The sequence below is a fragment of the Nothobranchius furzeri genome, chromosome 9, assembly GCF_043380555.1.
Source record: "Nothobranchius furzeri strain GRZ-AD chromosome 9, NfurGRZ-RIMD1, whole genome shotgun sequence".
Classification (NCBI taxonomy): Eukaryota; Metazoa; Chordata; class Actinopteri; order Cyprinodontiformes; family Nothobranchiidae; genus Nothobranchius; species Nothobranchius furzeri.
This window is the reverse complement of record NC_091749.1, coordinates 68551454-68623542: the sequence shown is the minus strand read 5'-3', so window position 1 is coordinate 68623542 and position 72089 is coordinate 68551454. Positions and strand designations below refer to the sequence as shown.

At 43.9% G+C, this 72089-nt stretch overlaps 2 protein-coding genes across 3 annotated transcripts; both read left to right on the top strand.

The window, feature by feature from the left end:
• Positions 1-22743: 22743 nt before the first annotated feature.
• On the top strand, positions 22744-57391 carry LOC139071849 (zinc finger protein 383-like). Of its 2 annotated transcripts, XM_070555142.1 has the most exons (3): positions 23258-23392; positions 24597-24772; positions 54237-57391. In XM_070555142.1, the coding sequence occupies exons 2-3, from the start codon at positions 24712-24714 to the stop codon at positions 55310-55312; spliced, it is 1137 nt and encodes a 378-aa protein (XP_070411243.1). In that variant the 5' UTR covers positions 23258-23392; positions 24597-24711; the 3' UTR covers positions 55313-57391. The 2 variants fall into 2 exon arrangements, with proteins under 2 accessions (XP_070411242.1, XP_070411243.1); XM_070555141.1 differs by lacking the exon at positions 24597-24772 and having other exon boundaries at positions 22744-23392.
• Positions 27087-32316, top strand: LOC129159940 (E3 SUMO-protein ligase ZBED1). Its single transcript, XM_054737091.2, has 2 exons — positions 27087-30262; positions 32056-32316. Exon 1 carries the CDS (start codon positions 28741-28743, stop codon positions 29554-29556), a length of 816 nt encoding a protein of 271 aa, XP_054593066.2. The 5' UTR covers positions 27087-28740; the 3' UTR covers positions 29557-30262; positions 32056-32316.
• Positions 57392-72089: the final 14698 nt, after the last annotated feature.

Below are 72089 nucleotides of genomic sequence, written 5' to 3'. Positions count from 1 at the left end.
TCTTGCTACCTGTTGAGAGGAGACTTGGGGCAGACTCGGTGGTCACATTTTCGAGTCTGGGCCAAGCTCATCTCTGTGAAAACCTCTGACCTCCTGCCATTCCACTCCTGCACACAGGCCCCAGCTCCTGAAATGTGTGTGTGAACTCTGCACTTCCGCTCCTGACTCTGAAGTGTGTGCGTGGGCCTCTGCCCTGCCCCCGCTGGCCCCCCTGCTCTGCACTCAGTTCTGTGGAACAAGCTGACTGGGTCCAACAGAACCAAGAGGCCAGAGGTGTGAACGCTGACTTCTTGGAAAGTCAGAGCGTGACGTCTAAAAAGGACTGCATGTATAAAGAAGACCAGGAAAAGAAGATGGGGACAGGAAACCACAGAAAGTCACACTTCAGAAGAATGGGCCTGCAAGAGAGGTGAGAGACAGTTTTTGTGCAGCAAAAATAAAGATGTGAATTTTCCTCAACAGGTGTTAAAAAAGTTAACGAGACAGTAAAACAAAGATCAGGAAGAATGAAAAAATATTGTAATGCATAATGTGGGAGGTGGGAAATAAAAGTGTGTAGGGTTCTGGTCAGGGAGAGAGTTGGTGATTGACAGTTGAAGTGTGTGTTACACAGAGCTTGTTTTCCCGCGGATCTGCTAGACTCGGGTTTTTGATACGAGCTTTTCCTATTTCGCCTACGCTATTGTTCCCTGTTTGGAGTACCTTTTTTCATTTTTGTGTGTGGAATAAACTTTTTCTTCCTTTGGGAGGAAATTAAAAGGCAATTCGTGGGGGCCTCCTTTATTTCTCTGGCTCGGCAAGGTGAGTTTGCTGGTTGCTTCATTCCATCCCAGGTTGTTTAGATCAGCTGTGGCCTGATCAGAGGGGAAGCTGATGGGGGTTTTTGATGAGTGTCATAAGCTCTTGCAGTGTCTGTGTGTTCTTATCAGCAGAGTCTTCCTACAGCTAAATAAAGGTGATTTTACCAGAATTAAAGGCCTAGATTGCATATAAGTAACAGTTTTTCTCTACAAAGTAAGGGTGCCTGCAGGAGGGGGCAGAGGTCACACCCACCATCTAGTACCGTGAATAAGTGCCTTGAGATTTATCACCTAGAGTTAGCCCGGTGGCCTGGTTCACGTCACTACCCCTGACAACATGCTACTGTTTTTTTACTTGATGTTTCTGAAAGACTCCGGGAGTTGACGTCACTTCTCCCGGCATGCAACAGTTCAAATCGAATCTGCGCCATCTTGGCAGGCAGTAGCCCGCAGCTAGGCTATTTGTTGTTGTCAGAAAACTCAATCAGACGGGAAAAATGGTAGATTCCTGTTGTGCCCCAGGATGCCAGAACAGACGGGGAAGGGAAGAGCCTTCTACAGGATTCCCCAAGATCCGGAACGCCGCAAACGTTGGATCATCGCAATGAAACGCGCTAGCCTCCAGGCTAAAATGAAGCTGTGGGATCCTGAGAGTAAAGGTTTTCGCTTATGCAGCAACCACTTCATATCAGGTACTTCAACCAACGTGTCCTGTATATGGTATTTATTTTAAATGCTTTTATTACGATTCTTAATGGGCTTCCTAAACTTATTTTGGCGTGGCTTTTTCTGTCTTATTACTCATAGCAACAAGTATACATCACGTATCACGTAAAACGTTGCCTCGTGATTTCAGCGTGCTGTCGTTTACGTGTTTTATGATCACAGCAATTACCCGGCTAAGCTATATTTCATTTTCCAGCAATGGTTGATCAATTGTCAGATCACACATAAAAAGCACTTTGGATTGCTATTATCTGTCTCACCGAGATAGATCTCAGACAGATCCTGAGACGCTCCTGCCTGACATATTTATTTTATTCACCGAAAAAAATCAGGCTAGTGATTTCTCTTGGTGTTCAGTTTATACATTCAAACAGCACAGCACTCTATTTAAACTTCTTACATGTAAATCTATGTTATTTGTCCATCCAGGGTCGGATTATCATTGCAGAGGCCCCTGGGCACCCACCCCACCCCACCCGGCCTCCCCCAACATTCCTGCCACCAAGAAGCACTTTTTAGACATTTCATAACATTGTCAATATTAAAACTCGCTTACTTATGTTGACACAAGGGTTAAATATCCGCATGTTTTTTGTTTGTCTCCTGTCTCCTTCCTCCTCTTGTCTCCTGTTTCCTTTCTCATCTTGCCTCCTGTTTCCTTTCTCATCTTGCCTCCTGTTTCCTTCCTCATCTTGCCTCCTGTCTCCTTCCTCCTCTTATCTCCTGTTTCCTTCCTCCTCTTGTCTTCTGTCTCCTTACTCCTCATGTCTTCTTTCTCCTTCCTCCTCTTGTCTCCTGTTTCCTTCCTCCTCTTGTCTTCTGTCTCCTTCCTCCTCATGTCTCCTGTCTCCTTCCTCCTCTTGTCTCCTGTCTCCTTCCTCCTCTTGTCTTCTGTTTCCTTCCTCCTCTTGTCTCCTGTTTCCTTCCTCCTCTTGTCTCCTGTCTCCTTCCTCCTCTAGTCTCCTGTTTCCTTCCTCCTCTTGTCTCCTGTTTCCTTCCTTGTCTTGTCTCCTGTCTCCTTCCTCCTCTTGACTCCTGTCTCCTTCTTCCTCTTGACTCCTGGCTCCTTCCTCCTCTTTTTGTTTCCTCTTATTGGTCTCCTCTCTTGCCTTCAGAAAAACTGCTTTCTGGCCTTTCTATTAGTAAATTCATTTACAATGTCATCAAAGTCCAGATTCCTGACAAGCTGAGATTCAATTGCCATCAGTGAGAGTGCACTGAGGTGCTGTTGAGTTTGTGTTGTTCTCAGTTCATTTTTTATTCTTGCCATTTGTGAAAATCGTTCCCCTCTACAATTTGTAACTGGTAGCAGGCACGTTGCAAGCTTTTCAAAAGTGTGGGGGATGTTGTCTTGCCTAGAATAATTTTATGTTATTAATCTTGTCAGTTTAAATTCCATAATAGCTGAGCAGGTGCGAACTTTAGACGTGTCACGCATGTCTCCGTTTTAAACATGTTTCAACTGTTCAGAATACAAACCCAGGCTCTGTCTCGTTAGATTGGTGCGACTAAAGGTTGTACTCAATGAAATTTTTACATTAAATTGTTCAAGCTGGCTTTTGTATGACCTTCTTCACCACTCTCTCTTTATTCTGCTCTCCCCACCTCTTCCACCTTCCTCAGGATCCACTGATTTCCCTCTTTCCTATTCTCTCTCTCTTTCTTAACTTTCTTTTTTATCACAATTGTCTATTTTTGCTCATTTTAAATATATTTTTAAACATTTTCTAAATGCTTTTTTATATTTTTACATTTTTTGTTTTTGTGAAGCGCCTCGTGATTTTTATCTTGAGAGGCGCTATAGAAATGATATTTTCTTCTTCTTCTTCTAAACCATGTTGAAAAGGTAAGAAAAGGATCTGATTAAATTGTTTTTCCCCTCATTTACAGTCACGGAGTACAGCTCAGTGTACATGGCTCTGGGGTTAATCAAGTTTTATTGTTTCTCTTTGCAACAATCTTCACAAGAAGGCAAAACAGTTAAAAGGCAGGGTTACAGATATTTCCATTTGACTGTTTATGTTGACGGATAAACTCAAGGATGTTGGTTGTTTTGAAAGAATTACCCTGACGCACACTGATGCACACACAGATGAGCTGACATTTTAATCGTTACGCACATCGCGGAGGTAACTAAATCAATCAAGAAAATATTCCCATCAGAACACCAGAGCTTTATACTGGACACTGTGCTCAGCGCAGCTCGCAGCGCACATGGTGGACAGTGAGCTGTAGATCTGTAGAGGGGTTTGCAGCGCAGTGCAGAACCACGACGCATGCGATAAGATTTCCTCCCATTGAAACCGTCTGGAAACCCGGTCTCTCTGAGGGATGTGTCACTTGGAAAACTCTGATTATGAAACTTTGGCTGAATAGCGCTTGTTCCCGTCTCCAATATGAAGACGCATGATGCATCCAGTCTGAGGCAGAATAGCCTCTTCAGCTCAGAAAAGCACCTGTAGAGACATTTGATCACGCACAAAGTTTATGTGGAGCAGAAGCGGTCGGGCCACGGCAGGTGAAATGTTCCTAGCCTACATGAAGTGAAATTGTTTAATTGTAACATTAATATGTTACTGGGCACGCTGGTCTGGTTGGTTGGACCAGTGTTTGAAGTGGAAAACACACACGCACAAACACACCAATTAAAATAATGCTGATAGCGTGGACTAGAAGACAGGTGATGGTTTATGTATTTAAATGATGATCAGGCTGTTGTAAAATGTAATCTCCATCCACATCCAGACAGAATTATCCTCTATTCTGTCTCTATTTTCTCTGCTCTTGTCTGGGCTGACGTAGCTGATGGTGCGGTACCCTTATGAACAGTGAGAGGTACATATAAGAAGTGCAGTTAGAGTTAGAAAAATCCGCAGGGCCACAAACACATTAGGGAAGATAAACTGTAGACTATTTTTTAGACCGTAAACGATCATGGTTCTATTTATGTTACATTATTCATGTGGACTCTGCTGGGATTATTTAGAGCTGAGAGGCGCAGAGCTCTGATCGTTGACGCGCGTCCTGAGCACGGCCACAATAACATTCTCAAAGTGTCGCCACCTCAAAAACAAATTTAACACGCAATCGTTTATGTCGGCTCACATCCTTTTATGTTTTCTGTCTTTTATTTGTGCCTGATGCGTTTTACTGCTGCGGAGCGGCGCATAACCTGTTTCGTCCTCTGGTGATTTCACCTCACCGGTGCGCACTCTGCTATTTTTGCGGTCGGTAGATCTTTTAGAACTGCAGTTCAAAGGTAACTCGTGAGGTGAATATATATGAACCCAGGTAGCAGTTTTTCTTTAGGACTGAGAGGAGATGCAGGAAGATAATAAACAGACAGGACAGAAAAATAGTCAAATAAAAACAAGTTAGTTTTTGTACCTGGTGGTTGCAACAAACAGACACCATTTAAGGTAATCAGAAGTGAGGAACAGAAAATTAAATTATTCTTTCAATGTTTAGAGCAGCAGGAACTCTGAGAGGCTGCAGGCGCATCAGTGAGTTTGCGGCCGCTACGCAGGGGGAGGGGGGAGAGGGGCTGTGGGCCCCTGAGCCTGTGCCCAGTTTGCCCATATTATAATCTGGCCTTGTGTCCGTCCATCCATCCATCCATCCATCCATCTATTTTCATCCGCTTATCTGGAGTCGGGTTGCGGGGGCAGTAGCCTAAGTCAAGAGGCCCAGACTTCCCTCTCCCCAACCACTTGGGCCAGCTCCTCCGGGGAAATCCCAAGGCGTTCCCTGGCCAGGTCCGCTCCGACAGCTTCTGGCGTTTTTAAAAAGTATCCCAGGGGCATGGTAAGGGTCGGAGATGTTTAGTCTATTTAATTTCTGACTATATAAACGATTTCTTAGGGTTCAAAGAGAAACTTGTAAATGCATTATGCATGAGAGAGAGAGCGAGAGAGAGAGAGAGAGATCTGTATTACCGGTGTTCTGACTATCCGTGCTTCCTATATATATATTCTCAGAACAATGACGATTTACCAACTACTTTCACCCATATCGAGAAAGTGATTCATAAAAGTGGAGATTTGTAAGACGTTAGCTCTTACCATTCTATTTCTCTACCTAATCCTTTATTAGACAAATTAATCCACATAGAACAAATAAGCGTCCCCCAATAATTATAGTTATTTGTTTGAATGTATAATTTGGGAGATTATACAACTATGATAAATGTATTATATGTATGATATAAAACTTTTGGATACTACTCTAATTTCCCTCTGGGATTAATAAAGTATGTTTGAATATTAATTTGGGGCTCTTTCAGAATGAGTGTAAACAATGGGAGACATTTCTTGTTTACAGTATAATGATATTTTAGAAGCCATTTACAAGCTGACTGTCAGGTAAACATACAGCAAGCAGTAATTTAATAAAACAACTTAAAGAATTATTTACTGTGACCTTCGACGATTTGAAAGTAATTAGATAAGTGACGAGATTAAACGTAAACTTCCACAGTAGCGCGTCTTGACTTGTAAACAGCCTGTGACGCAATAATCAGCCTGCGCATTTCCCCAAAGTAGCACATTTCGACGGGGAACACGGATAGTCAGAACACCTGTTCGTGTTCGTTAGTGGCCAACTGGCCATGAAAATTTGCTTTTGAAACTTAGAATTCGGTAAGGATACAAACAACCCCACAGCTATTGTGTAAATTATTGTTCTAAATAGTAATTTAACTATTATTTGACTTTAGACACCCGTGGTTGTGAGCAGATGGGATGTTGGGAATCCCCGTTTTTGCCTCACGCTGTTGGTGAGTGTTTAACGTTAGCATGCTAGCAGCGTTTTGTTGTTAGCGCCCTCTACAGTCCGGTGTCGTGACATCATAATGGTCTGGATTGGTTCTACCGTGTATCTGGCAGGACGATGTGCCAGCGAGTGGTTTCTGTTTGACCCGGACAGCATGTGTCCCTCCAGTGTTCCCGTCCTGCCTCTGAGGCATCGGTACCGATCAGGACGCGACCCAGAATGCTGCTCTTGGTGTAGAGGCGACCCTGTAACGTAGACAGAAGTGAGTGATCTCTGTCTTAAAACTGTACAGTGGTGACACCTTAAAGCTTCAAACCTGCATGACGAGGAACTCCAGAGTCAGTGACAGCTGTGTGATGTCACCAGGAGGCAGGTCGAACAGGAACGGAGCGTTCCAGACTGGGTTGGGACCACCGACCCCTTTTGTCTCTTTTGAATCAACTATCTTACCATCCTGACGCAAGTTGATGACGATATAATGATCTGTTGGAGGAATGTGCAGATCCTCATATTTATTGAACTCTCATTGTTGTAAAAGAGGTAGGTTTATGGTGTCTGTGGGTCACAAATTATGTATTTTTCTCTCTAAAACCAAATAACCTCAGCCTGAAACCTTCCTTCTCAGTCATAAAAATACAAAAAGTGTGAGACTCACCCGCAGTTCCAGGAATTTGTGTGACTTTGACCAGATTCTCAGCCTTTCGGACCATAACTTTGAGTCGCCGGGCCTGCGCCTGGTCCTGCAATAGGACCAGGGGCTGCCCCAAAGTCTGAGGCACCCAAACGGAGCTCTTCCTGCGACTCTGTGACTCCAAAGAACTCACACTCTGAGGGTAAAGAGGAGAGGAAAGACCAGATATTTGTAAGACTATTAGGGATGCACCGATGGATCGGCTTTTGATCTTAATCGACCGATAGCGCCCTTATCGGTTTTGATCGGAGTTTTCAAAATTGATCAAAGCAGACCGATCAGGTAGGGTTGTCACGGTAACCGATGTAGCGGTAAACCCCGGTAAAAAAAGTTGACAATAATAATAACCGTCATGTTTAAAAAAAACTATATTATCTCAGTGGGTTACCGTGGCTGCGGTGTAGGTGCGCTGACCCTTTCCAGCCACCGTACCATCTGCTGAAGTTGCCGGCGGCACATGCGCGCTTTGTTGTTTACAACCAAAACTTTCTTGAAGCTAAAGCTGAAATAATGGCCAAAGGAGGGGACGGCAGGGCTCAGGTGGACATTTATTATCCCTCAAAGAAGACAAAGTGGGAAGTACAGGCATTTTTTGGATATTTGAAGAATGCTGAGGGACAGTTGATAGAAGACGGCTATCCTGTTTGCAGCACGTGCAGAAAAAGTGTCTGTGAAAGGCAGCAACGCTTCAAATCTCATGACACATCTGCGTGACCATCACCCACAACTCTACAGTCAACACAAGGCAAGCTAACGTTAGCGTTTTAGCTAAAATGCGTGATCCGAGGATTTGGGTTGAGGGAGAATGCAATGAGTCACTATATAAAGCAGCCGCAGCGCCGCTACCTGCATATAAACCGTGTCGCGGACACCCCCATGTTGAAATGACGCTGTGCATTACGGGGCTCCCAGGGGCAGATAAGAGTTGGTCTCTCTCCGAGAATAATTATGAATTTAACAATGATTACTGCCTGATGACATTTTCCCACATCTGCAAAGCTCACTGGAAGGACACAAACCGAGGACAATATTTTCCTGATATAGGGTTTATTACTCAAATAAGGGTAAAAAACAGTAACCGATTAGAAGGCTACTTGAGTACTGAGTATCATCTGATCTAATATTTTTAAAATGATGACATCAACAGACATAAAATAAGAAGTTATGGGCAAATATTGGTATTTTAAAGACTAAAGGGAAAAATGTAAACAAATAAACAACATAATGACAAAATAACACATTTTAGGCAAAATTTAGACACAAACTGAGGACAATATTTCCTGACATACAGGGTTTATTTAATTGTGTGAAAATGTAGCACGTTTAAAAAAAATACCGCAATAATACCGAAAACCGTGGTAATTTTGGTCACAATAACCGTGAGGTTAAATTTTCACACCGTGACAACCCAGACCATTTTAGATTAGGTTACATTTCCTTTATTCCCAGATTATGTAGTTTGTAGCACTCATTATAATGTTGTACAAAATTTCTGGCCAATCCACGTGACCGGTATCGGTGATCGGTATCGGTGATCAGCATTCTTTGATATCGGTATCGGTGATCGGCAGCAAAAAACCTGATCGGTGCATCCCTAAAGACTATAACTTAATGAACATTAATGTGATCAAATCAGGTTTATTAATTAATTAGATTAATTGATTATCTTTACATGGAACTTTTGAATGTATCTAAAGATCGTAAACACTCTTGTCTCGAGTCACTTTAGATATCAGCATCTGCTGATGTGTGGATCAGGTGGTTATTTCCATCTAAAAAACTAGGAGTTTTATAATAAAGAGACAAAAGCAGGACTTAAAGCTACAATGGTAACTTTGGAAAACAAATTAGCTTCAAACTTTTTTCTTGCCTTTTAACAATGTTCTAACCTAATATAGCTATGAATATATTGTGGAGATTTAAAAAATGAGGTTGTTCTTTCATACTTGAGTAAAAACCTCCGCCAATACTCGGATGGAAAGCAACTATTGGACCATCTGGATGTCGGTCTCGCCTAAGCCTAACTTCCCTGGGTCCTCCATTCATTACGCATTTGCGTAATTAACAATACAAACCCACTGGTGAAAGAGAATCTCTGCTCACTAATATCAGAGAAAGACAAAACAACCGGCTGCTTCCACTTCAACTTTAGGACAAACTACCGCAGTCCCAAAATGAAAAACACCATTTGAAGTCACAAACAACAAAAGCTATTTGGACCTAGAAAAACGGTGACTGCTGTTTAGGACTATTTTGTGTCCTCTGGCATCACAGATCTCCGATTCCTGCAGAGGCGTCTCAGGGATGATGCTCAAAACCTAGCTTGTTCCGTAGATTCGCTCTAACAACTTTAACCCTTTAAATATCACTGGTTTCAAGCTTTGAATATCACTGGAGATGTTCTGGTGAAGGTTCTCAGTATTCCAGGCCATGGTAATCCAAAAGGGCTTCCACACATGTGGTGGATGAGAAGCGAAACATCTTCAAAAACCAAAGATGTCCAGTTGCCTTCATTTGAATCCTTTTGGATCACTGGAGATATAAAAAATAAACCTTTTTTCCATACTTTTTCAACTTTGTAGTTGACTACAGGAGCTCCAGGAAACTTCTGGGAGAGAGGAAGGTGACAGGGTGACAGAGCTTTGTCCTCTCAGCCATTATGTCTTTATACAAAATCGTCCCTTTCAGGATTTGCTGAGATGGCAGCATATTGCGACTGCTTTGACAGTGATTGATGTCACAGATCACTCACTGCCAACAGGCACCCATGGACATTTATAAAATGAAAAGTTTTATTCTCTCAAAGTACGCTGCAATTTAATCTTTTTGGGGGACGTGGAGAGCAGCTATGACATTAACTCATTCGCTGCCAGCCGTTTCCTGATCGGTAAAGCCCTTCGTGGCCAGCGTTTCTCACATAACGTTGCGCGCTAGGATGATGTAGACTCCAAAACAACCAAAACAAAGCGGAAAATCTTTAGGTTACTGTCGTAACCCCGGTTCTCTGAGTAACATGAGTGAGATGTCTCACTATGGGATACGCCCCTCCGCAGATTCCTCAGAAGCACTTATCTCAATACGCCAATCCTGATTGGCCAGTGACCGTGACGTACGCGTCCCACTGCTACTATAAGTAGCAAGCGTCCCAACGTACGCACTATTCAAGATAAACACCTCTTCTCGCTTCGCCCAGCAAGAAGGGTTGTCTGGTGAGACATCTCACTCATGTTACTCAGAGAACCGGGGTTACGATAGTAACCTAAAGTTCTCTTTCTTAACATTCGTTTCGATGTCTCACTATGGGATATGGAGACTCCCGTATTGCCAGACAGCTTATCCAGCGATCACCAACCTACAGGGATACGTCTTGGCCCGCCAAAGACCCCACACTCAGAATCGTGTGAGTCATTGCAGGGACCGAAACATCAAGCTTATAGAAGCGTGCAAATGCAAGTGGAGAAGCCCAACTTGCTGCAGCACAAATCTCCTGGATTGACAGCCCCCGAAAAAGGGCCCAAGAAGCAGACAGGCCCCTAGTAGAATGGGCCCTGAGCCCAACAGGAGCCTGAATGCCCTGACAGGAGTAAGCCATAGAAATAGCCTCCACAATCCAGTGGGAAAGCCTCTGCTTTGTGACGGGTTTCCCCTTACGAGGCCCACCCCATGACACAAAAAGCTGGTCCCCCCTGCGAAGGTTCTCCATCCGATTCACATACTCCTTGAGCGCGCGACTCGGACACAGCTTGTGCCACCGCTCCTCCTCAGGAGAGGAGAAGGGTGGCGGGTAGAAAGCTGTGAGGATAATAGGAGAAAAGGAGCCCACCACCTTAGGCACAAAGGCAGGGTTGGGCTTCAGGGACACCTTCATGTCACCGGGTGCAAACTGGGTGCAGGATGGGTGCACAGAGAGAGCCTGTAAGTCACTAACTCGCTTTGCAGATACCAAAGCCAGGAGTAGCACCACCTTAAGAGACAGGATCTTAAGGTCCAGGCCGTCCATAGGTTCAAATGGAGGCCCGGAGAGGGCCGACAGCACCAAGGACAGATCCCATGAGGGCACCAGGGGTCGAGACACAGGGAGAAGCCTGCGCGCGCCCCTCATGAAGCTACACACCAGGGGGTGTTGACCTGCCAGTTTCTTCCGAAAACCCAAGTGTCGGGCGGAAATGGCTGCTAGGTACACTTTAATGGTGGAGAAAGCCTTCTTCCCATCCAACAAGTCTTGCAGGAAAGACAGAATGACGTTCACCGGGCATTGGAAGGGTGAGACATTCCTGCCCTGACACCAGGCTTCAAACACCCTCCATTTACAGTCATATAGGGACCTAGTGGAGGGGGCCCTAGCATTCTGAATGGTTCAAATGACTGCCTGGGGCAGCTCTGCTGACACTAGCCCGCACCCCTCAGGGGCCAGGCCCACAGGGCCAGCCGTTCTGGATGAGGGTGGAAGATCGAGCCTACCGCTTGGGACATCAGGTCCCTGCGAAGCGGAAGTTTCCAAGGTTGGCCCTCCAGGAGCTGGAAAATGTCCACCACCCAATGCATGGCTGGCCAGTATGGGGCCACCAGAATGAGAGTGTGGAGCTGGGTTCGTACCCTCAGCAAGGTGGGTGGTATCAGGGCCACTGGGGGAAAAGCGTAAAGCAGTCCCCGTGGCCAGTCGTGCGCCAGCGCGTCCACGCCGAGTGGAGCGTCTCGGTCGCGCAGAGGACAGTGAGCATTCTCCTTGGAGGCAAAAAGATCCACTACGGCTGTGCCGAACCGGATCCAAATCTGTTCCAACACTGCTGGATGCAGGCTCCAATCCCTGTACAGGGGTGTCCCTCTGGACAACAGATACGCCCCCCGATTCAGAACACCCGGGACATGGGTGGCTCTGATTGAGAGGAGATGCCTGCTGCACCATAGGATCAGTCTGCGTGCCAGCGTGTGTAACCGCATGGAGCGCAGCCCCCCCTGGTGGTTTATATAAGCCACAGTCATGGTGTTGTCTGTTCTCACTAGGACATGATGGCCGGAGAGAAAAGGCAGGAAGCGCCTCAGGGCTAGAAAGACCGCGAGGAGTTCCAGATAATTTATGTGTGTCCCCAGAGCTCTCTGCTCCACACACCCCTGACAGAGCGACCCTCCAGGAGCCCCCCCCCCCCCCCCCAACCTGACAGGCTCGGATCTGTCGTGACCACTTTCCTCACAAGAACCAACCCCAAAGGCACCCCCTGTGCCAAGAGGGAGGGGTGACGCCAACAGCGGAGCGCCGCGACGCACGCTGCAGAGACCGTCACCCTGCGCGCTCTGTGGCGCACTGAAGAGAGACCCAGAGAAGCCACCCAGCGTTGAGAATCTCTCATGTGTAGACGGCCGAGTGGTACCACTGAAATAGCCGACGCCATGAGACCCAAAAGCCTGAGGCATAACGCAAACCGCACCGAACTGTGTAGGCGGAAGCGCGCCAGGCAGAACGAGAGCGCGTTCACGCGCGGTGCCGAGAGACGGGCCGTGAACGCCCCTGAGTCCAGATTCAGACCTAGAAAGGTTATTTTCTGGGAGGGGAGTAAAGCACTTTTCTGCCAGTTTATTCTGAAACCCAGACCACACAAGTGAGGGATCACAACCAGCGTGTTTGACGCTGTCTCCTCTCTGGACCGTGCCAGCAGGAGCCAGTCATCTAAATACGTGGCCAGCCGAATGCCCCTCCCTCTCAGAGGGGCGATCGCCACCTCCGTACACCTGACAAACACCCTCGGGCTCAGCGAGAGGCCGAATGGGAGCACAGTGTATTCGTAACACACTCCCTGAAAGGCAAACCTCAGAAATTTCCTGTGTGGAGGGTACACGGGAACATGAAAGTATGCGTCCCTCAGGTCGATTGAGGTGAACCAGTCGTTCTGGTGAATCAGACGCAAAAGGGATGAGAGCTTGAGCATTTTGAATCTGTACTTTCTGAGGCATCGGTTCAGGGCCCTCAGATCCAGGATCGGGCGAATCCCGGTCCCTCCCCGCTTCGGGACCAGGAAGTACCTGGAGTAGAAACCGCTCTGAGACCGATCGGGAGGCACAATACATATCGCTCCCTTCTCCAGCAGGGAGGAGATTTCTCCCTGAAGGATGTGAGCTGACGACCCCTGGGCGTGGGAGAACACTACGCCGGAGAATCGAGGAGGAACAGAAGCGAATTGGAGCCTGTAACCCCTCGAAATAGTTCTCAGCACCCAACGTGAAGCAGAAACCGCTGTCCATTCCTCCATGTGAGTGGAGAGAGGTGACACAGCCGTGACACACGGAGCAGCAGCTCCCTCCAGAGGTTGTGGGGCAGCGGTGCTCGTGGCAGCCACTGCGCATGCGCGGGAGCTTTGTGCTTTGACGGCCCAGGCTTACGGGGACGACCCGTGGCTGGCGGGAAAGTCCGCCAGGGGTTGCCCCCGCCTGGAACCGCTCATGGGTGACATTTTTATTTATTTTTGCTGCACCCTTGACATCTTGTCTGGATGCGACAGCGAACCTTTTAATGCTCCTTGAGCGTGACATGCTTGTGAAAAACAATGTGAGTGCTTGTGACGTGTGTTTTGAGCCGGAATCGCCGGCTGCACGTCCTGGCCCCACCCTGGACCGCTCGGGAACTCTGCCGGAGGAGTTCCGTGAGGGGGGGGGAGAAAGCACCATGGCAACATCGAACAGGAGGAGCTGGCGAACAGGGAACCGCCAGCTGCAGCGTCGGGAGGGAAGAACTCCGACAGGCTGCCCTCTTCTTCCTCCTCACCTGCTGACCGCCGTGTCTGGTGGATTGTACCGGCGGCGGAGCAGCTTGGTTGCCGGATCCATGAGGCCAAACTGGTCGAGGCTCTGAGCCCGAAGGAGCTGGTTGGACAGCTTGAGGCTTCGGGTGCTTTGGGATCCGGAACTGAGGCTGGGCTCGGGCAGCTGCCTGAGGCAGGTTCGGCCGAGCCGGCAGCGCCGGTGAGGGTTTACGGGGAAGGCAGAGATGAAGGGCTTCATCCTCTTTCTTTTTGGCCGCACACCGTTGCTGCATTGATGCCAGGGCAGAGCCAAAAATGCCTTCAGGCACAATTGGCATGTCCAAAATGTGCTCCTTCTCTCTCTCAGAGAGGTTGGTGAGGTTCGGCCATCGTGCACGTTCTTGAAGCACCATCATGCCCATAGCTTTAGCCGTAGCATGGACCGCGCAGCGCTGCACACGCAGGCAGATGTCGGTCAGTACGGTGATTTCCTCCCACACCTCCGAGTCCGGCTTCGTATTCATGTCCTCACAGAGCTCGGCTTGGTACGCCGAGAGCATGGAGGAGACATTCAAAGCTCAGACCGAGATGGCGGCAGCCTTGTACGCCCTCTCGTTCAGCGCCGACTGGAAGCGGTCCGCCTTCGCAGGGAGAGCGGGAGGCCTGGAGGAAGTCGCCGAGAGCCGTGGGTGTAGGTGGGCTGCAACCAGCGGTTCCATCGGCGGCATGCGAAGCATGCCAGCTTTCTCCATCCCTTCGAAGTCCAGCGAGGAGGCTCCTTGGAGAGGAGACCTGGAGCTGAACGGGTGTTTGTCCCAGGAGGACCTCACTTCTTGGAGTAGCTCCGGGAAGGCGGGAAGGAGGGGCTTTGCCGCCCTCGTGGCCTGAGGCAGCTTCTTTCCCTCGTAGCGGGATCTGACAGCCTCAGTGACCACGGTGGGCCAAGGGATGTTGAGCCTGGTCGCAGCGCGTCGGCAGACTGACTGCATGTCCAGGTGGGTGGCCGGAAAAGCCGCTCCATCCCTGGGAGAGGACGGAAAGCTAGGAATGGAGGCCTGAGCGATGGGGAGAAAGACGTCGTCCTCCTTGTCCTCCTCTGAAATGAGGAGTTCCGAGGTGTCCTCGTCGTCTCCGTAGTCCAACTCCAACACGTCCTCGGCGGGGTGGCTCGGACCAGCCAGTTCGAGCTGTGAGCCCCAGCTGAGTTCGGCACACAGTTCCGGCTCCGGGAGGACATGTTCGCTGGCGTCCCCAGGCGGTGGCCCAGGGGCCGGCAGGCAAGGGTCCTTCCCCGACAGGGTAGCTTGGCGCGCTAGCCGCCGGCGAAGGCTCTTCAGGGTGAAGCAAGCGCAGCTCTCACATGACCCGGGGACTTCCAATGCCAGCTGGGCGTGTTCCAGCCCGAGGCAGCTCGAGCAGACCTTGTGCGGGTCTTTGCTTGAGATTTTGTTCCCACAGGTACAGAGGCGAGCTCCTGCGCCGTCGACTCCTCTGGTGGGAGGAGCGGCTTCCATGTTGGCTAACTGGTGTGTTAGCATAGAACGAACAGATGCACTGGAGTGTGAAGCTGCTCGTTATGCCCCGAGCCTATGGTGAAGGTCAGGACAGAAGGACGGTAAGTTAACGTTCGGCGACGGAGAGAATATTAGAAGGCTCCGTCTGTGAACAGTTGAGCTAACTTACCTCAGAGATAAGTGACCACCGAAGCGAGAAGAGGTGATTGAATAGTGCGTACGCTGGGGCGCTTGCTACTTATAGTAGCAGGGGGACGCGTACGTCACGGTCACTGGCCAATCAGGATTGGCGTATTGAGATAAGTGCTTCTGAGGAATCCACGGAGGGGCGTATCCCATAGTGAGACATCGAAACGAATGTTAAGAAAGAGAACACCTCTTACATCAGGAAGAATCTGCGCGTTTCGAACTTTATCCATTCTTTCATAATCCGTTGTTGAATTTTAGGGAACCATTTGAGTTTGCACGCAGTTTATTTGGTACTGAACAGTTTGCTCGTCCAGTTAGCTTAGCCTCAGCACGGCTATGGCTACTTCTGTCTCTGCTTCTCCGTCTCCTATCTCTTGCTCTCTGTGTCAGATGTTTAGTTACTCCTCTGCCTCCTTTAGTGATAAAGGTACGTGTAATAAATGTAGCATTTTTGTAGCTTTGGAGGCGAGGGTGTCGGAATTGGAGTCCCGGTTCCGCGCTGTTGAAAAACCTGTAAACAGCCGTAGTTACTTAGCTAGTGCGGGGCTAACTAGCTCAGAACAACCACGTAGCGACCCTCCAGTGGAACCCGAGCAGCCAGGACCTCAGGCCGGCTGGGTGACGGTACGCAGGAAGCATAGAACCCAGCCCGTGGGCCACCGCCAACCTGTCCACGTTTCTAATAGATTTTCCCCGCTCAGTGACGCACCCACTGATAAGCCGACTCTGATCATTGGCAGCTCCATAGTCAGAAACGTGGCATTAGAGACTCCAGCAACCATAGTTAAATGTTTACCTGGGGCCAGAGCGGGCGACATTAAATCTTATCTGAAACGGCTGGCTAAGGATAAGCGTAAATACAGTAAGATTGTTATTCACACTGGCGGTAACGACACCCGGTTACGCCAATCGGAGGTCACTAAAATTAATGTTGCTTCGGTGTGTAAGTTTGCCAAAACAATGTCTGACTCCGTAATTTTCTCTGGCCCCCTCCCTGATTGGACCAGTGACGACATGTTTAGCCGCATGCTGTCCTTCAACCGCTGGCTGTCTAGGTGGTGTCCTGAAAACAACGTGGGCTACATTGATAATTGGAAAACTTTTTGGGGAAAACCTGGTCTGATGCGGAGAGACGGCATACATCCCTCTTTGGATGGTGCAGCTCTTCTTTCTAGGAATATGGCCAGTTTTATTAGTCCTCCATGACAACCCAGGGTCCAGACCAGGAAGCAGAGTCGTAGTTTAACACACCCCTCTGCAACTTCTGTACTGTTACCCACCCACTACCCCATAGAGACAGTGTCCTGCACACAGCCAAAATCACACAGATTAAATATCAGGCTTAATAAAGCAAATCATGGAAATCTCATAAATATTAGAACAAATTCATCTGAGCAGAAAACTAGAAAAATTAAATGTGGGTTGTTGAACATTAGATCCATTTTTTCTAAGACTTTGTTAGTTAATGAGTTGATTTGTGATAATCAGATCTCTTTGCTCTCTCTCACAGAATCCTGGCTGCAGCAAGAGGACTATGTTAGCTTAAACGAGTCGACTCCTTCAAATTATTTAAATCATCATATTGCTCGAAGTACAGGGCGAGGAGGAGGAGTGGCAACCATTTTTCATTCGGACTTATTAATCAGTCCCTTACAGATTAATAGTTACAGTTCGTTTGAACATCTTATTCTTAGTTTTCCTAATCCAGATAGCAAAACTGTAAAACCACTCTTGTTTGTAGTTTTATATCGTCCACCAGGCCCTTACGCTGAGTTTTTGGATCAGATCTCTGATTTTTTTATCTGATTTGGTGCTAAATACTGATAAGGTCATTGTAGTGGGGGATTTCAACATTCATGTGGACATCGCAAATGATTGCCTCAATGTAGCCTTTAGTAATATCTTAGACTCAATTGGCTTTACTCAAAGAATACATAGCTCCACCCACTCCTGCCATCATACATTGGACCTTGTTCTGACTTATGGCATTGAGTGTGAGGAAATAACAATCTTTCCACATAATCCAGTCCTCTCGGACCACTTTCTGATAACCTTTGAGTTTTTTATAACTGAGTTCTCGAGACATGAAAGTAAATTTCACTATAGTCGGTCTCTATCTGACAACGCAGTTGCGTCTTTTAAATCAACTGTTCCATCTTTACTGTCCTCAGCATCTCAGAGGCATGTAGCAGAGGGCAATATTTTCAGTTCTAGCCCCTCACAAATTGATGCCTTAGTTCATCATGTTAATTCCTCATTACGTGTGGCATTAGATGATGTTGCCCCTTTAAAAAAAAGGTAATTAGGGACAGGAAGTTGGCTCCCTGGTTTAACTCTCATCTACAAGCCTTAAAACAAAACTCTAGGAAATTGGAGAGAACATGGCGCTCTACGTACCATGAGGAGGCCTACCTATCCTGGAAAAATAGTCTTGTGCTTTATAAAAATAAGCTTCAACAAACTAGAACTGCTTATTTTTCAGCATTAATTGAGGAGAATAAGCATAATCCTAAATTTCTTTTCTGTACAGTTGCTAAACTTACACAGAATCATAGCTCTGAGCCATCTATTCCCTTAGCCCTCAGCAGCAATGACTTCATGGGATTTTTTACAAGTAAAATTAAATCTATTAGAAACAAAATCTTTAGCATCCTCCCTAATGCGATTTATTCTTCCTCAGTAAGTGAGGCAGCTTCAGAGGTGACTGTAGAACCTCATCTGTGCTTGAACCGTTTTGATCCAGTTGAGCTTTCAGAGTTATCAAAAATATTAGCTTCATCTAAACCTTCAACTTGCATTTTGGATCCAATCCCAACCAAATTATTTAAAGATGCATTTCCTTTGGTTACTGCCCCCATTCTAGATATAATCAATCAATCCTGAGTAAATGGGTATGTACCATAAGATTTTAAGGTTGCTTTAATCAAACCTTCACTTAAGAAGCCTTCTCTGGATCCAGATGACCCAATGAATTATAGACCAATATCTAACCTTCCATTTTTATCCAAAGTCCTGGAGAAAATAGTGGCCATCCAAGTATGTCAGCATTTAAACACTAATGCTCTGTTTGAGGAATTTCAGTCTGGTTTTAGAGAATGTCACAGCACTGAAACTGCATTAGTGAGAGTTACAAATGATATTCTCATGGCCTCAGATAAGAATCTTGTGTCTGTTCTAGTCTTGTTAGATCTCAGTGCTGCCTTTGACACAGTTGATCACAATGTTCTTTTAGAAAGACTTGAACATGTTGTAGGGATCAAAGGAACAGCGTTAGGCTGGTTTAAATCCTACCTGTCTGACAGATTTCATTTTGTAAATGTACATGACAAATCATCTTCATACTCCAGTGTTACTTGTGGAGTACCACAGGGTTCAGTGCTTGGACCAATTCTTTTTACTATATATATGCTCCCAATTGGTAAAATCATTAGACAGCATGGGATAAACTTCCACTGTTATGCTGACGATACTCAGCTATATTTATCCATTAACCCTGATGAATCTAATCGGTTAGGTAGATTACAGGCTTGTCTTGAGGACATAAAAAATTGGATGACTCTAAACTTTTTGCTTTTAAATCAAGACAAGACGGAAGTTCTCATCTTTGGACCAGAAATCCAGAAAAGGAAATTGCTTAGCCAATCGCCTGACCTTAATGGCATTACATTAATCTACGAGAACAAAGCAAGGAACCTTGGTGTTATCTTTGACCAGGACATGTCATTCAAATCCCAGGTTTCACAAGTTTGTCGGATTTGCTTTTTCCACCTTCGGAATATTGCTAAGATTAGAAGCATACTTTCCAGGAGTGATGCTGAAAAACTAGTTCATGCATTTATTACATCAAGACTGAATTACTGTAATTCATTACTCTCAGGAAGTCCACAGAATGTAGTTAAAAGTCTTCAGCTTGTCCAAAATACTGCAGCTAGAGTTCTGATGAGAATTAAAAAGAGAGATCATATCTCTCCTGTCTTAGCTTCCCTACATTGGCTACCTGTTAAATTCAGAATAGATTTTAAGATCCTTCTTCTCACATATAAAGCTCTTAATAATCAAGGTCCATCATACATTAGGAATCTGATTGTTCCATATGTTCCTAACCGAGCACTTCACTCTCAGACTGAAGGTCTACTGGTGGTTCCAAGAATATCTAAACTTAGGATGGGAGGCAGATCTTTTAGTTATCAGGCTCCTCTCCTGTGGAACCAGCTCCCAGCTTTAGTCCGTGAGGCAGACACGTTGTCTACTTTTAAGAATAGGCTTAAAACATTTTTATTTGATAGGGCCTATGGTTAAAATCTGATGTTAGCCTAAATCTGGACAAGTGGGGGAGTACAGGGAGGTGGAGTGTACAGTCGGTAAAGACGGCTCTCCCTTGCCCTGCCTCCAACATGCCTACATCTAAATAGGATAGATTATCCAGAGTTATCTCTGTAGTTATGCTGCTATAGGCTTAGACTGCTGGAGGATACACTGACCACTTTTCACACTCTACTGCTTTCTTCTACAGTTTGCTCTTTAACTGTACTATTTGTGCAATTTCAGCTGTTAACTTTATTTTCTCTGTAAGTGTTTTTCTCCCCAGAAGAAGCTACAATGACGTTCTGCTGAGCTGTGGTGGCCTCATGGAGGGGGCCATCGACTAGCACACTGCTGCTAACCACTAATACATTCTCTCTCTCCTGATGATAACTTTTTGTTTTTGACTTTTGATGTGCTAATACTAGTTTATCCGTTTAATTATAGATCCACTAGGATAAATACAACAAAGTTTATCTTTCACCAAATACAATATTTACTAAGACATCACAATATAACTATAGACACATTACTTGTGTGTGTGTGTGTGTGTGTGTGTGTGTGTGTGTGTGTGTGTGTGTGTGTGTGTGTGTGTGTGTGTGTGTGTGTGTGTGTGTGTGTGTGTGTGTGTGTGTGTGTGTGTGTGTGTGTGTGTGTGTGTGTGTGTGTCTGCCTGCTCTGTCTTCTCGATCCCCAGTGAGTCGTGGAGGATGGCTGCTTATGCTGAGCCAGGATTCTCTGGAGGTTTCTTCCTGTTAAAAGGGAGTTTTCCTCTCCACTGTCGCTGCATGCTTGCTTAGTATGAGGATTGCTTTATAGTCACTGACACTAGTCAGTGACTTGATGCAATTTGCTGGGTTCCTTATATAGGAAACATTATTTCTGATTGGCTTAATGAACTGTGAATTGGAATGTTTACTATGTGAAGTGCCTTGAGACGACTCTTGTCGTGATTTGGCGCTATATAAATAAAATTGAATTGAATTGAATTCAAAATCAAAGATACTTTATTAATCCCAGAGGGAAACCAGAAGACATAAAGTTGGTTTTAACAGCCAGGTTCAAAATGAAAGATTTAGGAAAGTTGAAAGATTTTCTTGGTATCGATTTTGAGCAGAACGAGAGGGCTGTTGCAATGTCACAAACCAAATATACAGAGAAGATATTGGAAAGGTTTGACATGCAGGATTGCAAACCCAGGACCACACCATGTGAGCAGAAGGTGGAACACAATGAAAATGAGGAAAGGCTGAGTGATGTCAGAGAAGCCGTGGGGAGTCTTATTTACCTGTCTGTGTGTACAAGACCAGATTTAAGTTTCATAGTAAGTAAAGTCTCACAATGTTTCTCATGCCCTACAGAACAGCACTGGACCACTGTCAAACATGTGTTGAGATATCTCAAAGGCACACAGAAATGTGAAGGCGAAAAACTAGGACTACAAGCTTACAGTGGCGCAGATTGGGCTTCAGATGTTAAAGACCGCAAGAGTATGACAGGATATTGCATCAGCCTATCAGAAAAGGGACCACTCATATCCTAGAAAACCAAAAAGCAGTCTACAGTTGCTTTGTCCACGTGTGAAGCAGAGAACATATCTCTGGCAGCCACCATTCAGGAATGTTTATACTTGATGCAACTTCTTGAGCACATGGACAATTATGAATATGCACAAACAAAAATATATGAGAACATCCAAAGTGCTATAGCTTTAGCTAAAAATCCTGTAAAACGACAGAGGTGTAAACATGCTGACATAAAATATCATTTCATAAGATCAACATTGAAAGAAGGAATAATGGATTTAATGTATTTACGGACAGAAGACATGATTGAAGATGTAATGACCAAACCTACATCTGTGTGTAAACTGAACAAGTACAACAAACTGTTATTTGGAATTTGAAGTTCAACAATCAATGAAAAATGCAAACAACTACAGAGCATGTGGGGGTGTTAAGCATCAGTACAATATGCGCTGTTGTATGCTGCATGTGTGTATGTATATATCTGTAAATAAGAATGCATAAATATGCTTTTAATGTGAAAAGGACAAAAGAGGAAGTGAGGATGACATCATAACAAGGTAACCAATGAAGGACATGTATGGTGACCTCAACGTCATAGATGCACCACTCAGTGTTGCCAACTCGGCGACTTTGTCACTGTTCCTAACGACTTTTTGACCCCCCTCAATGACTTTTTTTTCCAAAAAGCGCCTAGCGACAAACTTAGCGACATTTCTCAGGACCCGTTGCTACTTTCTGTAGAACTTTCATGTAGATATTCCCTACAGATTAGCAACAAAGAAACCGTTTGCACTCTGAACCGTTCTTCCGGGAGTAAGGAAAGAGAACGATAATCTGCGCATGTGCACGAGGACTGACCAATCATAAACCGTTTTCGGCCGGTCTGATTCGCTGAAGCTGCAGAGCTGGAGACCGCCGATTTACGTCTGCTGCTTTCATATTGCTGCAGGCTCACGCTTCTACTAGAGACGGCGCGGGCGTCAACCTGCCATCTCTGGTTCTGCAGCCGTCAGACACTTTGGTTTTTCCTGCATTTGGCAAATAAAGTCATCGGGAGTTTCAACTACCGTCCCGTTTACACACGCAGCTCTGTGGCTCATCTGAATTTCCTTCAGTGACACAGGGATGGTTATACTATGAGACACCCGCTCCCTTTTGCTCGGTGCGCCGTTATTATCACGATGGAGAGAATACACAACAGAGAAGTTGAGAAACTATGAGGTGTAAAAAAACAGCTTTTTAGGAAAATGTCTGTGAGAATGAGGAGAGCAGGAGGTCTGAGTTATATCCTACAACAGAACTGTTTGGATCACCACACCATATCTGTTTTAATGCCACTTTATTGGTAGTTTTGGAATTTATTGTACATATCAAAGCAATTTGGGCCATTTTAATCATACTAATTAATAACTTTAACATATAACATAGTATTTATTTTCCTCCCTTTTAGTCCTATTATATATATATATATATATATTAGATGCCATAGGGAAAACGAACGCTAATGTGGCGTGATGACGTCATCAATATGTAAATAAGCACGTGACGTCATCTGGCGACATCTAGTGACTTTTGGGGGGAACTTCAGCTACTTTCAGTCAAAAACAGTTGGCAACACTGGCACCACTAAGAGGGGAGCATTGGTGTCTGCAAAGTTGCTAGCGCGAGTGAAAAGCCCATTGAAACAAGAAGCTCTGTATCTATCGTTTATTTCCTACCTTTGACCCTGGGACTCCGCTTGGGATTTTTGGACCGACCGCTGCGTACAACGACACTCTGCTAACAGGGGGCGTTCCCGTTTTCAATCAAAATTGCCCCTTTTAGCGTGTGTGCCTTTTAGCCATTTCCCGAATCGTTGGGAACGGAACCTAACTTCAGCCTCGTGGACAAGAGGAAGGAACTGAAGAAGAAGAAACCGTTAGCAACGTTAGTTTATTGTTGTTTAGCCTTGTGAGGTGAATATTAAACATGTATTCAGGAGAGTCTCTGATGGAGTTTGTCACCAGGCAAGTAGCTACTGCTAGAGAAATCATCGCGAAGGTTCAAGAAGCCATGGCCCCGTTCGAGGAAGGGTTCGGTGGCCAGCGCAGACTGTCGGATATGAGCTGGAAACCACAGAGCAGCTCACACAGAACAGGTAAGAAAACCAGCGGGTACCGAGGGGAAGAGCTTTAGGATTAGCATAAATTACGTGATTACTGTGGCAGAAAAGGACCAGTTTTAGCCATTTATGATAAATAAAGGTGACGTAAGGCCCCTGTGTGATGTGAAATGTAGAACAATTTCTATAAACAAATGAAGACTGATTCAATCTCCCAAAGTGGATGCTATAATCACTCTTAGCAAGTGAAGTAGTCCAGTTTAGATATTTTGGAGTTAATTTAGATTCAGAAAATGGCCCAGAATGATGTGATGTAGGCTACACAAAAGGGAAGAGAGGTGGAGCTGAGGGTGGGGCTGTAAGGCTGGGATCAAATGTCGAACTGAAGCTAATGTTGCTACAATCTAACCCAAAGCTAACGCGGAGGTGGGAGCTAAGCTAACGGAGGTAGCAACCTAGCTACAACCGGTGTTGTGCCTAAGTAGTTACCCCCGTTAAAAATTGTTTCCCCATTCACGGGAGCGCGCAAAGTAGGAGGAGCCACTTGCCCAGCTCCGTTCTGTACGCTACTTGTCACTGATCTGCAGTCGACGCAATAAAGAGTAAAAGCTGGGAAACAGCAGGCTCTATTAATTTAATATTAGTTTCGTGACATTGTAATGTGCCGTTTGGAATAACCTGCTGGGAACACTGTATAGAAAAATACTTTGATACTATAATACTGTAAAACCAGAAGTGATCATGGAAACACATCGCTCTCCGGTGAATTTACATTCGGTTTACACTTTGTTTTTGTTGGCGTTGTTATCACGAAATAGTTTATTTGCAAAATCAATCACAGTATAACCAATAACTACAGTAATGTTGCAGAGGGTTTCTTCACAGCAAAAGTTAAGGAGGGATACAGATTTTATCAGGCTGTGTGTCCTTGGCTGCCAAAATGTGCCGCCCCATCAATAATGCACATTGGCGTTGCTATCACGAAATAGTTTATTTGCAAAATAAGTCACAGTATAACTAATAACTACAGAAACTTAGGAGAACATTTTCTTTTTTTAGACTTCTTAATTTAACATCTACATCTATAGAGCTCCGGGAGTTGACGTCACTTCTCCCGGCATGCAACAGTTCAAATCGAAACGGCACCATATTGGCATGCAGAAGCCGGCAGCTGGACTATTTGTTATTGTCAGAAAACTCAATCAAACGGGAAATATGGTAGATTCCTGTTGTGCCCCAGGATGCAGAACAGACGCGGACGACATAAGGAATGAGCCATCTACAGGATTCCCCAAGATCCGGAGCGCCGCAAACGTTGGATCATTGTAATAAAACGTGCTAGTGACCGGGCGAAAATGAAGCTGTGGGATCCCGAGAGTAAAGGTTTTCGCTTATGCAGCGACCACTTCATATCAGGTACTTAAACCAACGTTTCCTCAACTGTGTGTGGTATTTATTTTAAATGCTTTTATTATGATTCTTAGTGGGCTTCCTAAACTTATTTTGGCGTGGCTTTTTCTGTCTTATTACTCATAGCAGCAAGTAAACATCACGTAAAACGTTGCCTCGTGAGTTCTGCGTGCTGCCGTTTACGTGTTTTATGATCACAGCAATTAACCAGCTAAGCTGTATTTAATTTTTAAGCAATGGTTGATCAATTGTCAGATCACACATAAAAAGCACTTTGGATTGCTATTATCTGTCTCACCGAGACTACTTACGTGTAAATCTGTTATTTGTCCATCCATCCATTTTCATCCGCGTATCCGGAGTCGGGTTGCGGGGGCAGTAGCGTGACTTCCCTCTCCCCAGCCGCCGGAGCCAGCTCCTCCAGGTAAATCCCAAGGGGTTCCCCGGTCAGGTCCGGTGTTGTGCCGGTAAGAAGCCCGCTCCGACAGCTTCTGGCGTCGGAGCGGGCAGTATAGTCGAGAGTCTCAGACCTTCTCCCCAGCTCCTCCGGCCGGGGGAATCCCAAGGGGTTCCCCCGGCCAGGTCCGGTGTTGTGCCGGTAAGAAGTCCGCTCTGACATCTTCTGGCGTTTTTAAAAAGTATCCCAGGGGCACGGTAAGGGTCGGAGATGTTTAGTCTATTTAATTTCTGACTATATAAAACGATTTCTTCTGTTTTAAAATGTGAAGTAAACTCAGACGAAGTAAAATCCAAGCGGATCCCGTTCATGTTCATGGTTACATCCGTGTTTGTTTACCTTTTTTGCATGCCAAAATGGCGTCCACTAACTGAGAGTCACGTGGGGTCCGGAGCTCTATACATATGGATATGTGTGTTCTCAACTACGTGTGCCATAAGAACACTAGCTGTGCACTAGGGCTGCAACAACGAATCTATAAATTCGATGAAAATCGATTACTAAAAGCGTTGGCAACGAATTGCGTCATCGATTCGTTGTGTTGCGCAACTCTTCCAAAAGCCCCCCCCCCCCCCCCCCCCCCCCCCCGGCCGCCGTTGCGTGCAGACCGGAAGCAAGTCAGATCAGCGCGAGGGAGAGCCGGGTGAAGCAGCGAGACCCAAAAACGTAAAAACTTCTAAAGTTTGGGAGCATTTTCAGCTAAATCAGGCGAAGACATTCGTTACCTGCAACGTTTGTAGGTCAGACTTAGGCCGGGGACACACTGGCCGCGGAAGCGCCGCGAAAATGGGACCGCCTTCATTCGGCGCCCTTGTTAAGCTATTCTATAGACCACATGGGCCGCCGAAGCGCTGCGAATTGCTTCGCGCCGGCGCGCGCCGGCGCTCCAGCCCGCGCCGTGCAGCGATCATTTCGGCGTTGGCTCTATTTTTTTCGCGAGCCGCGCGTGAATCGCGTCAATTCTGGCAGGAAGTCAAACGTAGACATAAGAGGCAGGCCGGTAAAGTTAACAAAATAAAGCATTTCAAAATAAAATTCCGCAATAGTCAAACGTGTTCGTAAACAGACACTGCAGAAAAACCACACGAACACGCACACACATACACACACATCGAACTTGTGTGCTTGTGTGACCACGTGAAGGGGGGTGTGGTTTTGGGTGTCTTTTCACCGGAGCAAACAGGACTGAGAGGCAGAAAGTCTGAGGCAAGCAGTTAGGATGGATGACTTTAAATTAATTATGGAAGTTGAGAAACACAAGGAGCTGTACGCCCCCCGAAAAACATGATTGTTTACGTACCCATGTCGGAAGAAACTGCTAGGATACAGCTGCAGAATTGGAGCGGGTTCCAAGAGATTCAACTGGCAGAAACAACTCATACCATAGGTTCACACACACACGCGCGCGCACACACACGCACGCGTACAAACACTCAAACGTAGAGGAAAAGAGCTGAGGAAAGGCAGAGAGGAAATGGAGGACACCAAGTGTTTAAAAGAAAAACTACAGCTGAGCCGAGGCGCGCCTCGACTAGGGCGCGTCTGATCTGAACTGAGGAGCGGCGAGCAGCGGCCGAATTTCGTGAGCGATTCGCTTCTCGGCGCTTCGCGGCGCTTCCGCGGCCGGTGTGTCCCCGGCGTTAGCATGGCACTGGAGTACTAGGTGATGCAGCATCTTAAAAGCAAGCATGCCGAATCAGCGAGGAAGGAGAGAGCTCGGTGTCCGGGTAAGTTAAAAACGTTTCAAACGTGATTCACCCAAGCCCCGGATTATTACACAGGCTAGATATGCCCTAAGCTCGTAAAAAAAAAAGTCTATAAAATCGTAAGCGCGACGCTATTAGATGGGGGGGGGGGGGGGGGGGGGGGGACTCGCTCTGCTGCGAACCGGTTCCGCCGTGACATTCCCGCAGAAACTGGTTGATTACACCGGGGCCAGACTACTAACATTTGGTTTTACAACCACAATGTCCTCAGAAGCGAAAACGCTTTTAAAAGGGAGGGAGGAGTCCTAACTGTTGCTGCAGGCGTGTTGTGAGAGTGCAGTTATATACTGGTTAATATATTTTTGGATTCAGTTGCTTTCATGTGGCCTAATGTGAGTCTATTTGGGATCATTGGAATGATCAGCAGCATTTCTTGATGTGACTTTATGGCAGTTGCCCAGGGCATCATCACAAGGAGGGTGGCATTCATTTACTTTTGTTTTATTTGGTATTTTTTCAGTCATTTTTGGAAATAGTGATTAATTTTGATTAATTCACAGCCTATGTTTAATTACATTTAAAAATTAGTTGTTTGACATCCCCAATTATAATGTCTACAGATGAGATCAAACAAAACAGATGAGAATTCCCCTTAAAGAGCAAGTCACCCCCAAATAAACATTTTTTTTGCTGATAAACTAAACGAGTGTCTAATTGTGCTGCAGACACGTGTAGTCAATAATTTGGCACTTCAGTGCATCTTAGTTCAAATTTAAATATTCTTCCTAAAACTGGCAGTGTTGTGCCGTTGTCAGGTAAAAACTGCACTGTATTTTAATTTAAATCTGCCACCGCTATTGGCTAAGAAGTATGCTATGATGTAAACTGGTACATTATGATGTCACAATGCTGTTGTGAGCCTGAGTGTGTGTGTATTTGTTAGCGGTTCCGCCCTCTCCGTCTGCCAGGCAACAGCATGTGTTGCATTTTTCAAACATGAAGTGGGAGTGGAGTTAGACTCTGGTAGGGGTTGACTTGCTCTTTAAGCTGTTTAACTTGGACCAAGCATTTTAGGTCACAGATAGGTGTAGCTTAGGGTCTCTGTCTATACACCTTATAAGACAATTTAGGTGATGGCATGTTGTTTTTCTGCTATTGAACTGTTTTCTAATAATGTTGTGTTTAATAAAGTGAAGGAAGGAGAGAAATAACGTTTCCCTAGCAGTTTTTAACAATGTCCCCATGTAATCCGATTAATCGATTAATCGTGTCGAGACCCCATCCGATTCATCGATTATCCAAATAATCGTTTGTTGCAGCCCTACTGTGCACCTTTAGTGTCAATTATGTACAAGCGAAACAAATAAACATGTCTTCTGGTGGTGGGCTTTTCAAGCAGAGCTGGTGGAACCACCGCAAACACATCTCACACTGAATCTGTAAAAAAAAATAAAAATACAAATCCCAATGTTAAAATTTCATTTATGGTAATTGATCATAACATTTAGCAGTCTTTCATGATGACATTACCCATTTATTTTCAGTTTCATGCTCTTCTTCCCCGCAGAAATGACAGATGTTTGTCAGGTCATCTGTTTTAAAAAGTGAAAAAATAGCACATGGACTATACTACCTACTGCTCTTATTACTTCATTCAAACAACTATTTTGTTTGTTTCTACAGCCATCATGATGAAAATATTCATGATGTCAGAACACTGAATGGTGGAAAATTAGTTACCTGTCTCTAGGAGGAGAGTGGTGGCAATTAGGGCTGAGCCATATCATACCTTTCATGGTCATACCGGTACAATGGTGGGCAATGATAAGAAAATGAAATATCGCGATAGGATAGAATGGGTAAAACGCGCTTGCGTAGTGCCTTTGTTTTCATACGCACATGGCGGGAAAAGCATGGCGACGACGGAGAAGGGCGAAAGCGGCTCGTTGAATGAAACAGAATTTGTTTTTAAAAAAGGTGCTACTTCAGTGGTGTGGAACTGGTTCGGTTTCCGCCCGTCCGATACCCAACAAAGCACAATTTTTTGTAGAAGATGCAAGCGGGCCGTCGCGGCAAAGGGAGGAAACACCACAAACTTATTTCATCATTTGAAGCAGAAGCACTTTTTGGAGTACAACAAAGCTGTTAAAGCACGCAAAGATGCGTCCCCTTCAACAAGTGCGGTGGTAAGACCAAAGAAGCTGGCTCAACAAACAATCGGCACAGCTATAAATAGCTGCACCCCGTATGACAAAAGTAGCAAACGCTGGGAAGAACTAACTAATGCAGTAACGCATTGTTTAGCCAGGGATATGATTCCCATTCAGAGTGTGGAAAAGGAAGGTTTCACAAAGATGCTTAAAACGTTTGATTCACGCTACAAGCTGCCCACCAAGAAATACTTCTCTAAAGTCGCTTTGCCTGCTTTATATGAAGAGGTTCGTACTGAGGTGTCAAATACATTATCGTCTGTGGAGTTTTTTGCGTCCACCACGGACATGTGGTCAAGCCGAACATCAGACCCCTACATGAGCCTCACAATACATTACGTGGACAAAGACTGGAAGCTAAAATCAAGTGCCTTGAAACAAGTATTTTCCCCGAGGATCATACCGGGGAAAACATAGCCAAAGGCCTAAAAGAGTTCCTCAGCTCGTGGAATCTTCAGGAGGAAAAACAGGTGTGTGTGACGACAGACAGCGGGGCCAACGTTGTGAAGGCTGTCGCACTCAACAACTGGACCAGACTTTCATGCTTCGGACATCGCCTGCGCACTGCCATAGGTAACTTGCTTAGATTGTCAGATCAAGCATTTCTTGCATTAGTTTAAATGATAGTAATGTTTATATTATTAATCTTTAGATGTCTTTAAAAATGAACAGGAAGGCTGGATGTGTGCATTTATGCTGTAAGACCTTTTAAGTTTTGCCCTGCCCTAGTGTGTGTGTGTGTGTGTGTGTGTGTTATACATAAAACTTACATGTCACACATTCCACACTGCATTAATATTGGTGTTGAGCAATTAACCGTTTTCCTTTAAATTTGTCTTTTTTAGAAAGAAGTGTGAAGGACCAAAGGATTGATCGAGCAGTTGGAGTGGGAAAGAAGATTGTTGGTGCCTTTGGTCACAGCTGAAAGCGCCAGCGTGCTCTGCAGGCTGCCCAAAAAGAACTGGGCCTACCAGAACACAAACTCATAACTGAATGTTGCACTCGTTGGGGCTCAAAGCAGAGAATGATCCAGCGACTGCTGGAACAAGCAAAGGCTATAACACAGGTTTTATCTGCTGATAAAACCACAAGGCACCTCATGTTGACATGGCAAGACATTCAGGTGCTTGACTCAGTCAGAGCTGCATTGAATCCACTTCTAGAGTTTACAGATGCTTTTTCTGCTGAAGAGTATGTGACCATTTCATGTGTTAAGCCTGTTCTTCAGATGTTTGACAACGACCTGTTAAAAGTAAAAGAGAGTGACACACCGCTTACCAAAGACATCAAAACAGCAATACTTGACTCAGGGTGTCCGCGGGTCCTTAAAAAGTTAAATTTACTTTTCCAAATTTAAGGCCTTAAAATCCTTAAAAATTACAAATAATCCTTAAATTCAGTTTCCAAAGGTCTTAAATTACCAAAGACCCAATAAACAAGATTCTTTTATTTCTATAAAATTTTCATGAATTTCTAGTTGGTGTTCAGCGTTTTTTGTGTATGATATAAGCGGAACCGTACACATTCAGTTGGTTGTGAAAGGGGGCTATTTTTAGATGAGCACATTAGCTGGTTAAGCTAGTGGGAGCTTCTGCCATGGGGAAGTGCACGTTTAATGGTAACTAGATGGCTAATCCTACGTTTGCAACATGGTTAGCACCGGTTCCAGGCAATAGCTGGAAATTATAGCTTAAAATAAAATTTTAAAATGGCTTAAATTTGGTCAAAGTGGCCTTAAAAAAGGTATTAAAAAGTCTTAAATTTGGCTCCCTTAAACCTGCAGATACCCTGTTGACTACATGAACAAAAGCTACAAAGACAGCGTCACAGAGAGGCTTATTAACATGGCTTCTCTACTTGATCCACGTTTTCGCACAGAATATTTCAGCGAGAGTGAGAGCGAAGCCATCAAAGTTCAGGTCATGAGTGAACTAGAGCATCCTGTGTCACACCAGGGTAGCACAGCCACAGGTGTTTCAGAAACACTTCCCACATCTGCTGGAGACCAAACAAGTCAGGGAGCTGCTAAAAAGCCAAAATAGAGTCTCGGGAGCTTTTTGAAGGGACCTGTTAGTGGCAAGACAGATGTAACTGCAGAAAGGTTGCTATCTGAACTGAGCAGTTATGTGAATAGTCCACCAGCAGACAGTGAGTGTGATCCTCTTTTGTGGTGGAAGGTTCACATGGTAAACTTTCCCAACATCAGCAGATTAGCTAGGAAGTACCTCTGCATTCCAGCAACTAGCTCTGCATCTGAAAGGTTGTTCAGTACAGGTGGAAACGTTGTAACTTGTCTACGATCCTCCCTTAAGCCCACATCTGTGAACATGTTGGTGTTTCTGACAAAAAATCTTAAAACTTGAAAAGGGCACTTTATCCATGTTGTTTTTTATGTATTTTTTTTTTTACTCAAGAGTTTGAGTTTTATGTTGCAAAGCAACACTTTAAAGGCCCCGTGTGTGAAATTCACAGAAATCATAGTAAAAAGATCCGACTCTTTAGCACCACGCAGTTTAGAGTCGGTATTGCAGCTATTGGAGCTCCCGAGGATCAAAAAGGTTTTTTTTAATCATTATTTAAAACTTTATTAACAAATATAACAAATACAATACAAAATCGTGTTGCTGTAAACGGCAGCATGTCATCATCTAATTCCAGCTTTCAAGTCAGCGAACAGGTTAGTTGTTTTCATCTAACTTATTTTATTAATTTAATCTAAATAGGTTTTGAATAAGAAAAACTTTTTTATGTCAGTTATGTTTGCTAATAGCATACGGCAGCTAGTTAGTGATGACTTCTGACTACAAAAAATGACAATATTTTGTTCATTTTATTTGAGAAATGTTATATTTCTATTTGCCATTTTGGAAATATACAAGGTAGTGTAGTCTGTAATTGTTTTCACTCCGTAAACAGAGTCAGATATCCGATGGTTCATCAGTGGAGACAGACAGAGGACAAGGGAGAGGAAGAGGGCGAGGAAGAGGGAGAGGAAGAGGACAGACGTGTGCCAGCGCACAGAGAGGCAGAGGTGTTAGACATGCGACAGAAGCAGGGCAAGCATCCCAAGATGAAGGAGCCGAATTTGCTCAAACCAGCCGCAACGTCCCACGCACAAGAGGAAGAGGCAGAGCTGCAATAAAGTCTAGAAGATCGGCGCTTTCAAGAGCTGATGAGGAGAGAGTCGAGGAGCTTCAAAGGGAAAGAAGAGCAGAAATTGAGGTTTGTGTAAGATAATGAGCAAATTAATAATTATCTGGGTCAATATTTGCCGTCCTGTCACTCATTTCATTCATATAAGTACATACGGTAATTCTATTTAACCTAGTTAGTAATATTATTTATTAGGTGCATCTAACCTGTTCTACTTTTCTCTGAAATGAGATCAAATCAGTGGTTATATGGGTTGTTATTTAGAGACGTGTCATAATTTCGGCAGCAAAAAACCTGATCGGTGCATCCCTAATATATATATACACATATACACATATACACACACACACATATACTGGTTTTCAGTGTTTGGGAGGACACACACATCCCACATACACGGTCGGGTCCTTGCTCCCTCAAACAAAGGGATCGGCCATTTTGTTTCAAAGCTTCCTCCATTTTGGAGATCCCATCTACTTGAACACATCATATCATTCCACCTTGGATTTGATTGTTTTTACATTATCATTTCATTGTTTCATTACTCATTGTTTGTTTGATAAAATCAGTTGGTTAATATTGAATGCTAACGCTTTGGAAGGAGCTGAAGTGATCATATTAGTTAATAAATGTTATTGCTAATTCAGTTTTGTCTCAAGTGAATTTGTTTGTGTGATATGAATTATGACTGCTGCCCGTAAAGAATTTAGGAACTTTAGACAGATTGATAATAGGTGTGGATTCATTTTCCCCTGTTAAAAGGGGTTGGTGCCCCGAGGATATCCTAATATCCTACTTACGTAATAAATCGGTGAATATTTCCATATTTAAGAATTTATTGATGAATCCCAAAAAGTAAAGTTTATAAATTATTCGTTGACTTAGGCTTGGTTTATGCTTGACGCATTTACTTTCCACTTGGTGATGCGGCTCGCGGATGGAACGCGCTTCACAATTTGCAGTGTTTATGGTTTATGCGGCTTGTCTCTGCGTTGAGCCAATATTCTCCCAAACTGTGTAGGGAAGCATGGAGCTCTACGGCATGCAACCAGCACTACACCATAGTAGAAGTAAAAATTACTGTTGTTTACAACATGGCATTCCAGCATTTTTTAACAGCGTCCTCGTCTTTTCCGACAGTGCGTGCTATTTCTCTCCAGGAATTATTAACAATGTTTATCATGGTGATCTTTGAGAGCTGAATCATACAAATGTCTGTATTCACGAACCTCTGCCATACTAGTTCTTGCCAGTCCGCCATGTTTTTCCGCGTCCGACCGTCGTAGGTGCGCGGTGTGGAAAGTTTGGGCCGTGCAGAGGTGCGGTGGAGGGGCGTGGTTGTTAAAATGACGCGTGGAGCCGTGCGAACCTCGCGGACGCGTCAAGTATAAACCAAGCTTAATAATCACAACAGCCGCATTGTGGAGGCTTGGTTCGCCTCCCAGTAGCAGCATAAACTTTTTTCTTCCCTTCTAGCTTCACTTGCCAGTACAATGTTTACAACCATTAATTGGTATACCGTTTAAAATATTATGACTAATGTGTTTTTTAATTTGTTTATTTAGCCAAAGTGAGTCCATTTGTGAGCAGAGTTTCAACTAAAATGCTGTTTAGGAACGACCAAATTCAAAGAACTTTTAGAGATATAAATATTTTGCAGAAAATTAACATTGCAACTAAAATATAAACAAATAAAATGAACCAAGGACGATATTTTCCTGATATAGGGTTTATTACTCAAGTAAGGGTAAAAAAAAGTATCTGATTAGAAGGCTACTTGCGTACTGAGTATCATCTGATCTAATATTTTTAAAATGTTGTCGTCTTCCTCCGCTTATCCGGGTCGCGGGGCAGCATCCCAACTAGGGAGCTCCAGACTGTCCTGTCCCCGGCCACCTCCACCAGCTCCTCCGGCAGGACTCCAAGGTGTTCCCGGACCAGATTGGAGATGTAATCTCTCCAACCTGTCCTGGGTTGACCCGGGGGCCTCCTGCCGGCAGGACATGCCCGAAACACCTCCCCAGGGAGGCGTCCAGGAGGCATCCTGACCAGATGCCCAAACCACCTCAACTGACTCCTTTCGATCCGGAGGAGCAGCGGTTCTGCTCCGAGGTCCTCCCGAATGTCCGAGCTCCTCACCCTATCTGTAAGGCTGAGCCCGGCCACCCTACGGAGGAAACTCATTTCAGCCGCTTGTATCCGCAGTCTCGTTCTTTCGGCCATTACCCAAAGCTCGTGACCATAGGTGAGGATTGGGACGTAGATCGACCGGTAAATCGAGAGCCTGGCATTTTTAAAACGATGACATCAAACAGACAAAAAGTAAGAAGTTATGGGCAAATATTGGTATTTTAAAGACTTAAAAGTAAAAATGTAAACAAATAAACAACATGATTACAAAATAACAAATTTTAGGCAAAATTTAGACAATCTGGGCACAATATTTTCCTAATATACAGGGTTTATTTAGTTGTCTGAAAATGTAACACGTTTAAAAAAATACCGCAATAATACTGAAAACCGTGAACAATAACCGTGAGGTTAAATTTTCACACAGTGACAACCCTAATGGATACTTTGCATCCCAATGTGGGGAATCTGAATGTTCATCTTGTTGAACATAAGTGAGTCCTCTTCTGATGATCTCGAGTTCTTTCTCCTCTGATAGGGTAATTTCTTTCCCACCAGGCTAGCAATTTACACTATGGCAGCCTCCACATTTTGGCTCATAGGCTGCTCCAACGCTCTCCCATCTCCACCATTCAAAAAACCCACGGTTGGTCATAGTCATATGTTTGTTGTTTGCAGTTTGGTTGCATTGGAAAAGCTGGGATTTTCCGAGATCTGATTTATTGGGTGTGTCCGAATCCAGAGGAAGGATGCTTGTGAGTATGGGTCCTCGCCGGTCTAGCAAGGCCGGGTCCTTGCAAGACCGCTAAAACCGGAAGTCAGCAGCTCTGAATTCGGACAGTACTAGCCACGTTTTTATTCCCGCCCCCAGGTCCAGTTGCTTAGCTACCATGACGGCGGCAAACAAGCTAACAAGCTGTTAAAATGGATCCAGAAATCTGTTGTTTTTTCCTTTTATACTTTTTAGTTAATGACCTGCTTAATCTCCGTCGCCGGCGTTATTATTTAAGGCTGAGAAGCAACCATATCCAGGTAAAATATATATATTTTTTTTTGTTTAGTGAACCAGCTTTCAGGAATCATATGCTAACTTAGCTAGTTTCATTTATCTTTTAAGCAACTGAAAGACCTGTGGCTAAAAGTACAAATTTCTATAGAACATACTAACAAGTAGATGAATAATATTGCCTAAATATTAAGATGGAAGCAATCAGAACCGGAGGACTAGTGGAAGGCCTCTGTCCCAACACCTCGTCCATGAGACCAAACCAGGGCCAGGCTTCAGCAGTGGGCTTTCTGCTGACTCCCTCTGTTATTTTGCAGTTTTAATTTTTATCACTTGTGCTCTGCTTTCTTTAGACAATACTATATCACTGGTAAATAAGTTTATATCCTCAATTTTTTGGGTGGGGGACAACTTTATGCATAAGTGCATGTGCCATTGAACTCCATTGTTGTTCATGTGAACTGTGAAGTCCCTTCTTGGGCTCATAATTGAGTTCTTTTTTCCCCCTCTTGTCCTGTCTGGCTGTGAAGGAAACATAATTGATGTGTGAATGCTGGAGACAAGCCTTACACATTTACTCTCAGGTGGAGTGTTAAAGATTCTGCTTTAATGTCACGCCTGATACAAAAACTTTATTGTCAGTGTTTTTAGATGCTTTTTAATTCCGACCGGACATGGAGGCAGAGGTGCAAAAGAAAGGAAGAGAGAAAAGGAGAGGGATGGGTTACCAAAAACATTCAATGATGGACAAAAATCTGCTTCTAGACCTGCAGAAAGAGAAAGACAAACCAAAAAAAGGACATACAACAAGAGCAAAATATCATTGCATCAACCTCATGAGGAAATTTAAAATCAACATTGTTTTGCAGAACAATCTCACAATAATAAATCTCAGTGAATTTGCATTTACAATTTAAATTTAAAGACGCGTGTTGAGAATACCTGAGTCCATACTTAACCGAGAGCACCATGTTCACGCGCTTGTATGTGTAAGGTTTCTGTATACGAGTGTCCAATAGTGAGTGTGAGGGGCCACAGATCTGCCCCCAAAGATGTGCGGAAGATGGAGGGAGCTCCAAGCCCCAGAGATCCAGGAGCTGCCCCAGAGTGCAGGGACCCCAGGGAGACTGTCACCAGAGAACCCCCAACCCCGCTCAAGGGATGCGGAGGACTGCCCCGGGGGTCACAACCAGCAGCCGACACGAGTCCTGGGAGATAACAACTGCAAGCCCCCAGGCCCGCCCAGAGCTCCCCACATCTAAGACGGCTGAGCCTGGGACCCAGGGGCGACCAACCCCGCCGGTGACCCAACTGAGCCCAGGCAGCCACCGGGAGCAAAGACAGATGCCAAAAATCTTAAGGCCCCCGACACGGGGAGCCGCGAACACGCAGGCAGACCAAGGCTTCACACTTGGCAGCAAATGTGGCAGGGGGAGGGTAGGCGAAGTTGTGTAGCAGCACAAGAAGACCCAAGAGAAGGGAGGAGTCCAAAACCCCACCTGACATACATAGTCATTGTTTAGGTAAATTTGCTTACTAACGTCGACCAAAGAACTCCGACTGGAAATTCGGTTGACCATTTCAGATTACACTTTCTGCAGAAAGAGGAGCAAGACAGAACACGCAGTGGCATGTGTGAGTTTCCAAGCTGACTCAATCTTTCAGCTTCGGAGCATATTTTTATTCACACAAGAGCGTAGTTACAAAGTTGCAAAAACATTTGTCTCACCCCCGACTCATGGCCCGAGCGAGCACCTTTAGAGTCGAGACATTTTTGGAGCATCCTTTTCTGAGATAACAAAGAAGCGTTTAGAGTGCTGTTTACAGAAATAAGAAAAACATACTATCTACTCACCCATGGCAACCAGACAACTTATCCTCTCTTTTTCTCTAACAGTCATACACAAACACAGTCACACACTCCATCCCTCATGCTCACACATACACATACAACCGGAGACTTACAAAAATAAACGCTAGACACCCCCTCACGCTGGGCAGAAGTAATTTTACAACATTGGTTTAAATGGCACCAATAACGAGACGTGGTGACTGGAGCTCATGGAGCTGTGCCACTCACACACACACACACACACACACACACACACACACACACACACACACACACACACACACACTGATTCAACAAGCGCACGCTGCGCCGTCAGACTGAAGGCAGAAATGAGCGCTGCCTCCTCTGTGATAAAAACTTTTGAAGTTTTATAACAACATTTTTCATTCCAGGTCAAATTAAGATGTTGGCTTCTATTTTGGGATGACGTATTAAAGTCGAGTCCGCTCCAGCAGTGACTCCTCATGAACCTGACCACAACTCGCGTTACTGCAGCATTTGTTATTCCAGTCCGTGTGGCAGTGGGTCGCAGATTCAGCCACACCATAAAACAGCAATAAGTCGGTCTGAGGCAAAAGTGAACCTCATGGCTATAGCTTTTCCATCTTTTCCTTATAGACATTTGATTACGCACAAGTAGGTGACCAGCTCAGGTTTACATAGAGCAGAAGGAAGGAGAGAGCTCTGGCCACAGGTTAAACGTTCCTGCTTTAAGAAAACAGTTAGATTCCATTTTTTATGTGCTACCTGGGCACTCGTATTGATTTAAAATTAAATCAAAGGAAATTGTAATGGAATTGAATGTTAATTACTATTTCAAAAATGCATAATACATAAACATAAAAATGAAAGTGATGGGGAAAAAGGTCGATCATTTTTTTTAACCCTGTCTGTCGAGTGACTTAAGCGTGACGTCTGATATATATATATATTTATATTTATATATATATGGCTATAGGGCTATGTGCGTGTGTGTGTGTGTGTGTGGTTGTATATGTGTATGTATATATATATATATATATATATATATATATATATATATATATATATATATATCATACATACATATATATATATATATATTAGGGGTGGGCCGTTATCGGCGTTAACGCGCTGCGGCAAAGCCAGACTCTTATCGCGCGATAAAAAAAATGACGCCGTTATCTATTCTCAAAGTTGGGTTGGGATCTGGGTCTATACTAAGTAAACTATGATGACTTTCACATTGCGCGGATGGATACCTGGTTGGCGCGGATGTGTACTCAGCGCGGATCATCGTACGTATGGACGGACGCCAGGCTCGCGGAGTTTAATGTTCCCCATGCAGCCGAACATTCGCACCGTCGCCACCAGCAGCGCTTCTCCCATCTCATCGCGTGGGACAAGTAAATAATTTATGTACTTTAACCAGAGTTTAATCCATAAATCCGACTTTCATTCTTTTTATTTTGTTTTGTTTACCTCCGACATTTCCAGCCGGGCTTTGCCCGGGCCACACTTCACCGTCCGCGGCCGAAGCAGCGCTCGGATGTGAGAAAACCGAGACAAGACTTTCTCAGACACGTGCGGTTTCCAACTAAGTTTAGCTCTTTTAGCAGCTGTTTATTGTGATAAAGTGTTTCTACAGGTCGTTGTTCATGTTGCTTCGACTCAAATTTACCTGTAATAATAAACGTTTTACTCATAAATTCTTATATTTATTTAGAAAAGTTGAGCTAGGATAACTCCCCTTGCCATTTTCAGAGGCAACAACAGCAACAGTTGGCTTCTGCTCATACAGGTGAGCTGTGGCATCATTTCCAGCTCTCGCTCCTATTCACCAGAGGCGATCCTACATGCAAACTAAAGGGGGGCATTGGAAGGGCACCCCAGAAATTTAACCCCCTCCCAAGGCCAGATAGTTTCTGTGTGTGTGTGTGTGTGTGTGTGTGTGTGTGTGTGTGTGTGTGTGTGTGTGTGTGTGTGTGTGTGTGTGTGTGTATCTACTGTATATACTTTTTTTCTTTAGCAGGCCATATTGTGTAGAAGAGAAGAACTAGTTTGTCACCAGACAATGTGAGCAAGCTGGTCTGCTTGAGTGACTGGTGGAAGAAGGAGAAATAGAGCTTGGACTGATTGACCAAATGCTACTAACTGTAAATAGTTAATCATGACCTATTCTGTTGACCTACGGTGCAGAGTTTGTTGAACTGAATAAACAGCTATTAAACACAAATACTTATTGATCATTATTTATTTTCATCATCAGTTATCGTAGTAAAACTGCTTTATCAGTCTGTGATGCATTACTGAAACAAGAAATACGCCTCCATTCTCAACGACTTGCTTTTATTCATTATCTAGGTAGCACACACATATGCCTTTGGCAGAATTTGAATGTGCCATTTTAATCTAGATTAATTCCAAGATTACAGTGAGATTAATCTAGATTAAAAAAAATGAATCTATGCCCACCACTAATATATATATATATATATATACATATATATATATATACATATATATATATATATATATATATATATATATATATATATATATATATATATATATATATATATACAGGGGTGGACATTAACTTCAAAACCAACCGGCCAGCCGGGCCGGTAACTCTGAAAATTTACCGGCCCCACCAAGAATCTACCGGCCCCACAGGTCAACTGCCAAAACGAGTCAAAATAACAACTGAAGCGTTTTAAATGTAACAAACCTTTATTTTCTACACATTCACAAACATAATAAACTTTTCAACCAGCACTGCGTCAGTCTCTGGCACTATTGTGATGCAGGCTGAACATTTGGCTAGTGGTGGACTAGTGTTACTCCACCTCAAAGTTCTTGTCAAGCTCATCGTCATATTTCTTGCTCATCATGGAGAGCAAGCGGCCCTGACCCACGCACATGAAATCTTCCTCTGGCTCTGCGTCGTCCATCTCAGCAGCAGTGGAAGTCTTGCCATCCATGAAATCAAGACGCCTTCGCCGTTGGACATCATGAAACCATATGTTTATGGCTGGCTTTGGGTCGAAGTTTTTAATGTCTGCCGACAGTAACAGCACCGACATGAGCTCACCCACACTCTTCCCTGACAGGCTGGACCGCCAGTCACTCTTTATCATTTTCATGTGGTTGAAACCTCTTTCACATTCAGCAGTAGATGCAGGCAGGGTCAGTAGCAGGTCCACAAGCTGAAGAATGTTGGGGCACTCGTCAAAGTACCTTCTGTTCAGTTCGCACCATGTCACCTTCTTGATGAACTCCAACCAGTCGGGCTGCTGATACACCTTGGATCGGAGTATTGTCCACTCGTCGGCAACTTTGTCCACCTGCACACCCGCATCTTCCAGGACAGGCTTGAAGTGCCCTACCAGGATGTCAACAGCTGCATCTCCAAAGTCTGAAAAAATTAATAACAAAAATTTTATTATCAAAAAACCTTACTCTTTAAAAACCAAGGGGTGTCCCAAGCATTACCTCTTCTTTTAAAAAAAAAAAGTGCTGTCACCATATCAAAGTAAAATGAGGCAGTTCATAAATTGAAACAAAGAAACCAACCTGTCATGTTTACTTTGTCAGGCCAGAACCCAAAATCTGCAATGTTTGTGGCATGAAGTACCTCTCCTTTCACATTGCCAAATCGGTTCTCCATGTTGGCCACCAGGTCATCAATGAGATTCGGGTGTGATGACTGGAATAATCGACCGTCGCCCGAGAGTTCCCTTCCCTCAAAGGTCATCTTGTTCCCGAACGACTGTAGCATGGGGCCAGGCCTACAAAGAGAAAGTAACAGTATTGGTTAGTTTAACACAATATAGACTGCTATAAATTTTAACTATTAATATGTTTAGAATACTACTTTTTAACATTGTCTATTTCAGATACTGTTGATGGAGACTCCACCAGTGCAGTAGAAGTTCAAAACACAGACTGCTGAAATTTATATTTGTTACAAAATGATTATATAAATGTTCACAAAGTTAATGAACATTTAATAGATGTCTAACTGTAAGGCCAAATATGTTTTATTTTAAAATGAAGGCTTACTTTCTCTTGTAAGTCAGCAGCACAGTCTTGGTTGACTGTAGGGCTTCATGCAATGCAGCCATCGTCACGTTGGTCTTCTGCATCTTGCGTGACAGGTTGGAAAGATGAGCCAGGACATCAAACAAGAACCATGCATACTTTTTCACATCCAGGGATGTTGCAGCACGATAGTAGTTCCGGGCCTTGGCCTGCTGGTCACTTCGTACTCCGGTGGAATCTGGGGACTGTATCTGAAAAACAGCAACATGAAGACATTATTTATTTAATATTTGCATAAATAGAGCAGATTGCAAGCTTTAATACAGTTTTGCTTGCTGCTCATTTCTTTTTTGAGATTTGACCTACTTTATCAAGTGCATTCAAACTGACATTTAGATTTCTGTGCTGCAACCATTGGTTGAGAAATCATTTTTAAAATAATGCCATTTGAACAGTGCACATAAGGATATAGCTGTTCCAGATGTTGAACAATGGCAGAGTACCCTCGCAAGAAGTGGTCCAAGGCCGTCAATAGGTGTGATACCCAGCGGGTGCCTGTCGCTCTTGTGGGCATCAGGGGTTTCTTTCCCAGTGATTCGAATGAGGCCTTCAAGTTCGCCCAGTTGAGAGGACTGTAGTGGTAAAATGTGTAGAGTCCAGTAAGGAGAGCATCCAGCTTCTTGTGGCATGGATTCTTCGAGGCAGCATCCTTAAAACTCAGCTCAAGTCTATGGGGCATACAATGAACGGGCAGCACATGGGGCAGGTCTGCTGTCAATCTTGTCACCACGCCACTCTTTCCTCCAAGCATGACTGCAGCCCCGTCTGTTGAAACAGCGACCAGTTTCATCTTCCAGGTGCCTTCCTCCACACCAAGACCTTTACACACACCAGCTGTTATGGCAGACGTGATGTTTTCTGCATTAGCTTTTGCGACTGCCTCGATACCCAGGAACTTGACACAGATTTGTCCTTTAACTGCTTGTCGGCCATAGATGATTTCTTCTTCAATGACAGCACTGTCAGCACAGCCATCTGACATCAGAGAAAGAAACTTTCCAGCTGCAAATTCTTCTTGCACCCTCTCCTTCTCTGCCTGGGCTATATACCCAATGAATGTTTTGGCCTGCTTTCTGGTTCGGTATGTTTCGCCTATCTCCATGCCCTTCTACTCATCTAAACTGAAAGAAAAAGCAAATTACATTTCATACATTCAATTTTGACAGCCAGTCTTTAACTGTGCTAATGCACATATCTCTCACATTGGAACGATGGCAGTAAAAAAATAAATTAAATAAAAACGGAATAAGAAAAGGTGGGGAAAATTAAAAAAAATGGAATAATGAAGAAAAGGTGAAAATAGTTAAAGGAACGTTTTTTTAAAGAAAATCTTTAATAAAAAATCTTTAAAAAAAACAGAAGATGGAACAGAATTTATTTTAAAAAAATAAATCAACGATGACTTACAGACAGTGCATGTTTTCTGGTTCTTTTCTCCATCAAACAATGAAATGGACAAAAACACATAGTTAAACTAACAGAACAAACCCAGTATTTTGATAATTTGTTAAGCAAAAAAATACTTACTCGCACATCCAACTGAAGTCTGTGTATGGCCTTCCTTTCTTTGCAATGGCGTGAGCTGTACGAAACAACTTTTCCAGTTTGTCTTGCTGTGCTTTAGTCATCGCCACGAGGGCCTTTGCAGCTGGCGACTCTCCTACCATTGCTGCATTAGCAAGAGGAGTCTTTTCTGCCTTCATGTGGCTCGCTGTTTTTTCGTGGTCTTTAACGTATTCTACTTTGAATTTGTTTGTTCCCTCAACAAAACTCGATTTTGTCGTTGCATACTTCCGGCATACAACGCAGTACATCACCTCCTCCGCTTTCCTGTACTCGAGCCATCCTCTGCGCCTCCCGTCTTTTTTAAACCGCCAAGAATCATTCCACCTCCGCACACGCTTCTCCACTTCATACCGTTTCGAACGGTCTCGCCTCTCCTCACCAGTTTTAAAGCGTTTTGCCGGAGGTTTCATCAAGAAATCCCATGCCTGTGGTGTCGCCATCTTCCTGTATGCTTGTGTGTTTCTAGTGTGGTTCCGCTCCGTCTTTTATAGTGAACTTATAGTTCACGTGACTAGAGGTGTGCAGTACGTGCATGATTCGTGCACGTACTGCACGTACAAGTGCATGTGCAGTACGTGACTAGAGGCAGGTTCACGTGCGCGAACAGGGCGCAGCCATGATGGAGGTGAAAGCCGGTGTGTAAATGACAAAGAAGGTTTGGGCGCCACCCGGGCGGTAAGTCGTCAAGTATTTACCGCCCGACGAGAAAATTTAGCGCCATTGGCGCTCGGGCGGTTTAAAGGTCCACCCCTGTATATATATATATATATATATATTGTAGTGACCCCGAGCGTCTCAGCGGCAGTCCCCAACTCAACCAGCAGGAGGCAGTAGTGGTTCACACCAGACCTTTATTAGCCTTCTTCTTCCACCCTTTGTAACACTACAGACACAGAACTTCTATCACGCTCCTACCACACAGAGTCACGGTGTCAGTTAACCATGCTAATTCAACCCGCTCCACAGAACACACATCACCTTCCCTGTGGCTTACATTAACATAACACTCAAATCAACACATAGAAACTAGCAGAGGGATAGGAAACACATATAACACAATACCCAGAATGCACCTGGCTTACAACCCCAGCCAGGTCATTACACTGCCCCCCCCCCCCCCCCCCCCCCAAGAGGTTTAGTGTCCCCACAACCTTAACCGTCCACTCTGTAGTCCTGTAAATATCCGGGCCGGCGTCGAGTACGCTTTGGCCTTGACTGGGGTTCCATGGCACCTCCAGCTAAGCCAGGCGTAGGAAGCAAGGAATCCCCAGGCTGCCCACCAGTCTGCGGGTTCGGGGCAAGCGGATGGTATGGCGCCAGCCGATCCTTATGCAGCACCACCCGCCTTCCCCGCCCCGGCATCCGGACTCGGAAAACCACCTCTGATAGCTGTTCCAGGATCTCGGCCGGGCCTTGCCAGTGACTCATGAGCTTGGGGGCCAGCCCCCGCTTCCGCCGGGGGCAGTACACCCAGACCCGATCTCCGGCCCCCAGCATAGGACCGTGCGCACGGGTATCGTACGCTCGTTTCTGGCGGTTCCCGGCCCCCTCCAATGTCTGTCTCGCCAGCTGATGCACCGTGTGCAACCGCTCCTTGAGCCGCCGGAAGTAATCCATCTCTGGTCCCCCAGCAATTTCCGGCTCAGGGGGCGCCCCGAACACCAAATCCACCGGAGTTTGGATCTCCCTTCCGAACATTAAGGCTGCAGGGGTACACTGACTTGACTCCTGCACTGCAGTTTGATACCCCCATAAAACAAGGGGCAGGTGTTGGTCCCAGTCCCTCTGATGCTGGCTGGTCATGATGGCCAGCTGGGTGGCCAACGTGCAGTTGAACCGCTCAACCAGACCATCGCTTTGAGGATGAAGGGGGGTGGTCCTCGTTTTTTTTACCCCCAGCCTCCGACACACTTCTCCCAGCACTTGGCTCTCAAAATTCCTCCCTTGGTCGCTGTGGAGCTCCTCCGGTACACCAAACCGCGTGAACATCTCATCCACCAGAGTGTGCGCAGTCGTCACTGCACTCTGATCTGGCACCGCATACGCCTCTGGCCACTTCGAGAAATAATCCATCGCGACCAGGACGTACCGGTTGCCGGCATCAGTAACAGGGAACGGACCCAGGATGTCCACTCCGATCCGCTCCATTGGCGCCCCAACTAGGTATTGCTGCAATGGGGCATGGGAGCGCTGGCTGGGACCTTTCTGTGCTGTGCAGTCGTCACAGCAGTGAACATGGATCTCCACGTCCTGTCTCAACCGCCGCACCGTCTTCCCATTCCCAAAATGGCCAGTACCTGCAGCCCCGTGAACCCAGCGGAGGACCTCAGGCCGCAAGGCCGGGGGAACCAAGAGCTGGAGTCTGTCGCCTCCCCCATCTGGCGCTCGCCACCGCCGGTAAAGTACACTGCCATGGAGCTCCAGATTATTCCACTGGGAGTACAGCGACTTAGTCTCAGGCCCCTGGGAAGACACGGCGGACCAGTCTGGCTGTGTCCCAACCTCCATCCAGTCCCTCACCATTCCCAGCACTGGATCGCTCACCTGGTGCTGCTGCAGCTCTGCCGCGGTGAAAGGTTCCCGCCCTTCACCCTTGCCCTCGGGTTCTGCTGCTGCTGATGTGGGACCCCGGTCCAACTCCTCCAGGCGTCTGCAGTACCGACACTCCTCCGCAGAACAGGGGCACCTGGACAGGGCGTCGGCGTTGGCGTGTTGCCGCCCTGGTCGGTGCTGGGCCTCAAAATCGAACTCTTGTAGTATTTCCAGCCACCGGGCCACCTGACCCTCTGGCTGGCGAAAGTTCAGCATCCAGGTTAGGCTGGCGTGGTCAGTCCCCCACAGCAACCACCTTCTCCGGATCAGTAGCCACCCCTTTTTCGCTCACCACATGTCCCAGGAACTTCACCTGGCGAGCCAGGAGGTTGCACTTAGCCGGGTTCAGCTTTAGTCCGGCCCCGCGGATAGCAGTCAGGACCTCTCGCAGGGTTGCAACAGCCTGTTCAAAGTCCTTGGCATGAGTCAGCAAATCATCCAAGTACACCACGCAGCGGCCGCGGGGAATGTCTATGAGGACCCTTTCCATTAACCTCTCGAACGTGGCTGGTGCGTTGCATAGTCCAAAAAGCATCACCCTAAACTGCCACAGTCGTGGCCCAATGGTGAAGGCAGTCTTGGGTCGTGCCTCATCAGCAAGCTCCACCTGCCAGTACCCACTGCGGAGGTCTAGCGAGCTGAACCAACTGGACCCAACGATGTAATCCAGTGCGTCATCGATGCGAGGTAGCGGGTAAGAGTCCTTGCGGGTTACCGCGTTCAGGCGCCTGTAGTCCACACAAGGGCGCCAACCCCCCGTTTTCTTCCGCACCATAACTACAGGTGCGGCCCATAGACTATCCGAGGGTTCAATGACGCCATTATCTGCCATCTCTTTTATCAGTTCCTCGGCAGCTTTGCGTTTGGCGAGGGGCAGGCGGTGGGGCCGCAGCCGGATTGGGGCAGCTGCTCCAGTGTCGATGGTGTGCTGCACCAGGTCCGTCCTTGTACAGTCTTCTTCCCTGGCGGCGAAAGTATCCACAAACTCTGCCAGGAGGCTCTGCAGCTGCCGCTGCTGCGTCACACTGAGGTGCACCCCACTCCGCCGCCCAAGCTCCTCTACTGCCGCGACAGTCTCAGGCGATGGGGAGACCGCCGAGCTAGGCGGCGACTCTAGCTGCGGGATGTTGGCTCTGCTCACGTTCACCCCCTGGGTCCTCTTCCGCCCCTTTTCCGCCCTCGACCCCTGGCTGTGGCCTGAAGCTGTGGGGCGCGAGAGCTTTGGGGGTGCCGGCGGGGTGGGGGCCTGTCCCTGACTACCGCGGCCCACTTGGAGCTGCACAGTCTCAGCACCAGGGTGGATGGCAACTCCCGGCACATCAACCTGTGCCCCCCAGTGGGTTAGCAAGTCCAGTCCAACAATGCACTCGTCTGTTATATCGGCAAGCCAGAACTCATGGTTCACTCTGTTTGTGCCCACCACCACCTGCAGAGTCTTTCTCCCCGGCATCACAGTCTTTTCTCCTGTGACAGTGTACAACGCTGTGTGAGTAGGGGTCCAATCCGTCGGCAATGACCCGCCCGTCTCCGGATGCACCCCCCTCCGCAGCAAGCAGATGGTAGACCCCGTGTCCACCAGGGCCCGGCAAGACCGTCCATCAATGATACAGTCCAGGTATAATCCACGGGTGGACCCACAGCGACCCACCACAGGATGAGTGTCACAGAGAGGTTTTAATGATTGGGGTGGGGTCCCCTCAGCACCTCCTCTGCCCGCTCCGCCTCCCTCAACGCCTCCTCCAGGTCTCGGGGGAATGACAGCCGAACATGCTGTCGCAGCCTCTCCGGTGTGAGACCCCTCAGGAAGGCGTGGAGACCCAGCTCTTCCTGGGCCGCTCCTGAGAAGGTTGGATAGCCCCGTCGGGCATAGAGGCGGACGTCCGCAGCAAAGGACCCCAGGCTCTCTCTCTCACGTCGGCGTCGGCTAGCCAGCTCTTCCCTGCTCTGTTCAGCTGGTGGTCTCTGTCCAAACCGTCTGCCGAGCGCCGTAGTCAGAGCCCGGAGGTCGCGCTGCTCCTCTAGGGACAGGTCCAGCAGAACCTGAAGTGCTGGGCCCTCCAGTGCGAGCGCCAGGTGGGTGGCAGTCTCTTCTTGACCCCACCCATTGTGAGTGGCAGCCAGCGTGACTTGGGCCAGGTACGTTTGTAGCTGTGTCGCCCCGGTGTAATGCTGCAGTTTAGCAACCGTCCTGCCAGGGAGCTGTGGTGCAACCCCAGGAATCTCTTCCCGCCGCAGGGGGTGTCTGTTCCGGGGTGCACTGTGGCCCTCTGGCCGCCCCAGCTCCGGTCTTCTTTGCTGGATCTCGGCAGCCATGTTTCCGAGAATCGAGTAGTTGTCCCAGATTGCATGCTCTATTTCGTCTATGGTCGGCTCCATAGTGTCTGCTAGACACTCAGCGATCCCACTTCTGACACCAATTGTAGTGACCCCGAGCGTCTCAGCGGCAGTCGCCAACTCAACCAGCAGGAGGCAGTAGTGGTTCACACCAGACCTTTATTAGCCTTCTTCTTTCACCCTTTGTGATAGGTAATTTTAATCTATGTTCTCTAATTTAATTTAGCATTATTCACTATTATGTTGCGTATTTTAATTTATACTATTGTTCTTATATTACCTTAAACTTATATTACCTTAAAGGAAGTCAGAACACACACACAGAGGGATTAGATTCTTAATTTGGTAAACTGTAACAAACCTATTAAACAGACAAACTCTGCAAAGTGTAAACTCTGTAGAGGGTGAGAGAATCAGACCATACAACACGGAAGCCATTTTCCTCTCACAAAGGAGCCGGGAGCTCATGGAGGGGTTTTTATTGAATCCAAAATGTTCGCACCCACAAATACCATTAGCGTGCAACCCCTGCCTGACCAGTTTGGAATAACATCTTGGTCTTAGAATGCACAGGAAAACTTCAGATACTGGATCAAAATGCCTAAAGCAGAAAGGAGTTTCCTAAAACACCCAAACGTGAAAACAAATAACTAGGTCAGGGTTTTTCCTAACCACATTTAAGCAGCAAAGGTGAATGAACTCTTCACATAGACAAAAGAAAAGATTTCACAACAATAATGAACAATTAAAAATACCTAACATTCCCTCCTGATGTTCATTTTTGTTGTTATAACAAATCAGAGTAAGATGTCAATAACCCAATAGTCAATGAGCACGAATTATGAATCAATACGATGATTTTAGCTTAACAATAACCCAAACACCAAAATCTACTTTATCCTGTGTGCCTAGCTTTATTAAGATAACCATAACAGATGCAAGAAACTTTAGCCCGAGTTGATATGAATTATCAGATACCAGCAAACTCAGTTGATTCGTTGGAATTGCTAGAGGGGGAAAGTTGATGTTAAAACAATGTTTTCCATAGAATGGTGTTGCCCTTTCGTCGAGATGAGACGGACGAGTCATCACAGACCCAGACTCTCCTTCTTCAGCTCAAATGTCCTCGTAAGGACACCCATCTTCACGCAACGTGAAGTGGGGGCAGGGAGCCAACCTGCGATGTGACAGGAGAGAGAGAGACATTCTGAGAGATGGTGAGGGGATGTCTTTTGGACAGGGAGCCATGAAACCAGACGGGATATTTGGGGTACTGGATACGTCGTTGGAGGCAGGTCACAGCGTCGTGTGGACGGACCCAGGAGGGGTCTCAAACACCAGATGTTGATTCCGTTGTCCCTCCCAACTGCTGCTATTCCTCTCGTTCCATCAGATGCTGAGGGGCAGTTTCAGAGCAAAGTGCGATCTCCCATCATCAGCAGCGACATGGTGGATTGGTCCTGCAAGCTGAAGGCAGATTGTTTACTTATCTGCCGTCCTGGCGAGCATGCATGCATCCCATCCGATGATGATCAGTTGTAGTGGCCCTCTCAGCAGTATGCAGCAGTGGGAGGGATGAGAAGAGTGACATTGACACCTCATTTGTGGTGGTATCACATGCAACAGGACCCCAAACTCCTTGGTTCCATGGCCTGCAGTGAGAAAGCGCAAAAGAGTCATTGTGGCTTTTTGACATCTTCAACAACAACCATTCAGCTTTTTGTCCAGTCCAGTTTGAATTTAATGGGGCTCAAAATTCACCTGAAATTTACCAACAAAGTCCATTCGGGTATCATCTCTAAGCTGGAATCAACTCATTTAATCATCAGCAAAGTACATTCATCAATTCATGTTCCATGCTGCATTAAACAACCCACACTATTAGTTTATGTAACCCAATAAGTGATTGATAAGACTCATTTAACAAGAAGTTTTTAGGTTTATGAAAAAGCCAAACACCTTTCTGTAGAAACAGTAAGTCAAACCATTATAGCCAGATATCTCACCTTGGCAAAGATTCTGCTTATGACAAGAATCCAAGAAATAAAAGCAAAATCTCACATCAGGATGTTCTTACTTGTTCACGGATCAGGCAACTTAAAGGCAAAATAAAACATTTAAACAACAGTCACAGTAAAAGAAAAGATGTAAATATATCAATCCAGGAGTTAGAAAATCAAAATGAATAAACTCAAACAACAGTAACTGATTATAACACAAAATCATTAAAAATAAAAAGACTATTCAGCAAAAGAAAGGAACAGAGCTTTAACAATTAACCCTAAGAAATCTATGTATTCCAGGCTGAGATCACTGCTTTTGCTTCAGGGTAAGCCAGAGGCCAAAATAATAAAGAATAAACTTAACTACTCACTAACCCTTGAAGTACCATATATCTGCCTAGCTTATCAAACAAGCAAAAGGTTAAACAGAAATGGCAGCTCACCCTTACTATAGCAGTATTAAAACACAATTTACACCAAGCAAAACGTCCTTAGAAGTTTAGTGACTGGGTCAGAACTCAGAACATTTCTGTCTCTTTTGTCCTTTACTGATAAAGATCTGAGACAAACCTTTTTTTGCTCAGAGCCAGAAAAAACTTATCTGATTAACTGTTCAGCAAGCAGCTCAACCAGTCTTGAGCTGGACTGACTTCAGCAGCAGCCGACTTTGAAAAATAAATCAAATAAAGATTTAACAGAATATCGGGGAACCAGGGAGATTCAAATGATGATAACCATTATTTTTGGAATGCCCAAACTGTAGTTTTGTATGCAAACAGGCACTACAAACCTTCTAATACCCGGGTTTTAGGTTGTCACCCCCTGAAATCTGGTAAATTCGCACTCCCAGAAAGTAAAAAGTAAAGATAAACCCAATATACAATTAACTGCAAATAAAAGAACATAGGATGGAGTCAGAGTACTTTAAACCAAGCTTTTCATATGTCTCATAAAAGTAGCTCACTTCTCCAAAGAAAATGACAAATGTTACAATTACACCATATTTACTTAGTCTGACCAATGAAACAAAACAGGTTGCTGAGCTAAGGTTTGCATTCCATGAAGGAACTTTACCAATTGAAAACAGAGACCATCCCGAAGCAAAACCACATTCTTAAATTAAATCCAGTAGCAGAAAGCATCTGTGGACATGGATTAGGCCTCCCAGCTAATCTGCCTTCTCAGGAACTCGAATCTGGTAAAACCAGATCTGTGTTAGAATTTGCACAAAGGAAAAGAGTTTATCACTTTAAAATGGCAATAAGGCACCTTCTTTACAGTTATACATCATATGAAAAAACCAAGCAGAAACTATTCATGGGGCTTTGTACCACATTAATACCAAATCATACTTTATAATAAAGGCACCTTCTAATTCTGTAACTCATTCATCACACAAGAGAAATACACAAAGGGGCATTAGGGAACTATTTAGGCCTAAATCCTACGTGATCTATTAGTGTCAACCACAAACCCTGGAAAATCTAATTTCTAACAGGAAAATAATAAATTGCAGGGATCTGGTTTAAGTTAAACCTCTTACTCATCCGTCAACACCACAAAGTCAGTTTATCACTTCAAAGAGTTTATCAGCAGTCACACACCCATGGAGATAACAGCAAACTTTTAGCCACACGAACCGTTCTCATGCCATCCTTTATGGGGAAAATAGAGATTTTTTAATGCTGACATGAGGTCTCTGCCTAGAAGATTTAACAGGCAGCCTGATGATTGACAGGCTCACGGCTAGGTCGGCTCCTCTATGTTTGGAAACCCCTGCCTCTTTGGGCTCTTGTTATCTGGGCCACCTGACTAGGAGGGACAGTCACATGACATGTGACCTTGACCTCCACAAGTCCAACAAACGAGTGGCTGTGAGTGGTCTAGTGAGGACCACCGTCTCTGATTGCTGTTACGTCCATCCTTCTGGGGATTAAACTTCCCTCTGTAGCTACCCTGCTGGTGATAAACAGCTTTCTTTTTTTACACACACACACACACACACACACACACACACACACACACACACACACACACACACACACACACACACACACACACAACTGAACACACCGTTTCAGAATTACCTCTAGATTCATACTTTCTCATACATGCACAGACAGACATTCTCATACATGCACAGACAGACAGACAGAAAACAGACAGACAGACAGACAGAACCGGTTCAAACTTCAAAATTGTAGCTACACAATCACACTTAGAAGAACCTGCAGGTACTCAAATACTCAGATATACACACACAGATGCTCAGAACTGCAGTTGTCTTACACACACACACACACACAACATTCCTTGAAGTCCTGAGTCACCATACCTACACGACAGCTTTCACACACACAGAAACACAGATATCCACTGAAGCACAGCTCACAGCTGGGTTTTTAATACTTTAACACAGCTTTTCACACACACAGAAACACAATGAGTCAGCAGACACACAAAATGACAAGGAATGAATTTTAGAACGGCTTGGATTACTTTAGCCAATTTCAACGATGATTAACTCTCTGGACCATGAAATTTTATTTAACATCCCAGCGACAGTATGATTTTTAGCATCTATCTTTCTTCCTCGACACCAGCACATGGGCTTCGTGCTGCGTGTATATGGGGTTCACAACGGTTTTAGGCCCACTACACATTCACCTGTCTTTTACCACCCACAGCAGCACTGTGGGCTGTGCCCGGCAGACACAGATGAATTACAACCCAGCAGGTCTACAGCCACGGTTCACGTTTCAGTGCTACCTCTACGGTTAACACGTGTAACCCTTAAATGGACACGAAAACGTCTTTTCGTGCGTGAATGCCTAGTCACCACACTCAGCTTAAAAAAAACACTGCCAACTAGTTATATAGAAAAAGGGTGCAATTTAATTTAGGTACTTACTTGGCGTTCCTTGTCCTGGTAGAGCGAGAGCCATAGGCGGAAGTTCACCTGCGGAGCAGCCGGCCGGAGAGCAATTCAGCTGGCCGGACTTTAATGAGGAAGTGGCCATGCGGCTCCCCGAAGGCGATCTCCCACCAGAAGGCATCTGCTACCTTGCTCGAAAGACCATTAACTGTTAGAATTTTTATATGCGTCACCTGAAATAACACACCTTACATAATTAGAAATTGAGGAAAGAGGGAGAAGGCCCAAACTCCCTCCGGAGCTTTCCATCGTCTCTCTCCCATATTACAGCTCCTCCATTACCTTAAAGGACGACACACACAGAGAGAGAGAGAGAGTGTAGATTGATTATTCGTAATTTACATGACCCTGAATCGATATGCGAGAGCTGGGCGCAGAAAGCCTGTCCATGGAGCCAAACGGAGCCTTACCCCCACTCAGCTCACAGACAAAGCCCTCAGCTCACCAGCTCTGCATGCCCGCATTCTCCACCACATGATAGGTAATTTTAATCTATGTTCTCTAATTTAATTTAGCATTATTCACTATTATGTTGCGTATTTTAATTTATACTATTGTTCTTATATTACCTTAAACTTATATTACCTTAAAGGAAGTCAGAACACACACACAGAGGGATTAGATTCTTAATTTGGTAAACTGTAACAAACCTATTAAACAGACAAACTCTGCAAAGTGTAAACTCTGTAGAGGGTGAGAGAATCAGACCATACAACACGGAAGCCATTTTCCTCTCACAAAGGAGCCGGGAGCTCATGGAGGGGTTTTTATTGAATCCAAAATGTTCACACCCACAAATACCATTAGCGTGCAACCCCTGCCTGACCAGTTTGGAATAACATCTTGGTCTTAGAATGCACAGGAAAACTTCAGATACTGGATCAAAATGCCTAAAGCAGAAAGGAGTTTCCTAAAACACCCAAACGTGAAAACAAATAACTAGGTCAGGGTTTTTCCTAACCACATTTAAGCAGCAAAGGTGAATGAACTCTTCACATAGACAAAGGAAAAGATTTCACAACAATAATGAACAATTAAAAATACCTAACACTTTGTAACACTACAGACGCAGAACTTCTATCACGCTCCTACCACACAGAGTCACGGTGTCAGTTAACCATGCTAATTCAACCCGCTCCACAGAACACACATCACCTTCCCTGTGGCTTACATTAACATAACACTCAAATCAACACAGAAACTAGCAGAGGGATAGGAAACACATATAACACAATACGCAGAATGCACCTGGCTTACAACCCCAGCCAGGTCATTACACTATATTCCCTGATGTGGGGCTAGGGGGGTGCGTCGAAATGTTCGGGACATAGAAGGGGGTGCGCGGCTAAATAAGTTTGGGAACTGCTGCATTAGATGATTAAAAAAAAGTGTTTTTAATTGTCAAATTAATCAACATTTTCTTTTTTCTCTTATCCTGTCTAGATCTTCCACAGCATCATGTCTGTGAAAAGGAGAAGGATTTGACTGTCCAGCAGCTCTTTAACCAGGAGTTGATCTCCTGTTCAGACCAGGAAGAACCAGAACAGCTAAAACTTATCCAACATGAAGGGCAGCTCCTGAACCAGGAAAATCTTACCTTCACGGATACTCCTCTGTCTGAAGAAACAAAATGTCATGAACCAGAACCAAACAGGAACCAGCCATTGTGTCAGAGTTCTACAGAACCTGAGAACCAAGATCGGGGTGGATGCAGAAAAGAAAACTCAGAATCAAACGGTAGTGAAGAACTGAAACTGAATAAAAGACGTCAGCGAAGCAAAGAACACAGAGAAAGTGTAGGTGGTGAAATACTTAAAAAAAAGAGGGTTCACAGAGGTGAGAGACTATTTTATTGTAAGCTCTGTGGAAAATCTTTCAGTCTCAAGTCTGTTTTAAATATTCACATGAGAGCTCACACAGGTGAGAAGCCATACTCATGTAAAACTTGTGGTAAATGTTTTGCTAACAGTGATAGCTTGATTAAACACATGAGAACTCACACAGGTGAGAAGCCATATCCATGTAAAACTTGTGGTAAATGTTTTACTATCAGTGGTAACTTGACTGCACACATGAGAACTCACACAGGTGAGAAGCCATATCCATGTAAAACTTGTGGTAAATTTTTTACTAACAGTGGTCACTTGACTGCACACATGAGAACTCACACAGGTGAGAAGCCATATCCATGTAAAACTTGTGGTCAATGTTTTAGAGACAGTGGTGGCTTGACTAAACACATGAGAACTCACACAGGTGAGAAGCCATATCCATGTAAAACTTGTGGTAAATGTTTTACTAACAGTTGTAGCTTGACTGCGCACATGAGAACTCACACAGGTGAGAAGCCATATCCATGTAAAACGTGTGGTAAATGTTTTACTAACAGTGGTAACTTGACTGCGCACATGAGAACTCACACAGGTGAGAAGCCATATCCATGTAAAACTTGTGGTAAATGTTTTACTAACAGTGGTAGCTTGACTAAACACATAAGAACTCACACAGGTGAGAATTGATTTCATCTTCTATGAGATTCATTTTCTTTACCTTCTGATTTGAAAATTCACACTTGAGATTGTATTCATTAAAATATGTTTGGCAACATATCATAGATGCCTTCAAGTGCTCAAGGCATGGGTGGAGACTTATTTCATCCACACTTCCTGTTAGAAAAACGCTTTTGAAAAGTAATTATCTGACAACATCACATTTTGTAGCTTGTCTTAGGAATGTAGATGTGATTGAGCACATGCGCACGTGATTTAAGACACGGGTGGTCTGTGATGTCACAAGCACATGTGGGTGGGTCAAAAGCGCAGAGAAGTCCGCAGTGTCCATTATTAAACAAAAGCAGCCTAAGTAGTCTTGCTTTTGGACACTTTCTGACTTTCATATTGCATCCTGCTTTGCTGGGTCTGGCAGGTGTGTGTGTGTGTGTTTGTGTGTGTGAGAGAGAGAGAGTGCGCGCGCCTCACAGCAGTGAGGGACAGAAAAAAACAGCTTTTGTGAGAGGCTTCTTAACTCCACAGCATCAACGATAATGAATCACGCATGCGGGAAGCCTCCAGCAGGCTGATTCCCGCCGCCATTCGGAGTTGGTAATGGTAGGCATGCTTTTGAGTTAGCCAATCAGTCAGCAGTGGGCGTGTCGGCCCTGTTCAGCTCCAGATGGACCTACTTGGGAAGAGGGCTGGAAAGACATCTGGAGAGAAAAAACTCCTAACCCATGCCATTATTTTACCCAGATCTTTAACTTGTGGTCACATCTGCCTTAAAAATGTTCTTGCTTTATACCAGTGTCCCTCAATAGGCGGTCTGGACCTGGCCTGACAACCTCCCAAGTTTTCAATTCTACTCTGCTTGGTCAGGGAGCACATTGCTTGTCATGTGGATGAGGCGCAGTGGCCAGAAAAAAACGAGCGGATGCAGCACAGTCGTTTATTAATTCATTTTTTCCTTTATTCGTTTTAGCTTAACTATTAATTATAGTCTTCTGTTTGTACATGTAGACCACTGCATAGGCAACTCTGTGTTGGTTTGGATGAACTCTGTTTTGTGTTAAAACACACTAAAGTATATTTTGTAACGTGTTTGTGAGTTTTGTACACAAACATTCTGAAATATTTAATGCACTGTCGTAGTACAGTAAGTGTAACACTGAACACAATAAGTCGTTATGATGACTGGAGAAGTTTTCATAATGTTTTACACATCAGAGTTGATCTGGTTCTTATAAATGTTTACTCATGTGATGGTTTGCGTGTCATTTGGAAACCAAAGACCATTTTGAGAAGAATGTGCGTGTTTTTGGATTCGCGTGTAGAGCTCCAAAAATATGTTGCATGCTTTAAAAAACATGAATAAACAACTGTGAAGACCTGTAATTGAAATTATGTGTGAAAAGTGTTTTCCAATTCAACAAGTTGGTATGAAAAGTAGGGCAGCTGACTTTACAGTTTTTAAGGACTGTGTTTGTTGTGAAAAGAGATTTCCTTCATGATTTCCTTGATAAACGTGTGTTTTTAAACCGTAATGTAAGTGTGAAGCAGAGATTGTGCTAGTAGTTCAGGAGAACTGTTTAGGGGAGTTGGCACATCAGCTACATGTTGGTAGTCACTGTGCCAGACGTAAAAAGAATTGTGTGTAAACAACAGCGTTAACATTAGTGGAGTGATCATATATAGTTTGATCTCATTTTCAAATAAAGAGAAAAATGTTTTTTTTTTTTAGTATTTTGATCTTTATGAATATGCCAATTGTTATGTAAAATAACAGATTAAATACACAAAAATGCTGTTTTTCCTCAGATGGATGGTCAGTGAAGCCGAACAATATATGTTTAAAGGTGCAATATGTAAGAATATAGTGAAAATTTTACAGTGAGAAAATCCCCAATGAATGTAATGTTCAGTCATTTTGGAAGGAAGGTTGTACTGAAACATATTTCATATCCAGCTGGCTGCTGGATATGCCGGGTTATGTTTGAGGTTGAAATGGCTCTGAGGGACAGACACAACCAGGTTGGAGTGGATGCAGGGGACAAGCTGAGTTTTGTGGCAAGGAGAAAGGGTAAGAAAAGGCCTCAGGAGTTAGATGATGAAAGATCACGAACCCACTTAATCACAACAGTCACAAAACTTGTCTCTGAAGGTGTTAGCAGTGGAAAAACAACAGCAGTCAGCTTCTGTTGACGTTACACACAAAGCTGAGAGCTAAGCAGAAGTTCCTGTGAAGCCGCTAGACAAGACACACAGGGGCCCCCTCAATTCCTTCTGCTCCACTGTATTCCCTGCCACCTCCTTACAGGTATGACAGCTCTGCTGTGTGTGCTGGGGTGCTGATGAGCAGGCTCCCCCGCCGAACACTGAGCACAGCAACCCACCACCCCAGACCCCAACCAGACGGCCAGATCTCCCTCCTAGCCTAAAGCCCCAGGAAGCCAAGCAACAACAGAGGTGTGCTAAGACCCCTAGTCTCCCTCCGCCTGCTCCATTATAGTGTTGTGTGTTGATGATGTGTATTCCATTGCTGTGGTGAGCGGGCAGTGCAGGCATTGTCTGGCCTATGCCAGCGGATGCCACCACACCACCCCACTTGCACCCACAGCGCTCGGTGTCTTAAGTGCAGTTTAAAATTGGAAGTGGGTACCGGCACTCAGGAGGAGGCTGAGAAATCCCCCTTCCAAATACCGTTGAATGTGCTCTTAAGTGTGTGTTTGCGTGAAATGTCGTCGATGGAAGTGTATAAGGTGCAAATAAAATTGGGGGGCAGGTTGTCACAGGAATGCGGAAATGGGGTCCATACCCGCACTCCCTGACTTGTCCATCCCCCAAGGTCCTATGGGCATGTTTGTGTGATGATGTGAGGAAGCAGCAGGAGAGAAATCCCTTACGAAAAAGAAGTATACTTTAAGTATATAATTTCAAGTATACTTAAGTGTACAGAAGTTTATTTGCATACTTGTTCTTAAAGTTTACTTAGAAGTATACTCCTTGGGACTAAATTGGGCCACTTAAGTAATAATTTAAGTTTATTTGTAGTGTACTTCTGATATAATTGAGTATACTTTTCTCTTTGAAAGTATACTTAAAGTAACCTCACAAGTGTACTTGGGAGTGTACTTCAGATATAATTGAGTATACTTTTCTCCTTGAAAGTATACTTATAAGTTTACTTGTAGTGTACTTCTGATATAATTGAGTATACTTTTCTCCTTGGAAGTGTACTTAAAAGTAACAATATAAGTTTACTTGTAGTGTACTCCTGATATAGTTGAGTATACTTTTCTCCTTGAAAGTATACTTATAAGTTTACTTGTAGTGTACTTCTGATATAATTGAGTGTACTTTTCTCTTTGAAAATATACTTAAAGTATCCTCACAAGTGTACTTGGAGTGTACTTCAGATATAATTGAGTATACTTTTCTCCTTGAAAGTATACTTATAAGTTTACTTGTAGTGTACTTCTGATATAATTGAGTATACTTTTCTCCTTGGAAGTATACTTATAAGTTTACTTGTAGTGTACTTCTGATATAATCGAGTATACTTTTCTCCTTGGAAGTATACTTAAAAGTAACAATATAAGTTTACTTGTAGTGTACTCCTGATATAGTTGAGTATACTTTTCTCATTGAAAGTATACTTAAAAGTAACAGTATAAGTTTACTTCTAATAAAATTGAGTAAACTTTTGCCCTTGAAAGTATACTTAAAAATAAACTTTAAGTAACATTATAAGTTTACTTGTAGTGTACTTCTGAAATAATTGAGTATACTTTTCTCTTTGAATGTATACTTAAAATTATACTTAAAGTAATAATACATGTTTACTTGTAGTGTACTTCTTATATAATTGAGTATACTTACAGTTGTGAAAGTACACTTTACAGTAAACTTGACGTAATATTCTTTTAGTACATTTAAGTATCTCTATTTTTACTATAAACACATACTGCAAGTAACATTTAACATCTGCTATTTGCTTACTACCAATACATTTAATTTCCACTATTTACTGATACTTCGTCTTTATGCAGAGAAAAAAAAATTAAATAAAATAGCTAAGTCATGTTGTTTAAATTTATTAAACAGAGAGAATTAGAACAGAACAAAAACAGACCTGTTTACCAGGATTAATCAAAGATGAGAACGCAAACTGTTCTGAACATGACACGTTAATTCTGTCCATTTTGAAAGACTTTTTAGAAATGCCTTTAAAAAATCAGTCCATTTTATGGATCCACTTGCTTGGTTGTTGATGCCTTTTTGAAGTTTTCATTGTTGCATTTTTTTTCGTATTATTTTTCTTACATCTTGAACGCGCAGAGATGGAAACTTCAACTGAGCATGCCCTGTGAACACACAAAGCAAAAAATGAACACTTGAACTGTTAGGTGAACACCACAAAATCTTTACAGTTCATACACTGTAAACCCGAATAAGTAGGCAGAACTCAAAAAATGTAAGGCAATCAGTTGCCTCATATTTTCTGAGTTTATAAACTCAGATATTTGAGTATATCAGACCATAAATAAACTTAAATATTTGGAGTTTATATTAAATATATTTTCAAATTATGATCAAATTAAAGTTACCGATTAAGCCAACTCAAACAGAAAATAAAACAAAATTTGAAAGAAACAATTACAAACGCACACTTTTGAAAACTGGACAACAGCAGTGTGTAGTCTTTCTTTGAGTAGGTGGTTTAAAGCAACATCAGGATGCACATCAATTCAACATTAACAAAATATGAATTACACTAACCACTATCAAGTAAGTCAGTGAGTACTTTATGCCATTTGGCATAAAACCAGTTGAGTATTGAATCGGATTAGCCTATGGGCTAATCCGATTCAATTATTCACACTAAACTAAAGCCACAAATGGAGTTGCCAGACTCAGAACGGCTGGACGAACAGAGAAAAGGTAAAACTCAACTGTTCCTCCCACTGTCTTTATGGGTGACCCCGCGAGGAAAGTTGACCATTGAGCAGGGTTGATGGTTTATCCCTTGAGGTCCACGTGGCAGGGGTGAGGTGGTGCTCACTCCTCACCCCTGCCACATGGACCCAAGGGATGAACCATCAACCCTGCTCAATGGTCAACTTTCCTTGCGGGGTCCTACCCATTAGGACAGTGGGAGGTGGTGTGTTACTTTAACATCAACAATTAAAGAGCAGACAAATAGTAAATTACATTGTGGATGTGGACAATGCTCTAACAGAGTGAGCCATCTGAATCCACCACTCTTTCAGATTTTGAGTTACACATGTAACATCAGGTCATTTTTGACTGCAGCGTGGGTGACAGTTTAGACTCATCAAGACCAAGTAAGATTTTCTGTGTGAACTCAAATGTGTTGGTCAGTCCCTTCGGATAATCTAGATGTAAGGCATAGATGAGGCCGAACATTACCAGGAAGGCATCAGGAAGCCTGGAGAGGTTGACAATCACATCACCCTCTAGGATAACAGATTCTCACTCGGTCGTACGTAACCGGACTCTCGGCATCATCTGTGATGGTTGTCAGGAGGACAACTGCTGCATCCCTGAGGTCCGGCTCATTGGTATCATCCTTACAAAAATGAAAGGGAGATCATACACTAATCACATCTGAACTGAAACTCTGACTGTGGCCATTTTTATTTCAGTAGATTGTCATGTAAATAACAGTAAATGCAGTCTGATAGACTCCTGTTTAGGGCTGGGCAACATGTCAAAGATTTATCGTTATCCAAGTTCTTGTCTCTCATCCAGATAATTTTTCCCATGTCAATAAATTTGATAATAAAAAAATGAAAAGATGTGTAAGTTGGCCACAATTATGTCCCTTTAAGAAGCTGTAGCACCTTGAGTCATGTAAAATTTTAGTCAATGTAGTACATGAGACAGCTCCATCTAGTGGACAAATATTGTTGCTACGCATTCCTGTAGTTATCGTCTACTTATCGTTATCGAGGTGAGATCTTCAATATATGGTGATATTGATTTTAGGCCGTATCGCCCAGCCCTACTCCCGTTCATTCTGTTGCTTTGTGCTCTCATTTATGAATAAAGTGAGATGGCTTCAGTGTGTGCCAGTGTTATGCTAATGAAAGCTACTTGAATTCTTTGCAGTGATTGTTGATTTTTCTCAGTGCCTTAAAGCCTGCCACACGAGTGCCATCTGCTGAGCAAACGGCCTCGAATGACCGCTTGCTCAGCAGATACCTCGCCATGTGCGCCTGATTTTCACAAGAGTTTTCCGCCTCACGAGACACTGAGGTGAATATCTGACCAGTTAAGATATTTTTCGCCTCACAGGGGTAAAAACTCGCCGTGTGCACATTACTGAGCTGCTGGTTGAGCTGACATATTCTAGTGGACAACCAAAGCACGTTCTCCACTCACATGACCCCAAGATGGCAGCCCCCTGTCTGCATGTCAGAAAAGAAACAACACAGAGACAGAGCTGGAAAAGGAGGAAATGCCTATACTTTTTTGTTGATGAAACGTCGCCGCCACGGCATTTCAAGGTTAGGAAAATATGGTTACAGTAGCTGGAAAGATGGACCAGGCAAGGAGTTTATGCCAATTTACTCCAAGAGATGCACCTGGAAGACCCAGATCCTTCCGAAAGGGTAATGGAAACAGTGGGCCCATCGATCTACAAGGTACCGTTTTGTTTATTTTTCAGACACGCAGACAGGGTAAGGGGCTGCATCTTGGGGTCATGTGAGCGGAGAAAGTGCTTTGATTGGCCACTAGAATATTTCAGCTCAGCCAGCAGCTCAGTAGTGCACACATGGTGAGTTTTTACCCCTGTGAGGCGCAAAATATCTAACTGGTCAGATATTCACCTCAGCGTCTCGTGAGGCAGAAAACTCAGTGAAGATCAGGCGCACACGGCGAGCAATCTGCTGAGCAAACAGTCATTCGAGGCCGTTTGCTCAGCTGATTGCTCTCGTGTGTGGCAGGCTTAAACATCTTGCCAAAGGTTTGTAGTTGAAACAATGGCACATTTTCCAAAATGTTCATGTGCGTTGTCCTTGTGTTGTCTTTATGCATAAATAAATAGAATGATTTGTTCAAATTTACAATACTGGGACTTACCACACATGTCCTCAAAAATCCAGAGGTTTCCTCACGTAGACAGACAGGAAGGGCATGGAGAACAGTGGTACGCCTTGTGTGGACATCATGTAATTCCTAAGAAGATTATTAAGAGTGTAAATACTGTCAAGTTTACTAATCAAACTTAATGCCAAACTGCTCTGACCAATTTTCCAAGACAGTGATATCTGCATCTAAATCCAATGATAAACTGCTGAATTCAAAAGTTAATTTGAAGTGTTTAGCATTACATAATACGGAGGGGTATTAGGGCCACTGAAGAGGAAAAAATTCTTAAAATAAATAAAGTCAGAACTCTGACATTTATCTCAGTATTCAATTGTTTCCTTCAGTGGCCCTAATACTGCCTTATTGCTTAAGAGTATTAGAGTAACTGAAGAAAAAGAAAAGAATTGAGAAAAAAAGTCAGATAATTTCAAAATTCTGGGATTAAAGTCAGAATGTTGACTTTTTTCATGAACCTAAAACCAAACAAACAAAAAACTATTTAGGAATTTTTTTTGTTAAAAAAAATCAAAACAAACGAACAAAAAAAAAAGCCTGAATTTTAAGATTTAAGTCAGAATTCTGATCCCCCCTCATAATCTTCCCCAATTTCCCTTTTTTTTTGTTTTAGGTACCAGTCAGAACTCTGAGATTAAACTCAGATTTATGACTTATTTTCTCAGAATTCTACATTTTTTTTCCATCAGTGGTTCTAATACTCATAGCATAAAGGCATTACCTGTAAATTGTATATTCACCAGTTTTAAAAGACAAATCTGTATTAGGGCTGTCGCGGTAACCGCAAGAAGAAAATATCGCGATATTAAGAAACCCACCGCGCTGCATGACGTGCCACCGCCATTACCGCACTTGATTAAATCTCGCGACAGCGCATGCTGAGAGGTAAAGTCCGTGCTGATCGAGGAGATAGTACACATGGAAGATGGAGGGAGCGGTGTCAGTGCGTCAGCTGCAGCCCAGCCAGAGACCTTGGAGCAGGCAGTGCTGCTACCAGCGGCAAAGAAAAAAACGCTTGGAGACCTGCTGAAGTCACGGACAAGGACGTCTTCTGTAACCGTCCCGAAGAGAGTTAGAGCCGAGCTGGAGCTCACTCGCTACCTGCAGGAGGAACCCATTGACCCTAATGAAAACCCTCTGACATGGTGGCGCAACAAACATGGGAGATTTCTATTGCTCTCCAAAGTCACACGTAAGTACATGTGTATTTGCGCAACAAGCGCACCATCCGAGAGGGTTTTTAGTGTCGCTGGAAATGTTGTCACCCCTCTCAGATCCTCTCTCAAACCGCATAAGGTTAACATGCTGGTTTTCCTTGCGCGTAACAAGGACATGACAGAGTTATAAGTTATTCTTGTGTGTGAAAGTGAAATGACAGTGCCTAGGACATCTCATTTTGTATACTTTATTTTAAACTACAAAACAAAACGGGCACTTTTTTATTTCTGTTATATGTTGCAGCCAAATTTGCATTTCAAAGTTAAACCTCCTGAATGTTGTTTTTAAGTTCAGTCAGAAAATGCCGTAACTGCCCTTCGATCTGCATTCAATAAAGTGTTAAAAATGGCCATGTATTTTTTCTAACATTTTTTTAAATATGTAAGCACAATTTTTCAAAGGAAATATTGACATGAGTTTAGTAATCAACAAACAAATTTGCTAAGTACATAAATAAAAACGGGGTGCAATAATATCGCATACCGCAATATTGAGCTGCCCTGACTCACCGCAGGGGGAATTCCTCAACCGCGACAGCCCTAATCTGTATACATATATACATACATACATATATAGTCATGTTATTTAGGATGCGCCATCAAAAATGCAGATTGTGAGAATTACTCACCAGTGGTCTCACTTGTATGAACCTCTTGGGGGTCAACAGCAGCATGCCATCAATCTTGTGTGCAGAGAGTGGGGTTGGATCATTGAAGTCTGACTGCAGATTCATAGACAGGCTTCCCGGTGTGGCTGACAGCTCATAGGAATGCACATCTACACCAGGAAGCATAATCAGTAGAGAAAACAAACATTGTGAATCACAAGGTAGATCTGTGTTAGTCTGCAAAATTTAGGCAGTCCTCCACTATATATGAAGCTAAATCATCTAAATTATATATATATATGTGTGTGTGTGTGTGTGTGTGTGTGAGGAGATTCAAGTGTAATTTGACTTATCCACACAAAGCTAAAAACATAACATTTAAAGAAAAGAATCTGGAGTAACAGTGTACAGTAAGGACAAATTTACAACACTAAAATACTGTGAAATTAATAGAAACAGCGTTCTGCGGTTCAAGATATGTGCAACTGAGCACTATTTAATTTGATGATAAAAACATTAATAAAATTTCGATGTCTATGTGTGTATTAAATAAAACTTTACAAAAACTGACAAACTCCCGCGAGCTAACTGAACTTACCGTTTTTTTTTTGTTTTTTTTTTGTCCTCAGAACATTACGTTTTAAAAAAACTATGAAGGGGACAAAAATGGAGGGAAGGAGGGAACATAGCATGAGATACAACACCGCTTCGTCTCTTGCGGTCACAATCCTCATCTACGGTTAAAAAACCAGGCTGCTTGCAAAGCTATCGCACGGGTGCTATGGGGAAATAGTTTACAACACAGACTGATTTTTTCATCGCTGTACAAGAGACCACTGCTCATTTACTTTTAATAAGTGGATGTTTAAGTTTGACTTGGTGGCGCTGAGCTCCCGCTTTTATTTTTTTCTCAGAACGTCACGTTTAAAAAATTACGATGGAGGGGACAAAAATGGAGGGAATAAGTCTCTAGAAGTCTAATAAAAAAGTATCTAAAGTAATACTAACCTTTAATAATGAGATAGCGCTGCTCATTTAATTTAATAAACGGACTTTAGTCGCACACAAAGTTAATAACACAGCGAACTCATGCAATGACTTAGCATATTAGCTTGCTACGTGGCCAACATTACTCACCATGTCCGTCTTAAAAACATTTACAACATTTAAGCAACTTTTATGGCGGCTACTTACATTTAGCTCAGTGGTGCAGAACCAGTGACTGTCAAGTGCAGATGCAGAACAGAAGAGCGACCTCCAACGGTTAATGCACCTCCGACCCTCGCTCTTCTTCTCCGTCTGCTAAGCTTCGCCTTCGAGAGCTGACTGAGCAAATGCTACAAAATAAAAGCACTTCCTGTGCGTGTAATTTCACAATAATTCGTAATTTCATGCTTAATATGTTATTTAGGACAGACAGACAGAGTAGTTATTTCAAAATAAGGCAAAGTTTCAAGCAAGGATAAACTTAATATGGAGGAAGTGATTATGTTAAACAGAAAGGACATGTCAAAAAGGACTGATTTCAAAATATATAAAGCTTTACAACAGGATTTGATTGTTAAGAATATAGATATTAAAGAAAAATGGGAACTGGAAGTGAACATAATGATAACAGATGAGGAATGGGAGGAAACACTTGAAGCAGGCCATAAACTAACTGATAGTCTGTCTTGGAGGGAATTTGAATGGAAGGTGAAGATTCATGCTTTAAAACTCCACTTATCATGTCTAAATAGTAATGTTTCAAATTTATGTTGGAGAAAATGCGGGCTAGTGGGAGACTTTTCACATATACTTTTGGACTGCCCTAAATTCATACCATTCTGGGAAGGTGTTAGGGAGAAATTGAAAGAACCTTGAAGGTGAAATTACAATTTAAGTTAAAATGGTTTGTACTGGGAATTCTGTACCAAAAATCATACACACATAATGGAGACATACGTAATCAGAATTCTGCTTATGACTGCCAAGAAGTGTATTACAGTTTTATGGCTGGACACAGAACCCCCAAGGGTGGCACAGTGGAGAGACAGAGTTAGACAGGTTTATAAAATGGAACAAATTAATGCAAGACTATGACTGGGACTAGGGAAATTTGAAAAAATTTGGGAACCAATAAAACAAATGTTAGAAAGATAGTACTCTCATGTGAAAATTATTATTATTAATTTTTTTTTATGTATTTTTGTCTTTTGGGTGAGTTATTTAGCTAGATCAAAGTAAAATGTAGAATGTAGTAGACAGCAGATAAGATGAATACAGAGAAAGCTTGTCAGAACTATATGTACTGATTGGTGATTTGGTTAAGTTGGATAGATCTTATGGCCACAAGGAAATTCAAACTTTGTTCAGGGAAACACTGCCCTGGAGAAGGGAAGAAGAAACTCAAATGCATCTCCATGTAAATGTTGTTGTTCTAATTCAAAAATAAAAAGTTCCAAATGTATATATATATATATATATATATATATATATATATATATATATATATATATATATATATATATATATATATATATACTTATATATATAATATATAAGTATATATATATATATATATATATATATATATATATATATATATATACTTATATATATAATATATATATATATATATATATATATATATATATTTATATACTTATATATTATATATATAAGTATATATATATTATATATATACTTAGATATTTATTATATTATATAAGTATATATATATATATATTAAGTATACTTATACATTACCTGGTGAAATATACTTCTGATAGAGTCAAGTACAAGTATAGTCTAAATGTAAGTAAACTTTAATGTAAGTATGTATTAAAGTATACTTAGTAGTATTTAAAAAATGTACTCGGATAACTATACTTCTGATAAGTACATTGAAAGTAAACTTGGAAGTATACTGTATTCATTTTTAGTATACTTCAAGTATACTTCAGTGTACTTCTTTTTGGTAAGGGATATGTGGGGATGGGGAGGAATGGCTGGTTGGGCTTAGCCCTCCAGGGAGCCAGCTCCCCCACTGGCCCCAATAGGCACCTCTGTTCTCAAATGGCCACCCAGGGTATGGAGACCCCAGCCCATCCTGCCAGGGCCCAAAGCAGCAGCATTACGGAGCCTCACGGAGTCCAAGGGCACCAACCCAGCCCCACCCCAGCAGAATATCTATGCCCATCCCTGCATTTGCACAACTTCCAGAATATATGACATAGGACATCCAGGTAAGGTTGGGTCCTCCCCCTCCTGAACCTCCCCCTCCCCTGTGATGGAACGGCAGAGGAGCCAAGGTCTACCCGAGGCCCCTGATCCCGGGCCAGGCACTGCTGCATGTTCCTGCCTTCTTCCCGGCAGCATACATGTCAGGACCCAACCCCCAAGGCCCCGCCCAGATCCCCACACGGGGCCGGCCGCCCCCACACCCCGAGCCCCCAGGCCCCCACCCAGACCCACCCAGTGGTAATGCAGCTGCCAGGCAGTGACCCACGGCCGCCGCCAAGACCTCCAAGGGGCCCCACTCACAACCGCCAGCAGTCCACCCCCCGAGGCAACCCAAGCACCTCCAGAGGGGGCAACGGCCCCCCAGTCCCAGACACCCCCAGTGAACCCACCTCCAGGGAACATCCGGATACTCCAAACTCAGACCCTCCACCCCCCCACCCACATCATCCCGCAGGACAACATCAACAGTCCCCCATCATCGCTATGTGATGGAACCAATCAAAGGAGCCCAGAGAGATTGCTTTGAAGTGGAAGCAGAGGCTAAATCAAGTGCAATATGATCTATCAAAAGATTTCTATACTGATTAATGCAGAGAGTTTCTCTATTTTTCCAATTCAAGAGGATAGTTTTCTTAGCGATGCATATGGCAGTCAGAACCACGTGAACCAAAGATGTTTCAGTCGGGACATCGTCCAGGTTTCCCAGTAAACAAAGAGAGGGGGAAGTTGGGAAATGACATTTCAGACTTTTTGACAGATCCTCACATACTCTACCCCAAAATTCCTGGACAGGTGGACAGGACCACAGTGCGTGAATGTAATTGTCAGGAATGTTGTTTGTGCAGTGTGTACATGCGTCAGATGACACAATGATATATAGCAATGATGGCTTTGTTCGGGTTCACCTTCACTTTGTTTATACTCATGATTTTATTTTCCACGTTTATCACTGCTATTGTTTTTATTGGTTAGAGGTATTTGCCATGAATTTTATCATGTTGTAGAGCGCTTTGTGATTTACAGTTGTGGTCAGAAGTTTACATACACTTGTAAAAAATATAATATAATGGCTCTACTGAGTGTCCCATTTCTAAAACTCTGATTTTTCTCTGATAGAGTGATTGGAACAGATACTTCTTTGTCACAAAAAACATTCATGAAGTTTGGTTCTTTAATGTCTTTATTATGGGTTAACAGAGAAAAGTGATCACATTTGCTGGGTCACAAATATACATACAGCAGTGCTAATATTTGGTTACATGTCCCTTAGCCATTTTCACTTCAATCAGGCGCTTTTGGTAGCCATCCACAAGCTTCTGGCAAGCTTCTGGTTGATTCTTTGACCACTCCTCTTGACAGAATTGGTGAAGTTCAGTGAAATTTGATGGCTTTCTGACATGGACTTGTTTCTTCAGCACTGTCCACATGTTTTCAATGGGGTTTAAGTCAGGACTTTGGGAAGGCCATTCTAAAACCCTTATTCTAGCCTGATTTAGCCATTCCTTTACCACTTTTGATGTGTGTTTGGGGCCAATGTCCTGTTGGAACACCCAACTGCGCCCAAGACCCAACCTTCGTGCTGATGATTTTAGGTTATGTTGAAGAATGTGAAGGTAATCCTCCTTCTTTATTATCCTATTTACTCTCTGTAAAGCACCAGTTCCATTGGCAGCAAAACAGCCCCACAGCATAATATTCCCACCACCATGCTTGACTGTAGGCATGGTGTTCTTGGGGTTTAAAGGCCTCACCTTTTCTCCTCCAAACATATTGCTGGGCATTGTGGCCAAAAAGCTCGATTTTTGTTTCGTCTGACCACAGAACTTTCCTCCAGAAGGTCTTATCTTTGTCCATGTGATCAGCAGCAAACTTCAGTCGAGCCTTAAGGTGCCGCTTTTGGAGCAAGGGCTTCCTTCTTGCACGGCAGCCTCTCAGTCCATGGAGATGCAAAACACGTTTGACTGTGGACAATGACACCTGTGTTCCAGCAGCTTCTAATTCTTGGCAGATCTGCTTTTTGGTGATTCTTGGTTCACTCTTTACCCTCCTGACCAATTTTCTCTCAGCAGCAGGTGATAGCTTGCGTTTTCTTCCTGATCTTGGCAGTGATGAAACAGTGCCATGCACCCTATACTTACAAACAATTGTTTGCACTGTTGCTCTTGGGACCTGCAGCTGCTTTGAAATGGCCCCAAGTGACTTTCCTGACTTGTTCAAGTCAATAATTCGCTTTTTCAGATCCATGCTGAGCTCCTTTGACTTTCCCATTGTAGCGTTTGTGGGCGTTTGTATCCAATGAGCCCTATTTACCTGGCCTAAGAGAAGTCACCAGCTGTAGTCACTCATAATCACTCACAAGAAGTTAAGAGGCCATGCTATGAAGCTCAGTTCACTGACACGTTTCTAAGTCACCAAAATTGCTAGTTCATGTTGCTGTATGTATATTTGTGACCCAGCAAATGTGATCACTTTTCTCTGTTAACCCATAATAAAGACATTAAAGAACCAAACTTCATGAATGTTTTTTGTGACAAAGAAGTATCTGTTCCAATCACTCTATCAGAGAAAAATCAGAGTTTTAGAAATAACGGGACACTCAGTAGAGCCATACAAGTGTATGTAAACTTCTGACCACAACTGTATGTCTGTGAAAGCGCTATATAAATAAACTTTTACTTACTTACTTACTTACAAACCCCATCTTGAACTTCCAATTACCTGTATAGTGTACTCTGTGTAGAATTTAGTACTGAATTAATTGTAAATTGGGATGTCTGATCATTTTAAAAGTTTTTAAACAAGTTTGGGACCAGAAGTTCTGGTCAAAGCTAACTGATAGATCCACCTCCCATTTTTCAATAGGGATTGCAATTTTATCATCTATTTTTGACAGTGTCTTATATACTTTAGACAGTAGTTTGGGGGGTTTGAGATTATAGAAGTCAAATACCCTTGGTGTTGTATGTAATTCTATTTTATTGAGCTTAAATTTTTGTTTGACTACAGATTTAATTTGGTGATATTCTAAAAAGCTATTCTTATCCATTCCAAATTGGGAGACTATTCGATTAAATGGGATGAAGTCCAATCCTTCATATATGTGTTCCAGGTATAGGATTCCTTTATTTTTCCAGTCCGGAAGGTTCATCATTTGGTTATTTTGCAAAATATCAGGATTGTTCCAGATAGGTGTGCGTCTGCATGGTACTAATAAAGACTCTGTCATTTTTAGATACTCCCACCATGCTGTCAGAAAGGTGCTGATACTAATACTTTTGAAGCTTTCATGTTTTCTTATGCTTGAGCTAATAAATGGTAAGTCTGAGAGCTCAATCGTATTGCAAAGTGTCTGTTCTATATCTAACCAGGACTCATCTAGTGGGTTATCTTGCAACCATCTTGGTATATATTGCAGCCTGTTGGCTAAGAAATAATAATAAAAGTTGGGTAAATCCAGTCCTCCTCTGTCTTTGGTCTTCTGAAGCATATTTAAGCTAATTCGTGGAGGTTTGTCCTGCCAAAGGAATTTAGTAATTAAGGAGTCCAGAGATTTAAACCAGTCAGCTGGTGGTTTGTTTGGGATCATCGAGAATAAGTAATTTATTCTGGGTTAGACCATCATTTTAATTGTAGCAACCCTCCCCATGAGTGATATCAGTAAGGATTTCCATCTTGCAAGATCATCTTCCACTTTCTTTAAAAGTGGGATGTAGTTTAGTTTGGTTAGATCTGCTAACTTGGGAGAGACATTAATTCCCAGGTATGTGATATTCCCCGACTCCCAATTGTGTATTAAGCAAATTGACAAATGATAAATTAATTGGTAGAACTGTGGATTTTAACCAGTTTATAGAGTAATCTGAAACTCTTGAAAAAGAGTTTATCAGTTCTATTGAATGGGAGAGAGAGGACTGAGAATTCTGGAGAAAGAGTAAAGCCGGGCGTACACTGTGCGACTTTTTCACTTTTTTGAGCCGATTTTCCAGTCGTGCGAGAAGCCACGACATCGGGGCGAGTTTTGCACCGAGCGGTCATGTAGTGTACAGGGGGTTACGAGAGGCGATTAACACCACGTGACCAGCCGCCGATCAGCAGTCGTGAGGTCGCAGGGACTTCTGGTGTGTTTAATATTTCGCTCGTCCCTCGTGAGGGTATCGCACTGTTGAAGTGGCGCTACGAGCAGCTGCGAGCAGCTACGATCCAAAAAAGTATCAGAACCGCTCACGGCGCATGCGCGTGCAATCCTGCATCAACGCCGGTCGCTCGCTATTTCCCTAATGACACACGCTGTTCGTTTTTGTTTCTACACGTTTTTTTTTACTCACAAAGATTGTCAAGAAAGCGTGTTTGTCGTGTTCATGTCAAATTAAACTGATCGCAAAACACAGATTCACTTTCTTTATTTCGTTTTCCTCATCCAACCCCCATAAATCCCTGTGTGTCCTCCTGCAGCACTCCTGAAGGACAACAGGCAAGACAAAAAAGTCTGACGTGTTGAGTAAAAACTGCTATTTTTAGCACATTTTTAGGGCCGACGTGTTGCTACCAGACGTACAGTGTGAGCAGTCAGGTCGCATGCGAGAACTGGGTCGTGCAGTGTGAGCGCACGACTCGTGAGATCTG

Excerpts from the sequence above, each read along its gene's own strand:
- LOC139071849 (XM_070555141.1), top strand. The coding sequence starts at position 23,224 with ATGTATTCAGGAGAGTCTCTGATGGAGTTTGTCACCAGGCAAGTAGCT. Across the intron at positions 23,393-54,236 it reads GAGCAGCTCACACAGAACAG|ATCTTCCACAGCATCATGTC; the intron begins GTAAGAAAACCA and ends TATCCTGTCTAG.
- LOC129159940 (XM_054737091.2), top strand. The coding sequence starts at position 28,741 with ATGGTGGGCAATGATAAGAAAATGAAATATCGCGATAGGATAGAATGG.